Source organism: Macaca thibetana, chromosome 6, assembly GCF_024542745.1.
Source record: "Macaca thibetana thibetana isolate TM-01 chromosome 6, ASM2454274v1, whole genome shotgun sequence".
NCBI classification, from domain to species: domain Eukaryota; kingdom Metazoa; phylum Chordata; class Mammalia; order Primates; family Cercopithecidae; genus Macaca; species Macaca thibetana.
In genome coordinates this window covers 128645553-128717641 of record NC_065583.1, presented here as the reverse complement: position 1 = coordinate 128717641, position 72089 = coordinate 128645553, and the positions used below count along the sequence as shown (strand labels likewise).

Below are 72089 nucleotides of genomic sequence, written 5' to 3'. Positions count from 1 at the left end.
GTAGTAAACAAATGTAAAAATGTAATAGGCCAGTGTTGAGTGTCATGTGTATCTGGCTACTGGCTCCATAGAAACCACCTGCAATGTGAAGCTCCTTCATTAGCATCTTTGCTCACAAAAGAAGACAAGGTTACTCTGATGTATTTCTTCTGAACAACTACAACTCACTTTGCGAATATACCTGACATGCACTCGGTATCATTTCAGTGCTCACCCTACCTTGTTGTCAAGGAAACAGACATCAGCAGCACTTAGAAAGTGGTAAGAAACCTGTAAAAGAACAGATGTATACTGTATATTGTGATGGGTGAGAGTCCCTTTCTCTGAGGGACAACTTGATGAGATTCCAATGTTAATGAATCACACCCAAACTCTCTGCAAAGGATGAAATCAGAGAATGATAGATAAGATGCTATAAACAATGCTTAGTGATGGCAGGATGACAACAAGGGTGAGCTGGCCTTACGTTTACAGATAGGTTTATTAACTGATATACCCATTATACACAACATAAAGTATGCTATGTTCACATAGTGAAAATTGTAAAACTGGCTTAATTCAGTTAGTCATTGTTTTGAAAAAATTAGTAACTAAAATCAAGTATACAAGCAATTGACTACATGCGACTAATTTATTTCAAGCTATAAATTCATTTGCTTGGGGGATATGTTTTTGTTCAAGTCAATATATTGGAGTGATTAAGGGCTCAGGTTCTAAAGTCATTTTCCTTTTAATCAAATTGCAACTACTTCCAAAGGGAGAAAAAAAGATGCACGTTCAAAGTAGTTAAACTGGAAATAATTTAAGGAAGGAATTATTCGCAGAGGTGTTGGGAAGATTGAGAAAAACAACAAGGGATAGTGAAGAAACATGAGGCTAGCAAAAATGGGAAGCCATTGGATGGGGGCAGTGGCTCACGCCTGTAATCCCAGCACTTTGGGAGGTCGAGGCGGGCAGATCACCTGAGGTCAGGGCAGCCTGGCCAACATGGCAAAACCCCGTCTCTACCAAAAATACAAAAATTAGCCAGGCATGGTGGTGGGTGCCTGTACTGTAATCCCAGCTACTTGCGAGGTTGAGGCAGGAGAACTGCTTGAACTCGGGAGGTGGAAGTTGCAGTAAGCCAGTACTGAGCCACTGCACTCCAGCCTGGGTGACAAGAGCAAAACTCTATCTCAAAAAAAAAAAAAAAAAAGGAAGCCATTATGACCCACCAAGAACTCAAGAAATGGTGTTACCAGAATGTGGTAGAAGTGGAATGGGCACCAGTAAGAGCTATGGTTGTACAGGGAAGCAGACCCTCCCTAGCAAGGCAGGAAAGGAATAGGAAGTGGCAGTAGGATAGGGGAAAATCACTCCTTTTCTTTCTTCTTTCACCATTAAGACCCTGTTAATATGTCCCATTGGCTAAAGCCAACCAGAAGCCAGGGGAAAAGAGAATGTGGTTGAGACAGTGTGAATAGTTCAGCCTCTCACAGCAGGGCAGAGAAGGGTGGAAAGTTGATCTAGGGAAAACAAATAGAAAATGGTAACATATCCACACATTACACATTAGTTACACTACCTGAAGCATATTACTTAACTTATGCTTCTGCCTCAACATCTTTAAAATACTGCTGTCCAGGCACAGTGGCTCATTCCTGTAATCCCAGTGTTTTGGGAGGCCAAGACAGAAGAATCACTTGAGGCTAGGAGTTCGATACCAGCCTGCACAACATATGAGACCCGCCCCCCATCTCTACAAAAAATTAAAAAAAAAAATAGCCTGGCACAGTGGTGTGAACTTTTAGTTCCAGCTACTCTGAAGGCTGAGGTGGCAGGATTACTTCAGCCCAGGAGTTTGAGGTTGCAGTGAGCTATGATCGCATCACTACACTCCAGCTGGATGACAGAGCAAGATTTTGTCTCTAAATAATAATAATAATAGTAATAAATAAAATAAATTATTGCTAATAGTATCTAATTTTTATTGATATTGTAGAAATGGCATATGAAAGTGGGTAGAAAATCATAATAACTCAATAAAACCTAGCTGTTACAATTTTTCCAAGTCAGTTTATGAAAAATCTTAAAGTATTCTTGCCATGAGATGTGGAGAGGGTAACTTGGAAAGTGGCAACTTTAGAACGCATTCGAACATAAAGGACTAAATCTATACAACAATTAAAATTCAATGGAACACTGGGTCAATAATTTTTGCATCCTTCAGAAAAGAAAATACTTTTCAAATTATAAAAAGCAGTTCCTTCTTAACTGTAAAATGTATAACAGTCTTTAGTTTTACTCTCCCTATAGCAGAGATGTCAACTTCTTTCATAGGCATAGCTAGTTGGGATCTGTGGTCTGTACACAGAAAATTCGCTTCCTAAAGATGTTCACCTGCCAATCCTCAAAACCTGTGAATATATTACCATGCATTGCAATGTATGGGATTAAGTTAAGAATCTTAAAATGAAGAGATTACCCAGGTGGGCTCAACGAATCAGAAGGGTCCTTATGAGAGGAAGCAAGAGAGTCAGAGTGAAAGAGGATGTGACAATGGAAGCAGAAGTTGAAGTGATTGGAGGAAGGAGTCAAAAGTGAAGCAAAGTATGTAGCCTCTAGAATTTGGAAAAGACAAATAAATCAATTCTCCCCTGAGCTTCCATAAGGAAGGCATCCCTGCTAATCTGTTTTCTTCTTTTTTCTTTTTCTTTCTTTTTTTTAGATAGACTCTCCTCTGTCACCCAGGCTGGAGTGTATGGTGTGATCTCAGCTCACTGAAACCTCTGCCTCCTGGGTTCAAGTGATTCTCCTGCCTCAGCCTCTTGAGTAGCTGGGATTACAGGCATGAGCCACCACATCCAGCTAATTTTTGTATTTTTAGTAGAGATATGGTTTTACCATCTTGGCCAGGCCAAGATTCCTGACCTCACATGATCAGCCCGCCTCGGCCTCCCAAAGTGCTGGGATTACAGGCATGAGCCACTGCTAACACAGCCTCCTGCCAACCTCTTGAATGTAGGACTTCTGATCTCCGGGACTGTATAATAAACTTGTGTTGATATTAGCCTCTAAACTTGTGATAATTTGTTACCACAAAAATAAAAAACTAACACTAATTGTTTTTCTCTGATTCAGCAGATCCACTTCCATCATCCTCTGACTTGGTCTGTGCCACAGGAGGCTGACCTCTGGCTTCTAGCTGAGATCAATGAATAGAAGGTACTGGCAGGCAATGGAAAGGCTGGAAGAAAGATGCCATGGTATTTATCCTTTTGTTACCTTTAGATCACTGCAGTTTTGGTAGTGATACTGTTTCCCTACAGCCACCACTCATAACACCATCCTCTCTCCTCCAGCTTTCAGGATCCTAGGCCAGGACTCAGAATTCCCCACTGTTGCTAGTCTCGTGTGCTTCCCTAGCCCTGTTGGGGTATATATAGAATATATTACATATTATATGTAATATAATACATAATTCCTTCATTAATAGTCCTCTATTAAACCTTTGGAGTGTGCTGTCTCTTTGATGCCAGTCCACTGATTCAACATAAAATATATTTTTCATAACTATTCATTTAAAACTCAATGAGTTGAGTCTTGAAATTCCCCTAAGGTACTCTGAAAGAATACAAAGCTTAAGGAAGTTTACGACAGCACAATGGTTCATCAGTAATTCAATTTTTAATTTTTTCACCTTTCAAACTGAGTTATAACATAGCTGCCCTTTGGCTGGGTGAGGTGTCTCATGCCTGTAATCTCAGCACTTTGGGAGGCCGAGGTGGGCGAATCCCTTGAGTGCAGGAGTTTGAGACGAGCCTGGGGAACATGGAGAAACTCTGTCTCTACAAAAAATACAAAAATTAGCTAGGCATGGTGGCACATGCCTGTAGTCCCGGTTGCTTCGAAGGCTGAGGCAGGAGGATCATTTGAGCTCAGGATGTGGAGGTTGCAGTGAGTCAAGACTGTGCCATTGCACTCCAGTCTGGGTGACAGAAGAAAACCCTGTCTCCAAAAATAAAAATAAAATAAAGTAAAATAAACCATAGCTGCCCCCACTTCAGAAAAATGGAATCTTACCATTTAAAAAAATTATGATTGTTCATATTTACATATACAAATAACATCTATAAAAGAGTTACGAAAATGTTTTCAAAGAACAAAAAATACGTTTTAGGTACTTTTTTTTTATTAATTAGCAAAGGTATAAAGAAGAATAGAGACACTTTATGAAGTTACACAATTTACCGCAATATAAATGGATCAGATAATGGTCAGATAAATGGATCATTACAGAAAGGTAAATAGAATATGATTTTTCAAATGTATGTGCCTATCAGTTGCACATTTAATTTGTGTGCAGTCTATCAAAACTATTACCATAGTTGCTTTTTAAAATTATATCAATTCAATGCCAACTATCTGGATTGATCAAAAATATTTAGTCAGCCAGGTAAATAATATAATTTTTAAAATGTATGTTCCCATCAGCTGCACATTTATTTTGTGTGCAGTCTATCAAAACTCTTACTATAATTGCTTTTAAAAGTTATATCAATGCAATGCAACTATCTGGGTTGATCAAAAATATTTAGTCAGCTGGGCATGGTTGCTCATTCCTGTAATCCCAGTACTTTGGGAAGCCAAGGTGGGAGGATCGCTTGAGGCTAGGAATGTTAGAGACCAGCCTGAGCATCATAGCGAGACCCTGTCTCTACAAAAAAAGTTTTTAAACATTAGCTAGGCATGGTGGTGTGCACCTGTAATCCTAGCTACTCAGGAGGCTGAGGTGGGAGGATTGCTCAAGCTCAGGAGTTCAAAGCTGAAGTGAGTTATGACTGCACCACTGCACTCAAGCCTGGATGACAGAATGAGACCTTGTTTCTTAAAAAGAAAAGTCTATTTTCTAGAGATTTTGCTCTCATACGAAAATAAATATTGAAAATGACTGTCACTTTACATCCAGCTCTTTTGAAATTGGTTGATCTGTATATAGACAGACCAACCTAATTATGCCCTGAAAGAACTGGGTCAAAGTTGCCAATAGAAGGAAATATATTTTATTATGTATTTAAATCACAAACATCTACACTTCATTGAATTAGATAAGTTAGGTAAAGTAATAATAAATCATAATCCTTAAAACTATTCACCAGTCCCTCAAATTGGTTGAATAACTGTATTTCATACAAATCATGGAGTTATCTCTCCATCTCTCAAATATCAAACCCTAAAGGTTAACTTCTGCTCTAAGGCATATGGTGAAAGACTACAGAAAATACAGCCAAAGTGGGCTTGAGACTTTTCACACGAATTAAAATTGTCTTAGGTTACCATTTTGCTATAGCTTCCACCTCAACTCTGAACTCCACTCGCCTCTTCCTACCTTATTCATGAATGAATATCACAAAAGATAACAGGATTTGTGGATGACTAAATACACATTATTGCTCCTGGAAATGCTACAGAGGCTTACATATAGAGACACCATAGAGTCAGTTCTACATTCTCACTGAAATGAAGGTACAAGAACAGGCTTTACTCTCTAGATAAGGCATATTTTTTAAATGCCTTGAGTCAAAGTATTGTGACAATATAAAGTCAATTAAATATGCACATTAGGATTATAATTTTAGCACTTGCATTTACCTATAAAATAGGTTCCTATCTCTACAGGTATATTAAGAGCAGAAAAGATTTATGCCCATATTGTCTACACTAATCGTTTGTTTAAACTACCCTGAGCTACTTTCCTCAGATTTATTGGTGGTACTCGTTAGTAAAATATTACATAACATGCTCGAAGTGACAAATAAGCATGAATGCTTGCCTTTCTAAGGTCAATTTAACATTTTACACAATATTATAATACATAATTTGTGCTTAGCAAAGAAACTAAAGATAGGTTTCTAATTAAAATATATGATAATTGATGTCTTTGATATGAGGTTTAACTCCATTTTAACTTGATGTGTATTTTATTATAATGTGTGTGGAGTCTACATTAAAATTTTGTCATATAATATTATGCATTACACCATGGCTGATACTTATACACGTACAACATTAGTGATTATGTGTTCACATTAGTATTTATTTGCATATTATATATAATATGATATAATATTTTATATTATTTTCCTAGGATCACTGAGAAAATAGTAAATATATACATTTCTACAGAGCTAGAATAAATCATCAGCAAGTCATTAACAATTAAATCTCTAGTGTATTTCCCCTTCTTAAGTCTTCTGCCATTTGAACAGGAATTGACTATCACTACCACCAGTAATAGTAACAAGAGTGAAATAGTAGTAATAATGTTATCACTACTATTGTAACTATACTGCTTACAGAACTAAGCTGCTTTGTATTTACAAATTATTTTCACATCAATTATCTTATTTTTGCAGATCAACCATGTATATTGAAATATAATATTTAATGGTAGAGGAACTTATTGCAGTAGTAGAAAAAGAAAATTTGCTTTGTTTATGTCTCATCTGTATTGCCACTAAGACTTATATTAACCTTCTTTAGGAGTAGACTTTCCATTTCTGCCTTTGTGAAATCTGCTTCTTTATTGCTTCTTTATGAAGCAATTACCTGCAAAATGCTTTTTCTGGTTTGGTGCTGGAAAACCAACCAAACTTTAAATGACATGGGGCTGCCTCAACCCACCAGAGACATTACCTGAGAGTAATAAATGCACTTCAACAGCCTGATCTGTTAGATGTTGGGAACAAGCCTTAAATAGACAAATCAGGGCTGGGAGGGAGAACTTGCCCACCACCCCCCTCCCCCACCACCAACTTTTTGGGCCCTTGAGCTCTATTGGAACCAGCAGGGGCATCCAAATTCTCCTCAGAGTTTAGAGACTGTCAAGATGCCTCAGCGGGGTCCTCATGCATCCTGGTCACAGTACCTGACTGAGCAATAGAGGACATATTAAGAAGAGGAGGATGCTAAAAATCAACTTGCTTCTTCATTCTGCCTTCTCGAGAGTCATTCCTTTCCTTTCAATTTGCCATGTGAACTGGACATGAAGCAGTATTCCAGTTTACAGACTGTGGAAGGCAAGAGGATAGAACACCTGTCAAGAACAAAGACTGGAAGACGGAACGGTGAATTTGGTTCCCTTTTGTCTGCTAAGCTGATCAACAGTAATTTCTTACTAATGTCAAGCAAGGACTAGATGTAAACTGCATGTTCTGTGGCATCTTTCCAGGAGTTACAGAGGGGAAATAAGGTGCAGTAGCATGCTTATATTACACCTTTTTGAACCATATTACATGGAAAATTTTGTGAGAGATTTCATCCTTTGGATACTGGAATTCCATACAGAGATAACTTTCATTTTCTGAATTTTCTTCCCAAGAAATTACAAGTTATCTTAACTAATGTAGACAAGCAGCCTATATTCCCTTTCAGATAACTCTAATTACTGTATAGACAAGATTTATAACACTTGCTTGAAAGACTAGATACGTGAGATACATACATTTTCCAGTGGGAACTTCAGAATAAGTTTGGAAGGGGCCTCTTTCTAGCTGCTGGACTGGAATATCTCTTGCTCCAATTTTAGAGAGAAAATCATTATAGACAATGTATTTTGGACCAAGAACGTTTAGAATACTAGATAAGAAAAGAATTTCTCTGTAAATGTTAGAGTGGAACTGTTCTTCATTTTGTTTCTGCTGGAAGTATTTATTTGCCCACCCAAAAAGATTCCAAAAGTATAGCTTACTGAGATTATTTTTAAAAGGTAAATATTTAGAAGAACACAACGTACTCAACATATTTTTAGGAAATGTTGATATTAGCAGCAGCAGCTAGTTGTTTATTTTATACAATTTTGAAACAAAGACTAATCAAGATAAATTCTACAAACTCTAACTTGATACTGATTCAGAATGTGAGAGTTGATGCTTTCTCTTTAAAAAGTATATATATTATGTATGTTATATACATTTTCTAGACATAGTTATGCTGTCTCTTTAAAAGTATATTTATATAAAGTACATAGAAAACGTGTATTTCATATATGTATATGTGTGTACATTTTTGCATATATGAAATACATGTCCTATGTTGATAGGAGAATATATATATAGCTCCCACTAACAAAGGACATTTTTTGCACAACATTGAAATGTACCTTAAAAAGTCTGGAATTATCAACCACAGTATGACCCTATATAATATGAATTGTATGTGTAATGGACAATTTATAATTCTTCCATCCCCAATGCAGTGCAATATATCATATAATTTGTATCTTTCTTTTTTTCTCATCAGAGATGTTGTTTGGGACGAAAATAAAAACAGCCCCTGACATATGGGAACTGGTCTGACACTTACAGCTGGGTCTCAGCATTATCAGGAATAGGCCTGGCTATCATAGCCAGGGCTTGATGTTCTCCTCTTGGACCAGACATTCTCAGGGAATATCAGCATGAGACGACGTAACTCTGTGACTGTGAAGAAGTGATACAAAAAAATAGATGATTCATGATTTTGTCTAAGCACAAGAAAAAAACAAGGTCACTGTAGAAACCACAGAAATACCAAACATCTTGCTCTCCTGGCTAATTTAAGTGATTGCTTCTGCTTTATCAATTACAGTTTTATTTTCCTTCTAGTCTTTCCTCCTTATGGAAAAGATTTATTAAGGTGCTCAATAATAGAATTATCTCCATTTCCTGATAGCATCCAACCCAAAGTGAGCAAACCCCCATTTCCTTGAACTCTCCCCAAATCACCCAAACAAAGCACAAATTCTCTAAATCCTAATACCCTCTTACTCAGACACTCACAATACCCCATGACATTTAGTCTCTCCTGTGGCAATGAACAAGGAACCCAGTTTGTTCAAGTGCAGGTGAATTCCTGGTGGTCTTTGGCTGGGAGTCATTAACATATGTTAAAACTTTACCAGAATATTATGTATTGTATGATTTGATTTATAGTACATAGAGATGTGTAAAGGTTTATGAATATACAATTATGTATGTTATTATATATAATATATACCTATTTGTATTGTAAGCCCACACTTTTTGTCCTTTTTGGGCTAGGATAATAAAAAAATGGCTAACAGTGCCTACCCTGAGGGAGTAAAGACATATTGGCATATTTGAAGAAGAGACTTCACTTTTGAATCTACTTTTTGAAATTTATTGTTATTTTTTGAGACAGGGTCTCACTCTGTTACTGAGGCTAAAGTGCAGTGGCGCAACCATAGCTCACTGCAGACTCAACCTCCCAGGCTCAAGTGATCCTCCCACCTCAGCCTCTCGAGGAGCTGGGACTAAAGGCATATGCCACCACGCCCTGCTAACTTTTTTAAGTTATTTTTTTAAGATATAGATGGTCTCACTATGTTGCCCTGGTTGGTCTCAAATTCCTGGGCTCAAGCAATCCTCCTACCTCATCCTCCCAAAGTGCTGGGATTACAGGTGTGAGCTACCACACCTGGTCTCAATTTCTTTCTTTCTTTTCTTTTTTTTTTTTTTTTTTTTAGACAGAGTCTCACTCTGTTGCCCAGGCTCCCAGGCTGGATGGAGTGCAGTGGCAAGATCTCGGCTCACTGCAGCCTCCACCTCCCCTGTTCAAGTGATTCTCCTGCCTCAGCTTCTCAAGTAGCTGGGACCACAGGTGCCCACCACCATGCCCCGGCTAATTTTTTATTTTTAGTAGAGACAGGGTTTCACTATGTTGGTCAGACTGGTCTCAAACTCCTGACCTCAAATGATCCGCCTGCCTCAGCCTCCCGAAGTGCTAGGATTACAGGCGTGAGCCACTGCTCCCAGACTGAAATCAGTTTGTTTGTTTTTTTTTTTTTTGACTCAATTATTCCTTTACGTTCCCAGAATAAAGGAAATAATTTGTAAAATTAAGGGAAATAATTGAGTATATCTTACTCTATTATTTTCCTTACATTTCCAGAGCTTGTAACAGGAATTGTTTGGCTGCAGGTATTAGAGATGTGCCTATCTACTTTGGTAAAGGAAAGGAAGGGCTTATCATCTTAATGTGCAGGAAGTCCACAGGTAAAGAACTGTGATAGGCAGAATTCAAAGATGGCCTCCAACAGCCTCACTTCCTGTTTATACATATGTCATTTGAGTGTGGACAGGACCTGTGAATATGATAGGATGTCACTCTCATGATTAGGTTACCTTGTATGGCAAAAGTGAAAGGATTTTGCAGACGTAATTAAGGCCCCAAATCAGTTGATTTGGAGTAAATAAAAAGGGAGATTATCCTGGGTTAACAAACTTCATCAAGTGAAATCCCTTAAAAGAGGAGAAAAATTCCTGAAGAAAGAAAGATTCTACTGTTGGCCCTAAAGATGCTAATAGCCATGTTATAAACTATGGAGATCAAGGTCCTAAACTAGTTGTTGACAAGTAGTCTCTGACCAACAGTCAACAAGAAAACAAAATGGTGACCTCGGTCATACAACTGCAAAAAAAAAGAAAAAAAAAAGAATTCTTTCAACAATCTGAGTAATTTCGGAAGCTGATTCTTTGCCTAGTCAAGCCTCCAGATGAGAATGATGCCTGGTTAACACCTTGATGATAGTTTTGTTAGACCTTGGGCAAAGGCACTGGTCAAGCCATGCTCAGACTTCTGACCCAAAGAAACTGAGATAATAAATGGATGTTGTTTTAAGCTGCTAAAGGTGAAGTAACTTGTTATACAGCAATATATAATTCCACAGTCCAGAGACAATATGATGGTTCTTGAAAATAATCAGTGATCCAGGCAACACCCATTGCATTTGAATTCCATCCTCAGTGTCACCCCAAAGTGAAAAGAAAGTGATGGAATTCCAGCCACAATACTCGGGTTCTAGTCAAGAAGAAGGGAAAGAAAAAAACGTCAGAGAAGTTTGTGTCAGTTGTCTGTCCCTCTTGTAAACAGTTTTCCCCGAAGACTCACATGACAACCTGTATTTATAAGCCCCACTCCTAGCTGTAAGAGAGGCTAGAAAACAGAGTATTTTAGCTGGGAATATAGCCAATAGGTAAACAAACACAAATATCAGGATTATATTAGAAAGGGAGAATGAAGTCAAGGGAACAAGGACATTTTTTATACAAATAGCAATCTCTTCCTCAGAGAGGAAAAAAATAGGAAAAATTTTCCTCACATCAATCTTTTAATGCCATTTTTTTTTTGTTTTAAAAGTTTCTGATAAGAGAAAATTTGCAAAGCAGAATGCTTCTAGCAAACACAGAAATATATTACAAGACATGTCAGCTGCGTGCTTCTGATCAGAGTATAAAGAAAGGATTCTAGTCAATACTAATGCTCTTAATCTAGCTCCATCTCTTCTGCCCCTAAATGCTTCATACCCATCCCTCTCCTTAATGAAGTTATTTGCTCCTTCACTGGGTGCATGTCCTGCCCTGTGGAAGGACTCACAAATATGATCCACAAAGCAACTGACTGATCTTTTCCCTGATCAGTTATGTTTAAACCCCAAATCCAAAACACGGAAAGAAATCTTGCATTTAAACACATTACAATTAAGTCATTTCCCTTCTCCCTTCCCTCTGCCTCACAGAAAAGTCTGTGGTTGATTGATTTACTATAGAGCCAATATGACTACTTGAAAATCAGATACTGAAGTCAGCTCATAGCAAATTAAGTTTATGAGAAAAAAGGACTGGGATATGGACATACTGGAGCCTCATTCACAAGGGTCAGAAAGAGAAGGTGGCGAAACTGTCTGGAAAGCCTTGGGACGCAGCCAAGTGTCAGAGGGAGTGCCCAACGGGTATGAAGAGGTCAGATATGGATCAGGCTGACTCCAGGGTCTCATGGGCCAAGAGAAAAGGGTACCCAGGAAACGGTGTGTTTGTTCAGGTAAGCATTAGGGTGAACCAGTAGTTGATGTCTGAGGAATTTCAATAAAGGCAGCAGGAGCCCAACTATCTGGCTGGGGGACCATTTGATAATTCACCAAAAATTTGTAGAGACAATAGTTTACAGTAATGGTTCAGATATGGACTCTCTCCTCAAAATTTTTTTTTTTTTTTTGAGTCTTGGAAGATGGTGGTAAACCCTATATGTAAACAAATTATAAAGTGATGTGTCGAAAAAAATAATACTCACAGAGTGCTAGGAATTATAGAATTAATTTGACCTTGGGAAAAGTAAAATATAGAGATGTTTTCTGGAAAGCCTATCTTGGGATCCTAAATAGCAGTATTACAAGATAGGAAAGTGCTTAAAATTGTAGTATTAGGCAATAGAAAATTCAGATTGGTGTTGCCGAGTAACCACCGACCAAACACCAATTAGGCTGAGCTAAACTCCTTTTTTTCTCCCTTCAAGTACCTTGTTTCATAAATGCAATGCTGCGTATTTGCCCTTTCCCCAAAACTTTATTGTAAAAATTGTGTAATAATACTAATAACAATAACAAAGAATAGGACAACACAATGCAGTTTCTTTTCTATTTTAATAGCTTTATTGAGGTATAAATGATATACAACGAACAGCTCATATTTAAAATATAATTTGGTAAGTTTTACCATAGCATACCCCCATTAAGCTATCACCACAATCAAAATAAGGAATATAAATAAGGAATATGTCTATCACTTCCAAAAATTTCCTCCAGCCCCTTTTTAATCTCTGCCCTTTACCTACTCCATCCCACAGCCACCACTGATCTGATTTCTTTCACTATCAGTTTGTCAAACATTAGTTTGTATATCCTAGAGTTTTACATAAGTGGAATTATAGTGTCCATTTTTGTTCCGGATTCTTTTACTCAGCATATTGAGACTCACCCATGTTAAAATATGCATCAATTGTTCTTTCCTTTTAATTGCTGAATAGTATTCCATTGTGTATCACTTACTTTTAGGCCTATCATCTTTGTTTCCTTTTCAACTCCTTTCCTTCTTTTTTCTTATTATTGACATGCTTATTATAGAAATCTTCATAATGGTACAAATGGGTAACAAAGCAGGAAAAATCAATTATAGAAAGCTTTGGCATTAGAATTAAAAACCAACCAACAAAACTAAACTAAACTGAAAACTAAAGAGTCTTTATTATTGTCAAAGTAGTAAATCTTTCTTAGAGTTATTTGAGATGCTTTGACAGACACAGAGGGGCTACTATTTCAGTCTGGGTGGCCTTGCCTAGAGCCCTCTAAACTGCACAATTTAGTGGCGCCTATTCAGTCTTACAAAGACTGTCATGTAACATGTTTTGCTTATACAAATGATCTCAATGAGGGGAGATTATGAAATGAGGTAAAATGTTAAATCTAGAAAGATAAGAGGAATACATTAAAAGTAAGGTCCTGGAAAGCCACAGGCTAATAGCTACCAATATTTTAAAAATGGTATTACCCCAAAGTGAATGTCATGAGAACTGAGGGAGAATGCAATTTTGATCACATGTGTTATCAGGAGTATTTCACTGTTGAAACACAAATTATTATTTTTTTAACAGTAAAAAATCCTTAGGTGTTCTCCATCTGCCGTGGGAAACACTTAGCAGCTTCTGCTTTTAGCCTAGCAAAGATCAACCCGACCTTGGCCAACCAGCTTGTATTTTGAAGAGTGTATTTTGTGAAACCTGTGAGTAGAGAAGGATTCATGCTTGGTAGAATTTGTTGTCTCTTTTGCTCAGTATCTTACCATGATTAATCCCCAATCCATCTTTCTCTGCTGCTGCTGTTGCTGCTGTCAGACTCATATTTCTTTTCCATAACAGACGCTGTTCAAACGTTGCTGGATTCTGGCTGGGTGTGACCTTTTATGGGGCACTGCTGCCTCCTATCAGGCTTTTATGGGCATGTTGGTTTATGCACATGTGCATTCTGACCTTGTGACCTCCAGAATAGATTCTAAGAGAACAACTGTATCTGATTTTTCTGACATTTTGGGCACCCAAACTCTTCCCAAGTGCATAGGTGCAATGAATACTCCCTTGTGGTTTGGGTTTACATTCTTCTCACATCAGAAGAACTCATCTAGGAGAATGTGAAGCCAGGTCAGAACTGCTAACATAACAACAGTGTTGCTGGCAGCCATTCAAGTTGTTTTGCATAAATTTGAGCATGAGGCAGTGTTTTCACAACATCTTTCCCTTTTTATTGTGGTTTAAGTAAGCAGTGCAAATATTTGAATTACATTTTCTGATATAACCAAGTCTGCAGAAAGGACAATGGCTAACAAAACTCTGGAAAACTTTGAAACCATTTTTTAAAATTCCTTCTCAGACCTGGTCTTTTTTCCTTTCTGAATCCTGAATCTTATTGTTAGATAAACCTAGTTATATTAAAAAGAGAAATCCGTATTATGATATTTCTAGTACTTTTAGTTTGTATTTTCTGTACTGACAGTATACCGATAGTGAGTTTACAAAGGTGAACAGTCTAGTATGACTAAAGATGTGACAAAAGTTTTTCAAATTATTGCCAAATACGCTGCTTTTCTACCATTAAAAAAAAAAAACCCTCAACTCAGATTTTAAAGTTTTAAATGCCAAGTTAAAATAATTATGAATCTACTGTTCCCTAGTTCCATCCACTACCTGTTTTGGATCTGGGTTTTGCCCTTAAATACCTATTCTATCAGAATGAACTGGGTTACCATGCCCCATCTCTTTATGTTCCTCTTGACATTTACTCCATGTTTTCTTTTTCTAAATAAGCTTTTCCTTTCTGTTTTCAAAATTGAATACTTTTCTCATCTTAGCCAAGCACCTATTTTCACTCTTTCTTCTGATGGTTGATAAAGTCACCCACACTCAATTCTTTCTCCAATACTATATTCAAAAGTGTAATTGTTTCCATCCACTTACATTTTCCTCTGCTCTGAGAGCTCTACTAATGTTTCTTCCTCACTGATGGCCTAACCCAAAAGAAAATGCTTGCCCTCACATGGCATATCCAAAGTTACATCAGATCTGCTATGGCTCAGGTATAGGACAACAAAGAGACATATCACATGACATAAGGGACAACTACACTAACACTTCAGAATTGGAAGAAACACATCGTCAAGACCTAAAAGATATGACTTATACTTTTTCATACATTACATGACAATCCAAAGTCAGTGAAACTACACAGAGTGTTTCTCACTGTCACCAATGGTTTGTGCAGCTTATAACACGGAGAGTATAGAGTAAATCCAAAGACTGGGCCAAGAAGATAAAATAGCACATTGTACTACGTTCTGAAGTGAGACATAAAATAATTTAGGTACTGATATTTAAGTGAAAGTCAGAAGGATTCTATTTATGGGTAACGACATAGTTTCTGATTTAGCATTACTGTTCAAGATGCAGGGATCTTCCTGGGCTAGTACATGTATCTGGAAAGAGGAGGGAGATTCTTAAAATATAGCATAGCATCAATTTAGCAACATTCAAGTGATAGCACACATCATATGATAGTTCAATGTGTTTATAACTAGAGTTCAGTCATTTTAGAGTCAGAGTTCAGTCACTCTCCAATAATAGAGTGATAGCTACATATTTGTTACACATATATGAATCCTATTATTACTATATTTTGGTAATAGGTCCTTAAATAGACATTACAGAAAGTAAAGCAATTTGTTATACTTACTTTTACTTTACATTTTTTATAAATTAGGAGTTGATGAAATTATCTACTCATATTAATTTCAATATATTAATATTTGCATTTAAAGATCAGCACAACATTGTTAAGCTACAAAAGTTAAATCGTAGTTATTCTTTACACATTGTCTAGGAGTGATTCAGGTTTTATTTCCTGCTGAAATGGTGTGACTCAAGATTTCAGAAAAATAAGTGGTAAAACACACACTGAAATGCACAACTTTAAAATGTGCATTTTGTGCACACACAGTTACAAAAACAAAAATATTTTATGTTATCATTAACTCAAAGCAACCTAATTATGGACCACGTTGCTTGATAGGATTTTAGTTCATGAAGCTTCAGATTTTGTTCTCTTGATAAAAGCACCCTTGAATATCATTTTTAAGCCTGACAATTATTTTCCTGTAAAGAAGATGTTATATATATCAAAAATAGAACTTCAAGTTTTCTATAGAATTACCTTGTAACGTTAAACGATGGTATCATTAGCATATAATTATAACATATATAATTATACATACATGATATGTTATATACTTTCGACATCTCCCCTGTATATGAGTGTCAGGTATAGACTATTAACAAAGCCAGGTAAAATTAAAGTAGACCTATTATCATTATTACCTTTTTAACTTACGATTTATTTTTCATTTTTGGATCGAATTTTGTACAATGGAAGCATACCAGAAATAAGTCAACAATAGATGGTTAAGAAGAGGCAAAAAGATAATTGTTCCATCTTGCCTGGTGAACTCTTAAATCAACAAAGGAGGCCGCCCCTCTGGCTAATCACCCAGTGTGGGTTCTGCGCCTGACAGGAAAGCACAGAAGTGCATCTCTGCTGCGGGGAGATTTCTCTTGTTTTCTAATTCAAACATTTGCAACACAAAGTGAATAAACCTGAAAAATGCCAACTAAGAAGTTGGGTATCTGTATTTTGGAGTGATATTTAGAATTAAGTTAGTCATGAAAATATTCTGTACCAATAACTGTGCAGTTATCGTTTCCGTACGCTGCCAACAAGGCAGACAGATGCAGAGGAAACGTCCTTACAATTTTCTGGAATGTAGACACGAAGCGCAAATTGAACCTCTGGCAGATGGCTGAAAAGGTGACTTGACAATGAGTTTGAAACAATTAAAGTGATATTCTCATGCATTCATTTCCACAATTTTATTCATTTCGAGGAAAGCCCAGATGATTGGAACATGGACATAAAGGAGGACAACCTAAGACTGCGAGTTTCATCTTCCGAAAGGTTGCATTTATAAGCAGGCTGCCCGAGGCTGCGCCTTCTTTCTCATTCTTTGCATCCAGGAGGCTGGAGGGTCTTGCAGCCTACCCCAGCTCCCCCACACTCCAACCCCATAAGGAAGGGCCACCGCCGCCCCTTGTTTAGTAATCCTTGGGTTTTCTGATCACTATCCTCTAGGCCAGCGATCGGATTCACCTCTTCTTTCTCGTCCCTACGGGCAACCAAGGCCATCAGGGGCCCTGGTCCCGAACGTGAGTAGCGAGATATTCACAATAAGGAACTAAGTGTGGACTCTCAGGGGTTGCGCTCGCCATCCAGGGACTGAAAGAGACCTGCGGGATGATTTTCTCCTTTCCTCTAGTCAGGACAAGGGGCGTGGATTCGGTTCAATTTTTCTGCTTTGGTCAATGGGAAGATGAAATAGAAAAATTCCCTTTCACTCGCAACACTGACTTAGGGGCTATCTAGCTAGAAGGCTGGCAAATTGAAAAACGGCGGGGGGCAAAAGGGACGACTGGGGTCTCTGTTTACCGCTTCTCTCATCCCTGGACTCAGGTTAGGTTAAATTTCCAGCGACGTGTGTGCTTGAAAGCAGACAGGTGGGGTTCTTGGAAACAACATATAGCAGAGTTTCTGAGCCCCAGAAGGACCTTAAAACAGGAGTTCCTGAGCCCTGAATAAGAGGCTACCTCGGGTAAAGCGATTGATGTCTGTGCGGTGAGGCTGGGAAGGGAAGGCATTGTTGACCTTTTGGGGAGCAAGTGAATAACTCAGTCGAGTTGATGAACTGACGTTCTTTCTGAAAGGGGTCGTCTCCTGGGCCCCTTTTCTTTTCTCAGTCGGCCTTTAGCAGGTAGGGAGGCAGGGCAAATTCTTCTCTCAATGTGAAGTCACAAAGAAGTGATGAGTTTTAACAGTATGGATCTTAAGTCGTAGATAATTCTAAACACACCCGCGCCAGAGTTCACACCCTTGTTCCTCTCCACGGAGTCGGAGCAGACAGCGACCTTCAAAATTGTCTCTAAAATCCCTCTCGAACTGACTGGGCACTTACTGGGATTTGAGGGGTTTTTCTTCAGCTTCCAAACTACTATTACGCGCAGAATATACTGGTAGTTGCCAGCAATGATTGCCCCCCATCTCTTTTTAAAAGTAGCCCCCGTCCACGCACCATTCAGCTTACACTGAACTGTCCCGACATGCCTTAGCCGTCAGTTTAATTCACAAAGTAGCTGTAACTCTTGACATCACCTCCGCAGCCCACCCGAGGACTCCTTTCCAGGACACCTTATGAGGCTGTTTTTCGAGCGCTGAATTCTGAGACTTAAAGGAAGGTTACTTGAGGCATCCTGGTAGATTTCCGGGCTTCCAACTCCCTCCCCTGCTTGGCTGGTAATTTTCTGCTGCTCCACCTCCTCCCCCACTTGACCTCCTCCAAGGTACCTTCGCCTCCCCTCCCCCGCTCATTCCCAGTAAATCTCCAGCGGGTGGGGGAAATCAACCCTTTGGCGCTAAACTCTGAGCTGCCCGTTGGACACGATTGCAGTGGGGGAAATGGTGTCCGTCCTTTCAGAAAGAATGATCAACTAGATGGAGGTAACTTGCTCCACGTTTCCCGAGATCTCAGGAGGACCTATGAGTGTTTTGCTAGATTCAGGGCAAATGTAGATTTCAGCTGAACCGCTCAGGACTTGAGAGATAACTATTTCACTCTCCGGACTGCAACCACTTCCGCGAGAATCTGATACATTTAATGAAGGCTTTGCCAGATGTACGGGTCAGCGCGTCCTTGGCCCAGCACAACTTAGGTCAGCACACTGCACTCACTAGCACCAACCTGGGATCCACGCAGCAGAACTCGGTTAAAAATCGTCTTTCGTGGTCACTTAGGAGTTCTAGGGGGCAGGGGGAAACAAGAAAAAGGTTTCACTTGACACTGCCGGCCGCTTTTGGTAAGTCATAGCAAATACTTTCAGAAGCACAATTTTAAAGGGAGAATCCAAATTTCCGTCCTCGCTCGGCCGAACTCCCTGCAATCAGCTGCAGACCATCGCAGGCTCAGGACTGAACTGAGGTTTGTGGCTTCGCAGCTGCCCCGATGCAATGCCGGGAGCATGAAATTCTATCTCGGCTGAGAACCGAGCAACAGACCGCACAAGAACAGTGCCTTCTGGCCTGTCATCTGCCAAGAAATACCAGGAACGCTAGTGTCAGAAACAACTACCTGAACCCAGAAAGTAAGGCTAGGAAGCTCTGTGTGCAAAGAAAATTCTTGCTAATTCACCCAGACTGTTTTAACCGGTTAATAAAGCAACTGACACTCAACAAAACCACAATCGCAGCAGGAGTCCTAGGCATCAAAATAAGAATCACAACTAAAGGTTTGTTGTTGTTGTTAACAACTGCCTTTATTATCATTGCTTAGTATTTTTTTAAGTAAAAGGAAAGAAAAAGAGATAATCATTTCATACCCAGTGGTATCTCTTCCTTTTCTCCGAAATTAGAGCACAGATTCTCTTGATTGTTCCTCAATAAGCCACCACCACCAATGGGAAGAGAGGCAAATTGGTTCTAAACACCCACACCCCGTTCCGGTGGAATATAGTTAATCCTAACTCCTTTAAAACGCACATAATTTTATCTGACCCTTGGACATGATTAAAGATACTGAGGGCTTATATAGCCTTATTCTACATGACTAGAGACTACACATAAAAGATAAAAACGGGAAAAGGGATACATATGCATCTACTCAATATCCATTTTTAGAGGTAAATAAAATGTTCCTGTTTCACTTTGGCCCCCAAACTATATACGATTGTGGACATCAGAAAATATAAACCCTTCAGGTATATATATATTTTCATCTGAATACCTTACTCAGTGAAACTAGCAGTGTAACTGTTATTCTACTCTTTCAAACCTGATTCTGATGTGAGCTAAACATATAGCATCATCTCCCTGGGAACAAATTCCCAAATTTATACCTTCATTGGAAAGCTGATCAAAGCCCCTCTTCCCTTCCCAATCTTGGTTAAATGAGAAGGAATAAGTTGTCTGTTTGTGACTTCCCAAAGAACCAACTTAAAATTCATTTGTATGTGCCAGAGGTTATTGGGAGATCAATAAATGCTAAATGTGTAATTTTACCTTTCAATTGGAATTAAAACCTATTCAGATTTTTGAAGGTAGCTTGGGAGCATGATGTTTGTTCAGGAATCTGTATCTGACATTAAGTTTGATGTGGAATGTTTAAATTGTAATTAAAGCAGAGAAAGCAACAGTATACAAAAACACAGGTCTAAGAGCCCACCAGGAGGTTGAGTGTTAACAGCCACATTTTGGAAGTTGTATACGAGTGCACATGGGGAGATGCCACAGACGCCAGAGGAACTTACGTTTCAGTATCCCTTTTATATTGAAAGACACTGTCGGATATATTGAGGCAGCCTGGAGGTGATGGGGACTATACTTAATAACTACTCATACTCCTCTTTTTCTCAGTAAAGGAACTCAAACCAGAGATTCACACTATTGCCGTTTTCAAGGATATATTTTCGACCTAACAATATACAAAGGTCAAAACGAGTCCATTTTTGAGAGGACAGGGTCTAATCCTCCCTTTGAACACAAGAGGTCGCTCCTGTAATCAAGTATTAAGGAAAAATTGCTAATCAGTTTTATGTATTCTCTAGAAAACAAAATTTTACAGATATATTTGATGTACTAAATCCACATACAGCAATCAGCTGAGGAAATGAGAATAGTCCATGATCAATTTAGAACTTCAAGGTGAGGTAAAACTACAAAGCCTGCTATTCTAACTTGGATTTAAAATATATCATGATACATGCACTGAACTTCAGAGCATGTCCATCATGGTGGGGGTCCCTCAAACGTCTCCTTTTAATGCGGGTATCTTCACCATGCGTCTTGCTTCTATCAGTTTAGGAACTAAGAAAACACTTGTTTACAACAATGGTGCAGAATGAAAAGAAGAAAATGTTGTCTTCACCATTAAGGTGAAATTGCCTGTTACTAAAGGTTTCCCCTAAGCCACATGCCAGTTTTTCTACTTGGAATTGTTATCATCTGCAATAATTCTTTGTAATGCAATAGCTTATTGGTTTAGGGAGTTAAAATACCACACTATGTGTGGGAGGTGGGGGCTGGTTTGAAGGAAGATGGATAGTGAGGGTGCTTTGTGGATCTCAAATATAAGTCATCAGGCTTCTGGTAGCTTCTGGTGTTTAATTCCATCTTATAAACGTGGCATGATAGAATATGACTGGGTAAAACTCTCCATTTTCTGGCATTGTGGTGGTTATCTTTTTTTTACTAGGGTCAACATGTTTATCTATATGGGAAACACGCCCGAATACTGGGAAGATTTGCTTCGTGTTGAGATTATCAGCATCAGCTTTGCAAAAACAGCTTGACAAAAGGCTCCATACATTTAATACCAGAGACTAGAAACAGACACACACACACACACACACACACACACACACACACACAACTGGTAAACTTATCAGCCTAGGTCTATTCAACTTTCACTTTCATACACGCGCTACAAAATAACATAATAAAAATGGAAGGGAAGAGAGATCCAATTTGAAATCCTCCTTGAGAAAAAGCAAAACAAATCAAAACGAGTTCCTGGGGAAGAAAGCCTCAGTTAGGTCAAGAGGAAACTTTTGCATCTTAAATTCCCTTTCTGCTTTGGAGAGGCATTACCCGTTCAAGCTCAGCCAATGCGACCGGCCAGGACTTAAAGCTCTTATCAAGGGTTAGATTTTGCGAAAGATACAAAGAAAGGAGTTTCCTAACACACCGGGTCTTCTCACGGCAACAAGACACCGAAATTAAGCCTACTATGGTTTGTGTCTGTAGGCCTTTTTAGATAAAACTGGCAGTCCCATTAGATAAGAAATGGCTTTTTAGAAGCTTTGGGGGAAGCGCGGGGGTTCTTCGTGGCCTTCCTGTGACTTTGTCTTTGGCAGACTGTAAGAGATGATGGGAACACGTAAGAATGATTGAAAAAGGTTACCGGCGAGTTGCACCCAACAATCTTCTCTCTCCAAGTAGTTTCCTGAGGGAAAATTATTATATATCAACGCCTAGGGACGGGAAATAGATCTTCCACTGTTCTGTAATAAATCCCTCCCTACTCGCGCCCTTACACTAATGCATTGTTTAAAAATCTCCAGTCATGGAGACTTGTCCTTATAATTATCAAAACACCACAGCTAGCTGCACAAGTTTGCTTAAAAACAAAGGGCAGGAGACCAGCAGAGAGAGGAATTGGACAGTATATAAAAACCTTACAAACTTTAGACTACTGAAAGATCATTTCGCTCTTTGGCTTAGGGTTAGTGAACTTCAATTCTAGAGTTTAAACTGAAAAGCAGACCTCGCGGGTCTGAAAGACAAAAAGTCCGCGGAGTCAACTTCATTTTACCCGTGCGTTCCAACCTGCTTGTCCGCAACAGCAAGAAGCGCTTTTCCTCCCACCCCACGTTTTTAGATATCTGAGGTCGGGGAAGACGGAGTTACGGTGTAGCAGTCACGAAACAGTTCCTCTGGGTTTAATCATCCTATTTCCAATTCTTCTTCCCCTAGCGCGCCGAGCGCAGCCAGTTCTGGAGGGAACTCCCCCTCCCGAGCAGCCAAGGCGGGCTAGGCCCCGGGGATGTGCGCCACGGCGTGGGACCAAACCAAGATAAACGCCCTGCTCCAAGTTCCCCCCGTTTCCTAGAGCCCGGGAGGGACCTCGTCAACAGGTAGACCTACCCACCAGCCACTCGCCACGAGCGGCAGAAAGTGAGCCCCGCGCGCAACGCTGCCATTCGGACTGCGGGGACCCCAGGAGCGGAGGGCGGAGGAGTAGCGCGACAGGAGGCGAGGGCGCAGACGGCACGGCCGGGAAGGAACACGGGAGGGGGCAGAAGGAAGAGGAGGGGAAGGAGAGGGAGGCCAGAGCCAGAACAGCCCGGCAGCCCGAGCATCGGGGGAGAACGGGCTGAGCCCGGAGCAAGTTGCCTCGGGAGCCCTAATCCTCTCCCGCGAGCTCGCCGAGCGGTCAGTGGCGCACAGCGGCTGCGAGACTGAAATATGATAATCAGAACAGCTGCGCCGCGCGCCCTGCAGCCAATGGGCGCGGCGCTCGCCTGACGTCCCCGCGCGCTGCGTCAGACCAATGGCGATGGAGCTGAGTTGGAGCAGAGAAGTTTGAGTAAGAGATAAGGAAGAGAGGTGCCCGAGCCGCGCCGAGTCCGCCGCCGCCGCAGCGCCTCCGCTCCACCAACTCCGCCGGCTTAAATTGGACTCCCAGATCCGCGAGGGCGCTGCGCAGCCGAGCAGCGGCTCTTTCAGCTTTGGCAACCCCAGGGGCCACTATTTCCCACTTAGCCACAGCTCCAGCATCCTCTCTGTGGGCTGTTCACCAACTGTACAACCACCATTTCACTGTGGACATTACTCCCTCTTACAGATATGGGAGACATGGGAGATCCACCAAAAAGTAAGAGGCTATTTTACCTTGTGGGGCTCGGTGTGCTGTTCTTGTGCGGGGTTCTCTCTCAGGCACCGGCTGAGGTGCCAAGGGCTCTTTGGAGTTGGAGTCATTGCCTGGAGAAAGAGAAAAGGTGGCTTTTTCTTGTTGCCGCCGCGCCTGCATGCTTACTGTCGGTTCTTATCTTCGGGAAACTGATCGTACCTTGTGTTTGAATTCGCCTGTGTACCCTCCAAAACCCTAGCTTTTTGGTGCTAAGCGGTGATTTCCTCCTGGGGAATCCTGAGCTCTCCGAGAAGGTTATTATGTTGCAAAGGTTTGCCTGCACAGTCAATACCCAGAGATGTGAATTAGCATTAGACTTGCAAAAGAGTGACAACTGTATTTATGCCTGCTCTTGCTAACAATATCCAGTCCTATGTGCTATTTAAGAGCGTGCTTCATGGAAAATATAGACATCCCTGCATTCACTTAACGATTCTAGTCAAAACCTTTTCTTTGACTTGACTTATCCATAATCTTTCCCAATGATTATAGCAAAGAGGAAGGAGGGGGATAAAAAGAAATACAAAATGAGCGGGTTTGATTGCGTGCTAGGCGTACAAATGTAGACTATTCCAATCTGCATTTTACATATATTCCACCTCCTTTAAAAATGAGTTAAGGTTTTGATGGCACACTTCAATTACCATCCCAAAGTGCAATACTCTTAAAAAAAAAAAAAAAAGAAAAAAAAAAAAGAAACCTCACAGAGTACGCCCTATAAGAGAACAGAGAACGACACTAAAAGTGTGTTTATCTCTGTAGGAAGTAAACGCTTAGTCAATCATGTATTTATTTTCATTTCAGAAAAACGTCTGATTTCCCTGTGTGTTGGTTGCGGCAATCAGATTCACGATCAGTATATTCTGAGGGTTTCTCCGGATTTGGAATGGCATGCGGCATGTTTGAAATGTGCGGAGTGTAATCAGTATTTGGACGAGAGCTGTACATGCTTTGTTAGGGATGGGAAAACCTACTGTAAAAGAGATTATATCAGGTATGGCATTTACACTCCTTCCTTAATTTTGTGAGATTTCCCTTACTCTCCCCACTCTTTATGTATTATTTGGTGTGGCTTTGTCTTTTTGTGGTTTGCCTCTGTGGAGTCATGCAAGCCAAAGTTACCCTGTACATGTGTTACAAAAATCAAGCTATGCTGTTCATTTGATTTTTTAGTGGAGAAAAACAAAAACCCTTAACAGTGGTATTCATAATTCTGGGGTATTAAGGCTTGTTTAATTACTCTTGGAATTTATGATGCACAAATTATTTTCCTCTTTCACTCTCCCCTTTACAAAACAAAATTTTTAAAAGATGGAGAAGTTTGGGTCTTTAACTTTAAAATAGGGTCGACTTTTATTGTATAGTGCAGTGTTCTGTTTGTTTTAGTCCTTTTTAAAATTAGTAACTTACAAATTTTTTTGGTGACATCAATGCAATAGGTGAAATAAAAGTTTGACCGAAGCATATTTACAAATGTACTTTGAAAGAGCGAGTACAGGTATTGCTCCTTTTATTTTTTGGGTAAGACTTCCTTCTGAGAAAAATTTAAAACCAACCTAAATATTCCTTGCAGAAAACACCGGAAACTTAATCTTTTTAAATATTAACCCTTTGGTGACATCTAACTGTCTCTTCTTTCTTATCTTATCTGAGCTGATGAATTAGAGCAGATCAAATTGCCCATCATCTGTCTACGAACAATTGGTATATTTAGATAATTGAACAGCTTCCTTTCTCACATTAAAATCTGGTAACTGATAAAATGAGCGAATTGTCCAAATTGACAAGACTGAAACCACATAGGAACTTTCTGAGTTTGGTTTTGTTGTTTTGGAGAGGTTTTTTTTTCCCCCCCTCCAATTTATTCTGCATCAGGCTTTGCTAATCTCAAGTTTTCTCTGACTTGTGTGTATATATCAGAAACTTTGTTTTTTGCCTTAGAAAGCCAGTAGAGTCTCCAAAGAAAATTGTATGTGTTTTATTAACAAACAGAAGAGAGATCACCATCATTATTATGTTAAATAGCAAAATATCACTTTTTAAATGTCTGGTGGCTGTTAACAAGTAATTAATTAGCTTTTGTAAGGCAAATGGTTTCTGAAGCTTGAGAGCTTTTATTAAAGTTTAATTAAGATTTAATATACAGTCACAGTTTGCTCCTGCTCACTTAGTATCCAGCATTTTTTTCTTCTTTTTTATAAATCATGACACGGAGAGGATAATCTTGGTAGATAAAATTAACCTGGTTGGGGGAGGTTAATACTTTAGAGAGGGAGTGAAAGGAAGTAAGGGAAGTCGGGGTACAGGAAGGGGGAGGGATTTTCTAAATTGTGTGGTCACCGCCAAAGTCAAGTCTTCACCCTATGAAATGGAAGATCTCACATTGAGTAGGCGGAGGGAGGAAAAACTTCTGAATCCACCTTCTAACCTCTGACAAATGAGCGTTTTCATGGTTTACTAGATTGGTGTGTAAACGCAAGATTCTAGAGAAGGAGAGTCCACTTCAGGAGTATCTTTACTCCTGTGGAAATAGTATTTTGCTCAATTGCACACAGGTTTGCATGTGCCTACTTCTGGATATACACATTTGTAGAAGGACCTAATCATTTTTACCTTCTCTCCACTCTCTCTCAACTCTCTCTCTCTCTCTCTCTCTCTGTGTGTGTGTGTGTGTGTGTGTAATCTTGTAGTTGTAAAAGCAGAACAGACTGAACAGTTAGATTTCCACATCTCTCGTTGGAGAAGCAGTATGCGTCCTCCTGTTATGTGGATCTTGTCCTCTCTCTCCCATTCTTTCTGTTTGTAGGAATGCCCCAGCTTCTGTTATTCCTGAAAGATGGAGAAGGGGCCAGGGAAGTGCAGCCTAGATGGAACCTATAAAGATTGTCCCTTGGTAAGGAAAGGCCAGCAGTGAGAAAGACCTGAGAAGTGGGTCTTTGCATTTTTTCAGTCTGGTCATGGTTTTCAAGAAAATTGAAATAGAGGTAGATGATTCAACAACTTGAAAAAGATTAGGGAACAGACACAGATTTTAAAAAAAATAATAATAATACAAGGAAGAATGAAGAGGACATGTTCTGTTAACATTGCCGCCTGAAGAAAGTCTATAGTTGGAGAAAGACTGGAAAGTACTTGTGCAAAAGGAGATGTGGAAACGCTCAGAGGTTTCATTTTGTTATTCTGCTTGTTTATTTGTGAGTGTTTGCAAACCGAGTGGGGTGACAATCCCCTTCTCCTACCTCCTTTTTCTTGGAAGGAGGACTTTGTGTTGCAGTTTTAGACATTTCTAGCAGCAGAATTTGGGGGATAGGGAAGTGAAAGTGTGGCTGTCGGTGGCCACCAGAGTCTTTCTGGCTTCCTTCCTGCCGAGATCTGCAAGATCAACCTGGGACTGATGGCTAGAGCAGCAGCCCGAGTCAGGAATCCAATACATTTTCTGTGGTACAGGCTAGGTGTTTTGAACTAAGAGTTACCGCCTAAGACAGAGGTTCATCGGAAAGGAAACGGGAGTAAAAGGGAGGAGGGAGGAAGGGGAAAAGAGAGATGGGGGAAGGAAGAGAGACAGGGAGGGAGAGAGCAGGGTTTCATTTCTGTCCTTCTGTTCCCAGCTTCTGTTTGGAAATGTTGTTTACTTGGGGCGTCTTGCCCGGCATCTTGGACCAGGGAAGTGCCCGCCTGAAGTGACCCCCTCTTCCTGTGCTTCTCTCCCGGCTCTGGGCCTCCCCCGCTACCCCGCCCCGCACAGGTTGTACGGGATCAAATGCGCCAAGTGCAGCATCGGCTTCAGCAAGAACGACTTCGTGATGCGTGCCCGCTCCAAGGTGTATCACATCGAGTGTTTCCGCTGTGTGGCCTGCAGCCGCCAGCTCATCCCTGGGGACGAATTTGCGCTTCGGGAGGACGGTCTCTTCTGCCGAGCAGACCACGATGTGGTGGAGAGAGCCAGTCTGGGCGCTGGCGACCCGCTTAGTCCCCTGCATCCAGCGCGGCCACTGCAAATGGCAGGTACTCCTCTGCCCGGCTCGGGTAGGCAGGCGCCAGGTTAAGCCAGCCTGTGTGCCGGCGGCCAACAACAACCATGGTAGCTACAGGAGTGGTGGTAGTGTTTGCCTGCAGTTAAATGAAGTGTTTTGTATGCAATTTGCTTGCGCTGTGCTCTGCTCCTTTGCAGCAAGGTTCAGTGCACTCACTGTCTCCCTTGATTCCCGGAGCACACCTACACCGTCTGTGTGTCTATATGGTTACACATAAATGTACACCACTTGTGTACACGTGTATACACACGTCCAAACATTACTTCCAGTTCGCTTTGGTCTCCAAACCTTGGCTTGCTGAAAACGGGCTTCAGCTCTCAGCCAGGTATTCTCCTGCTGCCTAATTAAAGGGGCGGAGCCCCGGGTCCCTGGAGCTTCATCCTTTAACCCAATGAAGGAAGCTTAGGTGGCCTGAAGTCATTTAGTCTCCCAAATCCTTTTTCCTTGTGAGTTGCTTCACGGTCGAAAAATTTTTTAAATTTTTTATCTTTTTGTGAGAGACCAAGACTGAAAAGATACAATTTTAAAAACTGCAGGCCATTGCACAGAGCTATAATTTAAAACTGTCAACAAGCTAATCTGCAGTAATTGCCTTTTAAAGGGAGCCTGTTTCTTTAAATCATTCATTCTATATGATTTGGTGAGAATTTCATCTTCAGGCCCATGGTTGTAGCTCTAAATTGACCCCATAGGTGTTGGCCTGACACTAGGGGGTTGTAGAAGGTGCAGGATGTGTATCATATAGATAAGAGGACTCATTCCCAAGGAAGAGGAGTGGAAACCCCGTAAGGTTGGTCAGGACCAAAGTCGTGGGTAAGAAGGTGGACAGTGTTTCCAAACCTGACTTTCTGTCATGAGTAGATCGACTCCTTTGCAGTTTTAAAGTATAAGTTCCCACTAAACACTGAAGGTGAGGAAACTATAGCGCTCCCTTGCCCTTCTGCCTTCTGGCAGCTCTAAGAATTCTGTTCAGGGGGATTTGTGACTAGTGTGCACCGGGGCAAGGCCAGGGGTGGTGCTCCTGTTCAGTGGAGCCTGCACTCTGCTTGCCGGGAAACGCAGAGGAAGCTAAAATACCAGGAGGGAGGCGGGGGACATATCCCAGCCACCGTTTATCTAGAGCCTAGGCAGCTCAACAGAGTTTCCGTTTTCTACTGCTTGGAGTCTGCCCATCTCAGGAACATCCATGTATTACTTTAGATTTAATACGAAGGAAGAGCAAGGATTGGAGATATGGCAGAAATAGCGAAAGTCTTCAGCCCCTTGACATGATTGTCCTCTCGGACTGAAGTTCAAGGTGTGCTGGCAGAGTTCTCAGCCTTCCCTTTGCAGAAATCCCTGCTCGTGTAGTATTTATGGCTGTCCCTGAAGTGCTCTGCGTTCTTCCTTGTACCCTCTGTGGCCTTGGCCCAAGAGAAAATTCTGAGCCTGGAGAGGGTGGTAATCAATGTAACTGGGACCCAGTCTGGGCACAAGGAAACGTGAGAAAGGAGGAGAAACAGTGCTGAAAAATGCCATGCCTGCTGGGAACAGGGGGACAGATTTTAAACCTGCTTCCCTTGGCTAACACTTTGTTGACACGAGGAGGGGCGGGTGCTGCATTCCAGCCCGGGATTACTCAGCATTGACCTCTGCAGATTAGAGAGGAAGATTTTATTCTCCCTTTCACCCTCTTCGCCCCACCTCTGCCGCCCCCTGCTTTGTGTGCCGAGGCTGCAAACACTGGCCATTGTCCTGGAGTGTCTCAGGCGGGCGAGCAAGCGAGCGGGCGGGCGGGCGGGCGGGCAGGCGAGCGAGTTAGCGCAGGCGGGCGGGCGAGCGAGGGCGGGCGGGGAGCGAGCGGCCAGCCCAGCGCTCATGGCGCTCCTTGCCCCGCAGCGGAGCCCATCTCCGCCAGGCAGCCGGCCCTGCGGCCCCATGTCCACAAGCAGCCGGAGAAGACCACCCGCGTGCGGACTGTGCTGAATGAGAAGCAGCTGCACACCTTGCGGACCTGCTATGCCGCAAACCCGCGGCCCGATGCGCTCATGAAGGAGCAACTGGTAGAGATGACGGGCCTCAGTCCCCGTGTGATCCGGGTCTGGTTTCAAAACAAGCGGTGCAAGGACAAGAAGCGAAGCATCATGATGAAGCAACTCCAGCAGCAGCAGCCCAATGACAAAACTGTGAGTGGCTCTGGGGCCAGGCAGGGAATGCGAGGGGGAAGTAGATGCGGCGTGCGAGGTGCGTTCCTGGTGCCCAGTCTGGCCGGCGCGCGGTTTTCGATCCTGCTCCTGGGCAGGAGTTTGGCCGGGACTGCCCCTCATCCCCACCCCCACCCATTCTTGGGGGAGAGGTTACCCGGCTCCGAGTGGGGAAGCTTGGAGGCTCCGTACGCCAGGGGAGCGGCAGCCAGGTCCCAACCTTGTGGGTGGGCTCATGCCCTTCCTCGTCGCCTGTACCTGCGAACCGGAGAAACGTGCTGTCCTCCCCTCCGAGGGCGGGCGGCAACGAGGTTTGGCCCGGGTTTTGCCAACCTTCAGATCGTCAGTTCCTCACATACAGTAGAAGAGGGAGGGATACTAACACCTTGGGTTCCTACCTACATCCAGGGATTCCGTGGGCAGGTCGCCCTGTGAGCCCCCAGGGCGCACTGTACTTTTGAGTAAGGTACAGTGCGCCTTCAGGCTGAGGAGTTCCCCCAAGGTGACCCGCATGCCCAGAGCACCCTCTGCTCCAGGTGAAGCCCAGGCCTCCACAGAGACTCGCACCAGTATCCACTGTTATCTTGGGCCCACGGAAGCACCCACTCTGCAGGCTTCCTGGTGAAGTTAAGCTAGAGTTTCTTTTCTTTCTTTCTTTTTTTTTCTTTTACTGCTTTGGCCCTATTTTTAAATGCCATAAAACCTGCTGTCATTAAACTTGGCAGGCTGGCCAAGACTGGGCCAGGGCACTTTCTGAGTTGGTTAGTGCATAATAGCACAATAGGAACCAGATCCAAATGCTTTGGGGGCGATGGAGTCGGGGGCTGGCGCTTCCTTGAGGAGAACTACTTGGAAAAAATCTGCAGCTTACTGAAACTGCCCAGAAAACCACCCTGTCTAGAGGCAGAAGGGAGAGCCTGCTTACCTCAGCTTTCTAGTTCTGGGAAGCTATGGCCTGAGAAGGCAGAGGGGAGGAATTGGGCTGAGCTGTGAAGGTAAGGGGGAAGAAGAAAGTTAAAGTAGAATTTGGTTTAATAAGGTCCATGCAGACCTAATAGTCCAGCCCACAGAGGCAGAAACACAAAACACAATAAAACAAAACTGAACTCTAGCTAATATCCATAGGTACAGCAGATTAACTGAGTCAATAAAGGCCACTATATAGATAAGATAATACCAGGGTATATTTGCTTAGCCTGTGCAGACAACGGAGGGAGGGAATTTGCTCATTAACATGTTGGGATTGGTGGGGGGGGGGGGCCTATTCACAGAATATCCAGGGGATGACAGGAACTCCCATGGTGGCTGCCAGTCCAGAGAGACACGACGGTGGCTTACAGGCTAACCCAGTGGAGGTACAAAGTTACCAGCCACCTTGGAAAGTACTGAGCGACTTCGCCTTGCAGAGTGACATAGATCAGCCTGCTTTTCAGCAACTGGTAAGTGTCAGCTCCCAGATGGAAGAGGCTGAATTCCCAACAGGGGACTCTGGTTTAACTGTCACACACTGAAAGATTCAGTGGGGAGGGTGCCTTCTTGGGCTCAGGGTTGGGGAGAAACCAAGGAGATGGGTAATGAAGAGAAGGGAGACAAATGCAAGGAAAACGAACCTCTTATGCATCTTTTTTTTTTTTTTTAATGAGACTGCATAATTTGACCATATAGGTTGAATTTTCTATCAATCAGGACTTCTTTGAAGGATTAATTTCAAGGTACCTAACTCTAGGTAGCATGTGCCAGAAGATGTACAGTGTTGGAGAATCATACATCTTAGAATTTTAGAGTTGTCCAGGACTTCAGGAAATCGTCTTGGCATTTCAATCAGCAATTAGTAAGTTTATCCTTCCTGAGCATCTAGAGAATGGGATATATAAGGACCCAAATCAAGGTGATTGTAGTTCATAATCAATGCTATAATACATAATCAGTGTCGTTATCAATAAACAGCAGCCACATGTCTGGGTGCAGTTTTCAAATATATCAATAAAGATTATTCAAATAGATCAATACTTTTTGTTACGGTATCTGTTGCTGGGAATGTCTTAATCTAAAATGTAGAATCGTTTAAACGTTTTCAAGTGTATGAGTTCAAATGTCATAGAGACACACACCTTGTACCATGTATAGCAAAAGGGACATGAGCTCTACCAATCAGAAGTAAAGTGTTTAATCTGTGAAAACCTTAACATGTTTTCCACATCCAGTGAAGAGAAAATTAATTCACTTTTTGCCTACAAAAGGCGTAAAGAGTCAAGATGAGTAAGAACAATAAATATATATCCTTCGTAATATGCTGTATTTATATATATATATGATTTTTTTTCTTGAAGAGTAATCAGCCTTATAGAATCTTGTTTCATAAAATGTAAAGATGTATCCCGAAACCTTGTTCCCTTTTTTGGAAATGAACCTTTAGTTGAGGTTAGCTTTTTACCCTCATATTTACCTGAAGGGTATTTGCTTTCTCAATGTCAACAGTTAGGTAATTGGCCAGAGGCAAGTGGTTAAAAGGGCTTGGCCCCAGGCTGGTGTTTGCAAATGCTAAGTGGGTACAGAGGCTAGAAGTCCCTTAATCTCATATTGGAAAAATTTACTGTAGAAAGAAATGTAGGCTCTGGAACTAGGAAAAAAAAATTATTTTAAGGCCATTAATCTGTTGAGTTATTTGAACGAAACCTGAATCACAGAAGGAAGCTAAGGGGAGGGTTCAGGGCAGCCAAATGTTTGCACTTTCTGAAACTTTAGTGTCAGATGAGAGCTGTGGAAGGGAAGCTGAGGCAGGGGTGTGCATGGTTAGAGAAGGTTTACAACAGCAGTACAATGTGTTTATGGTTAAAGAAGGAGTCAGATATTTAAGAAGAAGTCAGATATTAGGGTTAAAAGAAGGAATCAGAATGGGATTATGTCATAATATATGGGTCTCATTTTGGAAGGAAGAGCCTGATGTAAAGAGAGAGAGAGAGAGAAAGGCCAAAAGGCAGGAGGACCAACAAGGAAGAATGCCCAAGCTATGAGCCTGCTGAGGAGTTTATCTTTGTTCTGTGGAGCCTTCTCTCAATCTCCCGTCAAAGGATCTGAGCCTGTTAACGGATTTTTCAACTGAAGAAGAGAGTCTTTGATGCCTAGAGACTGAGAGCTCGCCTACTCCCAGGGCAATATGTAGCCAGCAGGATAATTTTATCTTGAGCATGCATAGTAGAGTTGTGATGCCATTTTACAGTGGGAAACACATTTGTTCTTAAATAATTTAGTGTAACATAATGTTGGAATTTCAGTTTCAGTTAAAACAGAGATCTTTTGGAAGATGGGAAAGCGAGAGGATTTCTTCTCAAGTTTTTCTCCTCTAGGCTTTCTCTAAGCTTATTAAAATTCAGTTATCTATGTGGGTATCTTTACATATCTATCTACACAAACATTTCCACATACACAATATGATGAGTTTATAATCTTTTTATGAATACTATTCCAGTGTCCTTTATTTATTTCTCAACCTTCTATGCAGGTCAATTTTTCAGAAGGAGGACCGGGCTCTAATTCCACTGGCAGTGAAGTAGCATCAATGTCCTCTCAACTTCCAGATACACCTAACAGCATGGTAGCCAGTCCTATTGAGGCATGAGGAACATTCATTCTGTATTTTTTTTTTCCCTGTTGGAGAAAGTGGGAAATTATAATGTTGAACTCTGAAATGAAAGTATTTAACAACCCAGTCAATGAAAACTGAATCAAGAAATGAATGCTCCATGAAATGCACGAAGTCTGTTTTAATGACAAGGTGATATGGTAGCAACACTGTGAAGACAATCATGGGATTTTACTAGAATTGAACAACAAACAAAACGCAAAACCCAGTATATGCTATTCAATGATCTTAGAAGTACTGAGAAAAATAAAAAGACGTTTTTAAAACGTAAAGGATTTATATTCAAGGATCTCAAAAAAAGCATTTTCATTTCACTGCACATCTAGAGAAAAACAAAAATAGAAAATTTTCTAGTCCATCCTAATCTGAATGGTGCTGTCATTGCCTTGCCAAACAGGAGCTCCAGCAAAAGCGCAGGAAGAGAGACTGGCCTCCTTGGCTGAAAGAGTCCTTTCAGAAAGGTGGAGCTGCATTGGTTTGCGATGTTTTAAGTTGACTTTAACAAGGGGTTAGTTGAAATCCTGGGTCTCTTGGCCTATCTTGTAGCTGGTTTATTTTTTACTTTGCCCCCTCCCCCCTTTTTTTGAGATCCATCCTTTATCAAGAAGTCTGAAGCGACTTTAAAGGTTTTTGAATTCAGATTTAAAAACCAACTTATAAAGCATTGCAACAAGGTTACCTCTATTTTGCCACAAGCGTCTCGGGATTGTGTTTGACTTGTGTCTGTCCAAGAACTTTTCCCCCAAAGATGTGTATAGTTATTGGTTTAAATGACTGTTTTTTCTCTCTATGGAAATAAAAAGGAAAAAAAGGAAAATTTTTTTGTTTGCTCTTGCATTGCAAAAATTATAAAGTAATTTATTATTTATTGTCGGAAGACTTGCCACTTTTCATGTCATTTGACATTTTTTGTTTGCTGAAGTTAAAAAAAAAGATAAAGGTTGTATGGTGGTCTTTGAATTATATGTCTAATTCTGTGTGTTTTGTCTTTTTCTTAAATATTATGTGAAATCAAAGCGCCATATGTAGAATTATATCTTCAGGACTATTTCACTAATAAACATTTGGCATAGATAAATAAATAAACACAGTGATCCAGGGTTCCTCTTTTATGTTTACAAACAAGCTATTCAAATGTCTGAAAGTAAGGATTGCATGTGAATTGGAGTAAACTGACACACAATTGGAGCGATGTTGTATTGCAAATAGTTAAGGTTGAGTTTGCAAGTTTGGGTTTCAATAGTTGGATCAAAGTTGGTTGGAAACCCCTTAGCTCTCAGCTATGATAATGCTACTGGTTTTGTGAAAATGAGATGCTGTTCTCTGTCCTGACCCCTCTTTCCTTCCCCCAATCTCTTCCTTGCCGTACCCCACCCATCCACCTACCCCAAATAGGAAAATGGTCTTCTTTAAAATGGCTTTTGATTCAGAGTCACTGTTTTATTTTTTTTAGAATAAGTGATTTATACCAAAGGCTCCTGCTTGGGATTGTTGAAATGACCTGTATGTCAAATATATAAGCTCTTGGTAAAAGAGAGGCTTTCTGCCTAGCCAGTGAGGTATGACCATTATTTACCAGTGGCGGCTGTCAGCCGATTGAGAAATGCTGCTGTATTTGTGCAAAAGGAACAGTCCTAGAGAAGAGAGTATGCTCTGCAATTCCCAGAGCAGTCAGTGTATGCATTTTCTTGCCTCTTCTCCCCTCTCCCACCTCCGATTTGTCCCTTCCGCAAGTCCAATTTCAAAAATCTTGGGAAAGATGACTGGCTATGGGGAGAAACACGGCATATATTCTGTTGGGAAACCACCTTTTATGGGGTGGGGTAGCAGGTCGTGTGCTTTGCTGAACCCATCAGCTATCAGAGTCACGGGCATGCTCTCTGGGATAGACTATTCCCCCGCTGCTCCCCGCCGCTCCCCCCCGCCCCCAGCAATAGTTCAAGTGCTAGAGCCAGAACCCTGGAAAAGATAAATGGCACTGCCTGAAATTGGGCTTCTTGGTGCTTCTTCGTTTGCTGGCGTCGGATTAGGATTTGGGTCTCCACCCTGTTCCCTCGCCTCCCTTTACCCCCACCCCAGGATGATGCTTTGACTCTGGAAACTGCATTCATTTGTATGCGCGAGTGTAATGCCGTTTTCAGTACCTGACAATTCTTAATAAATGTGAAAGCTAAAGTACCCTAATCGTGTGTCGTGTGGCATACCCCTCCGGGCTCGATAGGGTGAGGTGGAGGCTATGCCCCCCAGCTCTCAAGTTGCTTTCACCCTCTCCAAACGTGCCGCAAGTCTGGAAGCCAGCCTCAATTAGGCTTTTGTTTGGGTTGGTTCTACATAACGGGTTAATTGCAGGCTCTAACGTGGGGGCAGAGAGAAAACAAACTTTGCATTGAAAATGTTACAGTGCATTAGACATGCCCGTTGATTACTTTGATTGTTGTGTCTAATTCTTGACAGAGGGGTAATAATTTGGCCAGTGGTAATAACGGCTTGCAGTCTTCTGCTGAGAAAAACAAGAGTTGTGTCTTATCTCACATGGATCTTCTCCGGGAAAGGTTTTGTTTGTTTGTTTGTTTGTTGTTGTTGTTGTTTTTAACTCAGATCTCCCTCCTCTAATCTCTTGCCAAGGGACTTTACTGTTTTAGCTTCCCATTCACTATTTCTATTGTTCTCTTTTTTCCTTTTTCCTCACCATCATAGCTGAAATGGCAACTAATATGCATGTGTAAGGAGGGCAGGTTCAATGTGAATATTGGTGTCATGCCTGCAAAGTTATTGAGAGTCCAAGCCTTCCTTACTTGGAAAACACCGGACCCGCTTCCCCAGCCATAGCCTCTGGTGGACTCAAAAATGTTAGGGACTAGAGATGGAAAACACTTTCTTTAGGGTTTGAATGCAATAGAGGTACTTAAGGGAGGCACCCATCTTTGTGAAGCTTTTTCCTCCTCGAATTGATTTCTAAGATTAAGAATATGTTTACATGTTTTGGTGGGGAGCGGTGATGTTTTACATATATAGATGTCAGTCTATTCTGAAGTCCATTGCTTGAATTTAACCACAATAATTTAGGGAGGGGGTGATGAATGATTTGGTTTCACTTGCTAGATTCAAGATATTTGTTGCCTGGTGGCTGAGAATGGACTAATGAGTCAATAGCATTCTAGTTCTTTCATTTTTTTATATGAAGGTGTGTCTTCCTTCCCCTTTTAGACTCCTCAGCCTGCACTCTAAAATGTGTAGCAGAAATGTCATTTTGTTCGCAAATCATCTCTTGCATACTCTCCTCTTCTCTGCACACCTCTGAAGACTGAGTTTTGAGCTCTGCTTTTGTAATGAAATTCCTCTTGTTCGTTATTATCTCTGATCGTCCCTCCCTTATTACTCTGAATTCTTCCTTCTGGACATTATGATTCATTTCCTCCAGCTTCTGCAAGCTAAAATTTAATGCAGCTAAAAACATCTAGTATGCTCCCCTTAAATCAGAAAATTAATATCAGTATACATAGTCTTAAAGACAGGATATTCTTTCCCCTATAGTTTCAGCACAATACTGTCTTCCATTTCAGCCTATTTTCCCTCTATCCCATTCATGAAATGAACTTGGGTTTTCTTACAAATCAAAAAAATTCTTTTCTAAGTTAGAATCATATTTAAAGATTTTTTTCTCCTTTGAAACAAGGTTTCTGGCTACTCATAATTCTGTGTGGGTATGTGTACCCACTTGCCCATTGACAACTTTCTTGGAGTTCAAGATTAAATAGATGACTTTGTGATGCTTGGCTGCTATTCACCCTGATCAACTTGTTAAACTCATAATGTTGACCTCTCTTCTGGTGTATCTTATCCTTTTGAAAGTAGCTAAAAAGACAGTGTGCTTTCAGGTTACCTTGGAAGTGCTTTGTATTTCCCTAGCACCTTGAATTTTAAGTCATAAGATCGATCTCATGAAATGTAACTGTTGTAAATCCCATGTGGCTTTACTTAGCCTTTTCTTTTTTCTAAAAAAAAAAAAAGAAGAAGAAAGTTTAAAGAGCTATGTTTGGATGGCACCCAGCCACTTTGGGTTTGTAATCTCATTCCTAAAACAAGTGAACTGTCTAAGCAGAAAGTACTTATTTTCTTATTGGTAAAGTTCAGTTTAGTCAACTTTTGTAAGTGTGATTCATCATCCAAACGATGCCTGAGTTCTATTTCTCTAGGAATATTTACTTCCTTTTCACTAATCAACAACTAAAGATTTACGTCGCAACAGGGCAAAATTTTTTTGGAGGGGGAGCACAAGAAGAAAAAGGAGGGAGCAATTTTTGTGTATTTATTTTAAAAGTGTTCTCTTAAAAAACGGCCCCACATCTTGAATTCTCAATAACTATTTAAAATGAAAAGTAACTTGTACAGTATGAGTTGGTATTTTTAAACTAAAATGCAAGTAGTTAATTCAAGGCTCTGGCAGCCGATTTTGTTTACTGATCTTTTCTGATTGTTGTTTTCTTGATAATGGAGCAAGCCACTGAATGGCTGTTTGAGCCCAGGCGCCACAAACATAAACTTCACAGCTTACAATGTCCCAAGCCATGATGGAGGATCTCTCCACACCTCCCAGAGACTTCTGAAGTGTAGACAGAGAAGTTGGTTCACAGGGAGCGAAGGAGGGGGAGGGGCGGCAGGGAAGGCTGCTGAGTGTTTGCTGTGAGCATTGTTACTATCACATCCTTTAATTTTTATGGTACTTAAGCTGTTGGCTCCAAGAAGCCAGTTTCTGTGTCTCAAGGAAGCCAGTCTCTTCCTGGAACTGCACTTACTACTCCTTGATTCTAATTTCTAAAAATTTATTTTGCAAATCTTTCTGCTTAATTATCTGTCTGCAAGAGCGCTCAGCATTGATAAGCGAAAGGTTCTAAAAAGAAAATTATATATATATGTGTGTGTGTGTGCATACCTACGTATATACATACATATATACACATATATTTTTCTTTATATCATTTATATGTGTATGTAAACACACACACACAGCCCCCCAAAGAGACCACCTGGATTTGGAAGAAAGATGTGGGGTAAGATTGCTTTTCGCCAGGTGGGGAAGAAAGACACATTGACCCTCCCTTTCCGAAGCCATGTCACATTCTGCTTAGCCTTAGAGCTGCTTATTCCTTGCCTGGAATCCTCTTTCCATTCCATTGATTAAAAGTTAGTGTTCATTTTGAAGTGATGTTATTTGTGGATTTGACCGAATTAGCTACTTAATTTTGCGGGTTGTCCGAGTGCTTCTACTCCCGGGTGCATTGCCGGAGTCCAGCAGGCAGGGCAGTGCCTGTCCGCACTCAGGTTAGGGGTGGGAAGTGCTGGGAATCGGGGACCCGGACACTAGTCTAACCAGCCCCGCCGCTTCCGCGGGCAAGTCAGCCCTTGATCCCTTAAAGCAGGGACAATCGACGTGGTCCGAGAGAGAAAAATAAGGGTATTTCTGGGCCCTTCTCTTTCAGAAGTTGATCAGGTTCGCAGATCTGGAGGGCTAATCCAAACAAGGTGCTTGACTTGTGAGGTCGCGAGTCTAGACAGAGCTGGTGGCTCGGCGGCTCCTTATCTTTCCCTGGAATCAGCCGAAGAGGCGCTCCCTGGCCCACTCTGCTCGGCTCGCCCGGGTCCTGAGCCACCGCTCGACGCAGACTGCACAACAAACACAGCACCTGAGACTTTACGGCTCACTTTATTGTTTAATAGAGAATGCTGCATAACATTCATTTGTCTTCTTGGTTCGGCGACCTGGCCGCTTTGCAGCCACAGACGCTGGGTGTGAGCCTGCGCCAGCGCCGGTCCGTTTTGGTCCCCACGTTGAGCAGCGCGTTCCACTCCAGCACCGCGCGTGTAAGCGCGTACAACTCTGTCCCTGCGCCCTCAGGCTCCTGGAGAGGTACCCTACTGCAGTCCCTTTCTTGCTTCCAAAGCCCGAGGCGGAAGGGTGGAGGGACAGTGGAAGAAAGCTTAGGCGAGGTGTCTTTGACTAATCCAGTATCTCCTCTTGCGCCTGGAAATGACAGTTTTGCGCCAAAGCCATTTATGGTTCGCAGGGTCAGTGGGCTCTGACTCAAGGGCAGTCAATAAAAACATTTAGTTCAGTAATAAGCTGAGTTTTTTTTTCCCCGGATGTACCGAGAAGGATGTGTTACCATCTTAAACAAGGTGTCCCTGCGTAGCCGTCGCCCTTTCCCCACGAGTATAAACAAGTGGCGTGACTTTCCAGTGTTTTCGTGACCACTTTACAGGGGACATCATAGAAGCCTTGGTGCTCTCTAACCGGCTGCCATCACAAAGAGACTGGCAGTGTTATCTACTTGGGAACAAGGGAACTATTGGGACAGATTTTGTAAAGCCCATTTTGGAGATGCAAATAGCTGGGCTTGGAGATTTATAGTGAAGGATTTTGTGGCTCGAATTCCAAATTAATTGAGATTAAGTTGTTTATAATTTTGGCCCTTCCCTATGGGATTTGTTTTTTGTTGTTTCAAGAAAAGGCGGTTTCTAGTTACATCTGAGAACTGACTATTCTAGTTTGCAAGTGTGTGTGTGTGTGTGTGTGTGTGTGCCAGAGAGAAAGAGAGAGATTGGCATAGAATAGGTAATACTGCCTCTGTCTGAAAACTACCTATAGATGTAGGTGAGAGTAATTTGGTTATGATCTTAACGTGGTGTTAATACAAACACCAGATTTCCCAGCTTTGGTGACACCCAAAATCCACACCTTCGTGTTTTCCTTGCCTGTTTTCTGTGTCACAGCTGTGGGTCACAAGGAAAAAACAAAAACAAACAAACAAACAAAAAAAAACTACAAAACAAGGCAAAACACAAGTTTTGTGAAATTGAAGAATTTCTGTAGGGAGATTTTTTTTTTATTAATATTTATTTCTTTCTTCAGAAAACAATCCTTAGCAATAACTCAGGCACAGACTTTTCTTTTTCTCATGGGTAAAGGTTACTGTTTATTTTGACCTGTCACAAATACAATGTGTTGTTTGAAACATGTTAAAGTTAGCAGGTATGTAGAGATAATACTAGACAGGCCACTGAATATGATAAAGTAAAATATGGTGGGAATTAACTTTTAAAGGCTATGAAAGATTTTACTTTTTGCTTTTTAATTTTCTTTCAAAAAGTATTATCTATTTTCTCAGAGTTCTGTAATAACAAACAGTAAACTTGTTCAATGCACACAGTAAAGATATGATTTGCCAAATGTTACTTGTGCAGGTTCTATTCTGTTATTTTTTATCTGTTATCCTAATTTTGATTACTCATATTCTCGATTAGTTTTAAATAAGTTTCCTTTCCGTCCATAAAAAAAAAATTGCCCGCACCTAGGTAAAGACATGTTTTGTCTTAAAATTTTCAATTCTTATTTATTAGAACAACTATTAATTTGGTTTATTAATTATAAATAGGAGGTTTACTCTACAAGTAGTTTTAACCAAAAAAATTTATACCTGATTTTTGGAAGGATTAGGAAGAAACAGAAAAAAAAATGAATTAGATTTGTAAAAATAATATATACTTTGAAACAGTGTGTTTTAAGTATGGAAAAATTTGGGGGCCCAAGTAGTAAAAATCTCATATTCAACTCTAAAAGCATAACTGATGGTTACTTAATTTTTTATTTCAGTAGTCCAAGAATTTGTGTTATGGGAGATCAGTTCTCAAAAAGAAATAGTTGAAATAAAAATAGGCTGGCAACCTAAAAAACAGTGTTTCATTTACAAAACAAAATGAGTGATTTTGTTTTTAAAATACAGCAGTTTACTTTCACTAACATGGAATGGCTGATATCTAAAAAGATTACATGTGGAAAATATGGATTAGCAGTTTCTGAAGAATAAAACTTTTTAGTAAATTTTGAAATAATTCATTTACTTTCCTCCGTAACATGGAGATATTTTGGAGATTGCTACTTAGAATTCTGTTTTTGTATCAAGCACATTTCATATTTTAAGACTATGATGTAATCTTAAAATCTTTGTAACTTCAAAGGCATTAATCACGTTAACAGTTTATACATGGGCAAATTTCTATCTATTTACTAGAAGTTGAACACTTGGGTGAAGGATGCTTTACTGCCAATAAAAACTTACCTTTTAGTTCTGTTATCCCATCAGGATGGACTCATAAGTCTCATTAATGTTAATGGAAAATGTCCTTGTCTGTCATGTGCAAAAAAGGGCTTGGAGATATTTCAGCCAGCAGTTTCTTTGTAGCAAGTATGCTAGGGCTAAAACCACCTAAGAAGTAATTTTGATCCCATCTAGGCCGTGGGAATATGTTAGTCTAATAAATGAAAATAAGCATATGAAATTGCTTATTCCAGTAGGACTGGAATTCACTTTAAAGACAAATGCATTATAGAAGGGGGGAAAAAAAGGCCTGAAAATATTGTTCTCACATTTTAGAATTTTAGGAGTAACCCCTTAGTTAACTGATAGTTCATAAATACTGCTACTAGGTAGATGATATAACTTCTCTGCTGCTGAGATCTAGAACCAAAGTTGCTCTATACTGCTTACTTAACCATATAGGAAGTTGTTTGCATTGAACTATTTACTGGAATTTGAGTGATGCTTTGTTTATGTTTTCATTTTGTAGTAGTGAAAAATTATGTGAAATCAGTCTTGTGGATAAACATATGAATTCCTAATGTGTATTGTGGCAGCCTTTGGCTGTGGCCTAGAGTTTTCTCTAGGGCAAAGCTAAGCGACTGGTATTAGACTAGATTCTCTAACATTATAGAACTGAGTGATAGTCCAAGAGTATAAATGATGAATGTTGTTCACATTCAATATTGTTTTGGTTATTCAAGCTAAAATATTCTAGAAGCACTACATAGACTTTTAATTCCTTATAGGGAACATCAAGAAAGGAGTCAGTTTCTTCTAGAGTGAGAGGTGCATAGTGGTTGTTTCTGCCATGGCGTAACACTTTTCTATCTGTAAAGAACTTCGGGCCAGGCGCGGTGGCTCAAGCCTGTAATCCCAGCACTTTGGGAGGCCGAGATGGGCGGATCGCAAGGTCAGGAGATCGAGACCATCCTGGCTAACCTGGTGAAACCCCGTCTCTACTAAAAAAAAATACAAAACACTAGCCGGGCGAGGTGGCGGGCGCCTGTAGTCCCAGCTACTTGGGAGGCTGAGGCAGGAGAATGGCGTGAACCCGGGAGGCGGAGCTTGCAGTGAGCTGAGATCCGGCCACTGCACTCCAGCCTGGGCGACACAGCAAGACTCCGTCTCAAAAAAAAAAAAAAAAAAAAAAAAAAAAAAAAAGAACTTCGCAGTCATCAGTTATGCATGAGAGCCACCAGAGCCCGTTTTCCTAATGACCTCTGTACCTGTTTTTCAGAACAACTCTTAGTTTCCTTGTTTTTCCTTCATATGTGTAATAGCAGAACTTCAAAGAAGTCCTTGGTGACTCGAGTGAGGACTATGCTAGATCAGATAATGAAAATTATTTTACCAACATTTTCAGTGATTTCCAGTCTTCTTCTAGAAAGTGAGGAAAGAAGATGAAAGGGAAAGGGATGGTTGCCAAAAACTGTAGCAAAACTATAATTTATCACCTTAAAGCAGTGGCTCCCAAATCTGCGTTACACTCTTAGAAATTATCGAGGACAAAAACGGAACATGGGAAGGAACAAATAAGGGAATAAAAGCTGGCCATGCCAGCCAGCAGTGGCAACCCGCTTGGGTCCCCTTCCATGCTGTGGAAGCTTTGTCCTTTCGCTCTTCACAATAAACCTTGCTACCACTCAAAAAAAAAAAAAAAAGAAAGGAAGAAAGAAATTATTGAGGACCTCAAAGGTTTCATTTATGGGAGTTATATCTATGAGTAGGTACCATATAATATATTAAAATAATTTACAAATATTAATTCATTAAAAATAACACTACATGATAATGTCAACAACTTTTTAATAAAAATAACCATAGTTTAACAAAATAAAAAAATTTAATGTGAAGAATGGAATTCTACTTTTGCAAATCTTTGAAATATCTGACTCAAATGAAGACAATTGAATTCTCGTATCTGCTTCCTCATTCAAACTATAGTGATATCATGTAGCCTCTGAAACTCTAGGTTCACTTGTGAAAGAATGAAAGTAAAAAGGCAAATGAGGTCTTAACTTTTTATTTTTCCTTTGAGACAGTGTCTCACTCCATCACCCAGGCCGGAGTGCAATGACATGATGTTGGCTCACTGACCCCTCCTGGGTTCAAGCTATTCTCCTGCCTCAGCCTCCCAAATAGCTGGGATTACAGATACCCACCACCATGCTTGACTAATTTTTGTATTTTAGTAGAGACAGGGTTTCGCTATGTTGGCGAGGCTGATCTTGAACTCCGATCCTCAAGTGATCCACCCACCTTGGCCTCCAAAGTGCTGGGATTGCAGGCATGAGCCACCATGCATGGCTCAACATTATCCTGAAAAGAGTTTTGACCTCACAGACTCCCTGAAAATATTTCAGGAACACCTTCTTAGAGTTCCCCAGAGCACATATTAAGAACCATTGGCTTTAAAAGATGGGCTTTGCAAAATGATTACAGAGAAACTGTTGCTTGAGGAAATTTATAATAATTGCTTGTATTAATGCTCTGGTAATATAGATTTGTTTTTTACATCAAATCTAGGTTGCAGTTTTATTTTGTGACTTTTCAGTTACATCATCAAACACTGTTCAAAAAGCCCCTTATACACAGGGCCTTGAAGAAAAATATACGGTGATGTTCTATAACTGAAAATTTAAGTCTCCACTTTAAGAAACTCTAGGAGAGAAAGCCATATGAACATTAGCTTGTGTATGTAAAATGTGCTGGACTTTAACAATTTTTAGAGCCTAATTTTGTGAAGTTGTGGAGGATATGATCACTGAAGAGAATTTTGAAATTCATCCCAAATAATTTGAACTTGTTATAGGTAGGAATTGCTAGCCACAGGATTCTGAGGCCAGGAATTAAAAGTCACAGTTATAATTCAGAAAAGTTATTTGGCTTTTGAAATGAAATAGGGCGGTAAGATGAAAGACTGAAGGCCAGGAAGATAACAAGTGAAGGATCCTAGTGATTCAGGCATGGGGTGGCATGAAGAGAAAGGAAGAAATTGATCTGAGGCAAATTCCAGGGAACTGACTCATATGGGGAGTCTGGTAGTTGTGCATCAGAATTTGTTTTTCCCTTCTTTATAAGCATATGGATAGGCTGCATATGCCAGGCTCCCTTACAGTTAGTTGGGTGGGTCACATGACTACATGTTGCTAATGGAATCTAAACAGATTTGTTTTTTGATGTGAAAAAAATCCTATATCACTAGAGCATTAATACAAAAGAAGTACTCTGGGTCATTCTAGACTTAGGTCTTGAGATAGTGAGTATGCTTCCTTTATGCTCTCTTTTTCCATTCAACTAGCTGGTACTCGCAAAGGTATACATACAGAAGATCAACATGACAGAAATAACCAATGTCCCAGATAACATCAGGGAGTGGAGCTGCCTGCCACCTTGAAACATTCAGCTCAAACTGTAAAGGAGAAATATGTTTTAGTTTCTTTAAGCCACTGAATTATTGTGTCTTATTTGTTGCATTTCCCTAGCCTAGACTAAGCCAGATACAGACTAAAGCATTAAGGTAGCATTAAGAAGTCAAGGGTAACTCAGAGGTTCTGAATGTGAATTACAGCATCTGAAGGAAATGTGGATTTACTTACTTGCTCACTGTTTCATTAATCCATTCAAATTTTTCTCTAGTGTTTACTATGTGTCATGCACTATTCTATGTGCTAGTTATATAGAAGTGAACAAAACAAAAAGTTCTACCTTCATGGAGCTTAGATTTTTGTGGTGCATTCAAAGAACATACAAATAAGTGCATATTATAATGAGGGAAGGGATAGGCACTATAAGGAAAAGTCACTCAGAGGAAGGGGATAGAGAGATTGATATCAAGTAATGCTTCTTTGAGGAGGTGACCTTTGAAGAGGTGACGAATGCTCAAAAAAAGTGAAAATGAGATAAATGTGTATGCATCAATTGTGTTAATATATTGAAGCTGTGTCTTTGAGTTTTGATATACCCTTGTTGTATCTAAGACTGTACATAAAGAAATAGATCAGTGTTATGTATCTGGAAGTTATTCTCTTATATAACAGTGAAAATAAAAGAATCCGTGAAGAAGTTGAAAAAGCAGAAAGACACAAGTAATGTAGTAATTCTTCCAAGATACATTGAAAGAAAAGTGACTGGAAAGGTATAAGAAAAAAAAGAAAGACATAAATGTGAGAAATAAGTGAAGAGATCAGGGTGGTGATGAGGAAAAATAAAAGACAATAGAAATGTCTCAGGAACTGAAGCCAGAAGTCTTCAAAGGGGTAGGTATGAAAAGCTGTGCCCCATACATCAGAAAGATCAAGGAAGATAAGGACAGAGAAAATGCCTTTGAACTTGGCTGAATGGAGGTCATTGGATACCATAAAGAGGCAAAGATGGAAGCCAGATTTAGGAGGGGAATTAGGGAGAAAATATTTTAAATATAGTTCATCTAACTCTTCACTATTGTTATTGGACATTTATTGAGTAAGGTGATTCTATAGAGCTCTACTCTAATAACCAAACATTTGCTGAGTCTAGTTACCAGGCTTGTGAAGAATGACTGAAGAAGTACCAAAGGCTGGTACTTCTATTAACCCTTTTGGATGGGTTCCAGAGGATAGAACTAACTAAAATATTTTTAACTCCTTTGGCTGTCTGACTTTGCTGAGTTCAAGAAGACTCAAGATTCCACAGTCTCAGCAAACAAACCAATTAGATGTTAAACTCCCAGAGGCTAGAACTAAGCTGTCAAAAGAAAGTGAATATGGAGAGGCAATTATCCAATAATTACAAGAGTCTAGGCAAAAATCTAAGAGAAATGTCCGTTGGCATGTTGTAAAACTGTTTAAGAAGTTAGCAATTTGCTTGGTTTCGTTGCCACTAGGCTAAAATATGTGGTGTTTCATCAGAAGGTTATATTCCTTGAACTATATATTACCATACTGTTAAAAACTCAGCTGCAAAGTCTTTGAAAACAAGCAACAGACTTAAAAACCACAATAAGTTTTTAATCTGTTGAGTCTTTGAAATTCAGGTGGCAAGAAGCAAAGTTTTTATATATTTTGTACTGTGACATATCATCCAGCTGATACTTTGCTAGCCTGATAACACTGGGCAATCAGAGGGTAAAGTATCATTTTGTGTTGCTGAGGTGTCCATGGTAATAGAAAATCAGTAATACTATCTGCTATAATTTACCTCTCCTGGGATGGATACCTACCAAGAATGTATAGTTTCTCTTAGTTCTTTGCTTTTTGCAAAATGATAGGGCATCTACAGCTATAGGTGCACCCTAGAATGCAAGCACGTTGGGGGAAGTAAAGACTAAACCTAGTAGCACATACAATCACACTAGGTTAGCTATTATTTGTAATTCAAAATAACTTTAAAAAGTTAGTGACTCACCACCCAATACTTTAGAGTACATACAAGAAGATAAATCATAAAGTCTCTAGTAAATGTGGAAATGAATAGAAGAAGAAAAGATTTATTTGAAGATTTTTGAGGGTCAGTGTAGAGCACATAGAAAGGAAAAACCCATCTGATGGGTAAGAAAATGCATAAGGAGTAGTGTAGATAAGTGTGTCAAGATAAAGCAAAATAATTTGATGAGTCTAATTGAAAACACTCAGTTTTAAAAATGTTTGGTTATCGTGACTTCTTTAATACCATTTCCTTCCAGAATGATAAGGACTCCATCTTTTTTCCTTTGAGCTCTAATTTTGATTATGCTAAAATTATACAAAGCAATAAAAATGAGAGTACTTCCATAATTATAAATATTTTAATTATTCCATTCCTTGTAGAATCCACATTTGACATGTAAAAGTCTTCTAATCTAAGTCTTGATTTTTTTCTGAATGAGCTATCATTCAGTGTTCACCCATGCGATTTCTAAAATGCACATCATGTACAAAGTATATTAATAATGGAAAAATAGTTTACCTCTTCTAACTGTATTAGTTTGATATTGTGATATTAATTCTCTGTTTTCAAAGACACATCTTGGTTGTCCATATGTGGGGGAAAAAAAAAATGCAACAACTCAAACTACATTCATTTTCACCAAACTGGTGTTCTTCTAGAAGGGAAAAAAAACTATTTTTCTTCAAAATTAGTGATATAAAAAATGTATTTTTAAACTTGAGAGTTAATGAGAATCATTTTCTTTCTCATCACTCACTATCTCAGGGTGGTGGTCCTAATTATTCACTATTGCTTAGCAAGAATACATATACGACGTATCCTGGAAAGTTGTAGAATTAAATAAAGGTCTAGGTTTTACAAGGCATAATACAATTAACTGTCTCAGAAGGATGCCTAGATAAATTCATGACAGTCGGACTTTCTACAAGACTTCCCAGACCTCTTGGCATTGAACTGATTAGCTCTATAGTAAGCCACTCATAAGCCCGATGGGTAGCAAGAAGACAGAGCGAACAGGAACTTTTGGGGCACCTTTTGCTAGCCTAAGAATGTCCTAGCTGTCCCTAGAGTTCTTATCTTGAATGTGTCAAGACTTTTGACTTGAAGCTGTTGATCCATAGCATATATTCTTATTAAAACACAAACAAACATGAAGTAGGGGAAAGTCAGGAAGGCTTTGGAATCATTAGCAAAATTAAACTCTGCTCTTAGTGAAATATTCACATATTTGAACAACCAGTCAGGACTGAGGACCAAGTATGAAGCAAATGAGAAAATGACTTTTTCTGCTTCTTGTCACTAAATTGAGATTTAAAGACATTTGACTTTCTAAACTCTTCTACTATAGCTACCATTTAATGGTTATCATCTATGTGTCAGGCCCCTGGCTAGGTGATAATTTTACATTGTTTCTCATTCTCATCTGCAAACATGTAAGATAGGTTGCTACAGTTTGAATGTGTCCCACAAAAGTTCATATGTTAGAAACTTAATGGCCATTGTGACAGTGTTGAGAGGCAGGACCTTTAGGAGGGGATTAGGTCATGAAGGCTCCACCATCATGAATGGATTAATGGTGTTATTGCAAGAGAGGATTGGTAATAGCTAGAGTAAGCTCCTGATAAAAAGAATGAATGTGGCCCAATTTCCTCTCTCTGTCTCACCATGTGATATCTTCTGACATGGGATGACCATCACCAGATAACAGCTCTGTACTCTTGGATTTATCAACTTCTAGAACTGTGAGCCAAATAAATTTCCTGTCTTTGTAAATTACCTGTCTTTGGTGCTCTGTTCTAGCAGCAGAAAACAAACTAAGACATACATGTATTCCATTTTGCAGAACAGGAGAATAATCTCTAGTCAAGATAACATGCCCAAGGCCTCACAGAATTTGTGGATACAAGCAGCAATTATTTAATTGCATTAGTAATTTGCACAGCAACACTTAATTTAGATGTGCTTATTCAAAAAACAGTTTTTATTTATTTATTTTAATACAAAATTATATATAGTTGGTTAGGTGCAATGGCTCATGCCTGTAATGCCAGCACTTTGGGAGGCCAAAGCAGGTGGATTACTTAAGGCCAGGAGTTTGAGACCAGCCTGGTCAACATGGTGAAACCCCATCTCTACAAAAATACAAAAACTCGCCAAGCATAGTGACTTATGGCCTGTAATCCCAGCTACATGAGTGGAGAATCGCTTGAACCCAGGAGGTGGAGGTTGCAGTGAGTTGAGATTGTGCCACCGCATTCCAGCCTGGGTGACAAAGTGAGACTCCATCTCAAAAAGAAAAAAATAAAATTAATACTTACTTAGGAGCTTTCAGAATGTCAACAAAAGAACTGCAAGAACTGTAACTTTGTTTTTTGCAATCACAGTGTAGTATTCTGTTAACGGCACAACAATTATTTCCTAATATAAGCTGTATCAGAGACAACTGAAGGTGAAAATACTATTATCCCCATATAAAACTAATTTGTGCTCTGCACCAAGAAGAACATGCTTTAAATTTCCATGCCAATTTACAACGCTCATACTGTACCAGGCAAAGTTAATGGCTATTAAAAATGCTACCAGGACAGGTCTATCTAAAGACACATTCAGCAGTGTGCTGACTATACACAAAATGAATAGTTTAAAAACAAATCTTAATCTTAGATTTCAGTTTTCTTTTTTTTCCTTAAAAGGAGGGTGTTGTATACAGGAGGGGGTTAAATGTTTTATAGACAGAGGAGAAAAACTGTTAGAACTATCTTATTCATCATTCATCATCATCTTTTTTATTTTAATTTTCCTCCTCTTCCTTCTTTTTCTGGCTTTTTTCAGCCTAAGTAACTCCCCTTTTTGTTGGATCAGGCTTTCCTTTAGCTTAGTATACAGCAATATCCTCTTAGTTGTCCTTCAGCTTTGCAGCCTTCTTTTCATAAAGCTTCTTGTCATCTGCAGCAGTGTTATTCCGCCTCTCCCCGTTTCTTTGCGACATCACCTATGCATAGGCCAGGATGTTCTTTGATTTTGAGGTGACAATCAGAAGAGAACAAGAAGGCCAAAGGAGGCCTATAGGGTACACTGGGATCTTTGACTTCTTTTTTGTTTCCCTTGTAGGAGGGATGTTTGTTTTCATTTCTCTTTCATAAACTGACCTTGTCTGCCTTTGCCCTATCTTCAGATTTCCCTTTCTGTTTTGAACCCATGGTCTTTCACCTCTCTGAGCATTTCTTAAAAAATTCTGAGAAGTTGACGGAAACATCTGAGTGCTGCTTCTTGTGCTGTTCCCGGCAAGATTTCATGAGGAATGCATATGATGACATTTGCCTCTTGGCTTCTAAGGCTCTCCTTTGACCATGCTTAGTTATTTTTTTCTCAGTGAAGAAGAGTTGTCCAGGGACTGTCCACCTCTCACTTGTCCTGGCACTTAACTCTGTAGAGCTCAATGTATAGCAATGGCTGTCTCATTAAGGCAGTTTTTACTGTTGACATGCAACAAGGCAAATCCTAAAAAGTGTTATGTGTTGCTTTTGAGATCTTTAATCATTTTTTCCTGGAAAAGCAAACCCTCCAGGTCTTTAAAAATGTTCCAGTTGCAAAAGTTCTGATGGTTATTATCGCACTCTTAAGTCTGGCTAAATGGATCACTTTCAAGTTTCTGGAATGTACCATGGTCTTTTATTTTGGTTTTGTTTGCTTTTGTTTTTAACTTCTTTTTATTTTTTTCCCTTTCACGGTCTACAGAGATTTTTTTGCTACCTTGCAGCATTCATCTGCCTTTCCTGTCTCATCCTTTAGTTTCTCAGTTCAGATGCCAGTTTCTCAAGGAGCATAGGTCATGTGCTCTTGTGACAGACTGCATTTGGCTGTTTGCATATTTGTATTCCTGACATGTCTGTAGGTTCCCAAAATGGTTTTTTTTTTTTTTCAGCTTTGTATCTCACAATCTTTGTACCGTCACAATGAATAGAAGATACTGAAATATTTATTTACTGGATATGAACTAAAGTATGAGTAAATATCAGACCTTCCAATGCCAGATGAAATCTGTACTGCTTTATTAGAGGCTAAGGTCAAGGCAAGAAACAGAGAAGAGGGCTACTTCAAAATTATCACTGGGACTTAAAGATTCTGAACAGCAGAGAGAACGACAGAGAGAGACAGAGACAGACAGACAGGAGAGAGAGAGAGAGTGAAAGAGAGAGAGAAAGAGAGGTTGTAGCAGAAGTTAAGGGCATGGAGTCAGGCAGTCTGGGATATGAATACTTGCTATTTGACCTTGGGCATGTTACTTAGTTTCTCTGAACCACAGTTTCCACATGCAAGATAAATGCTTGCAGGATAAATCTGATGTGTACCTACTATGCAATAAACCCTATACGTGCGATTGTTATTAATATTATTAAGAAGGTGTGAGAAACGCATTATTCTCTTGAATGAATTTACTTGGTGTTCTTTGCATCTTTCTTTTTTCTGTCTGTTGAGATGGATGCTAAATCTTTATGTTTTTCCCTAAAGATGAAGTGGGAAATACTTTGTGTTTTTACATTTGATTTCTTTTTTTTTTCACTGTTTCCTTCATAAGAATGCTTATATACATATATTAATACTTTTGTAGTTTCCTTTAACTGAGGAGAATATGCAACATTAAAGGAATTTTAGCAAATAATTAGTTACATCAGTTGTCCCTTAAGCGTTTCTCATTGGTTCCCATGGTACCATCTAAACGCAATGTTTCATCTAGCATTATTGTGCATGTTTCATTATTTCATCACATTTCTTGTGGGATAGTTCCCTAACCTTTTAATTATGGTGAAATATTCAAAAAGTTAATCAAACGACCCCCAAAGGAGCTTCTGGTACAATGTAGTAGCAGAGGCTTATTGTCCCTGGCTTAAAACTGATTATGTGAAAGAATAGTGTGCACCTCAAGAAAGGCTAGCAGTTCTGCCATCAGATAAATGATTGCAGCCTTCAGTGGACTGGCTCTCCCTTTATTTTTGCCACTGGTTGTGAAGCTGGGAAACAGAAGCCTGTATGGAGAATGAAGGCCTAGACTTTTTTTTTTTTTTAACTGAAATGTCAAACTATGTGACTGTGCCCAGCAGAAGACGACCCCCTGCGAGATGTGATAAGCCCCAGGCCTGCTCCACACACTACACTGAAAATGCCGTGGGAGGGCTTCCCGGGCTGATGGAACTAATGACAGTAATAGCTCTGGGTAATTTGTCTTTTCCCTTACTGTGCACATTCTCTACATATGGTGCACTTTACACCTACCACCAGGCACACATCTGGAATGCTATGACCCTCTCAGGCCTGATCCAGATAGGTTGAATTCTCCTGTAAAGTAAATCTGACCTCTAATTTTCTTAATAATTCAGGATTATGCTAATGTTACTCAGCAACCATTGTAGAATGGTGCGGGAACACCGAAGAAAGCTTAAGCCCTTGTACTGGAAGCGTGACCGAGGTTTCTTTGCATATTTGGCTATAATGTTTCCCCTCTGTCATTCTAGTAGAGAAAATGTAAATTTTGAAAAGTGTATAATTTACATTATTTATTCATTGTTTGAAGTCGTAGGACATGCTCTACTTAAGAAGAAATTTTCTGTTTCCTTTCTTTGGTGTACAGATTTTCTACTAAGAATTTATAAGACTACTAATGATAGGTTTGGGTTCTTAATTCTAACCTGTAAAAAATACTTAGATAGTTAAAGAAACTGACAAAATAATTTCAGGGATGGATAAAACAGACTTCACAGCAGTTTAATCTCATCAATGCAGAGTGCTCTTAGGAAGATTCTAACAATAAAAATCCTATTTTAGTGCTGGCTCCATAGCAAGATTGTACATTTAATATTGTATTTTTATCCTGTATCTTCTGTATTTATGTAAAAAATAGCTATATTATTTAAAGTGTAAACATCTAAACATATCTTTTAGGAAAACATAAATGATCTTAAGTTTTAAGAAATGTTCGCACTACATTAAAAAGATAGGTTCTTCAATCCTAGCTCTCTGTGAATAAAAAGAGAATAAAAGAATCTCTGTAAATTAGTATGTGCAAGATTCCCCCAGAGAGCAAAATATTTTCAACCATTGTGGAGGTATGAGAACCACATGTTTGCCTGGAAAAAAAAGTATGCTCATTACTATGGATTTCTGAATCATTCTGTCAAAATATTTGTAGTTATTTCTAAGTTACAAATAGACAATTAATTTTATTACATTTTTCCTTTAATTCATATCACTAGGAAGGTGCTGGTGAAGCATTTCCCCCCCTGCAGACTAAAGATTATACACAGAAATATAATAAACAAAAAATTGCTTATTTGGGTCAATAATTTATGTTTCTCACAAACAATGTAGATATTGTAAACTTCTTTCTACAAATAATATCTGTGTAATTGACCAATAACAAGGTAATAGTTTATCAAGAATGCTAATCTCTCTCCTGGCACCTCTGACCACCAACTCAGTTACTCAAACTCCACCCCAGTTTGAAGGCAGAAAAGTGTGTGTATCTAAGTATTGGGTTCTCCTAGAGTTTAATCATGGATTCAGACCACTCCAGAAAACTCCATGTGTACCTGCTGGATGGATGGTACAGATGGATTGTAGAAGAGGTTTTTTTCCCCCTAATTTAAATATTCTAAAAGGTATATCCCTACCCAGACACACTTATGGAAAAATCAATCCAATTAGAGAGAGAGAGATGAGGGAGGAATGGTATGCCGAGTGTCCCACTGCCCTCTCAGTTCCATTCCTTCTTGTCAGGCCCGAGCCTTTTGGAAGGATTGCTCTAGGAAAGTAATGACCACCATTATCCCTGGGTGAAGCAAAGCAGGCTGCAAAAGGACTGCTAGACAGGCTAATTGTGACAGGTGTACTGTATTGACTCTTCCAGGGCCATGTTCCTTTGGGCATGATTTGTGCTCAGAGTGGATCATTTGACCTATATGACAGATTGTGTGAAGTACGATTACTGACAGCTACTTAACTCATGGGTTTGGAATTAGATGAAAGTTTGAAACATTTTGAATATTACACTCTCTTTTATACCTAATGCTTTACAATATTTGATACAAAATCTCCCCAAAGAATAACAACAAATTAGATGATATCTGTGTGACTTCAGCAGAATCTGCACAGGCTGAAAAATCAGTCAATGCTTTTCACTGAATTATATGATAATCCAGTAACAGGAAATATGCAAGGACCCTCAGCTCATGACAATGCCAAAGTTGGTGACACTGGCTGTTATTACCAATACCTCTAGTTTGTTAAGCCAGGGACTTCACATGCATCATCTTACACAGCTCCTTAAAACAGCTCCAAATGGCCCATATTGTTATAGAGAAGGGAGCTGAAGATCAGAGAGGTGCATACAGGGACAAGAGTAAGATATAAACTGAGATTTGTCTGACAGCCAAGCCTTCAGCTCACCTTGTCCCTCATCCTCTAGTCCACCCTCCTTCCTTCTCCCTGCCCACTTCCCCAGCTCTTGGTGGTTTTATTCCTGATAGACCGCAGAGTGCCAAGAAAGCAGAAGTCTGTAGAAACAATCAGGTATATAGGGCCTTGATGCCAGTTCTGCCAGTTCAATGACTGTGCAATTACCCAACCCCTCCAGATCCCCCTGTTCTCCTCCATAATCCACAAACAAGCCCAACTCATAAGAATGTTGTTGAGAAGACTAAGTGAGAGAATGATGTAAACTGCTGAGCATAGCACCTGGTGTACAGTCAGCACTCAGTGAGGGCTATCCACTAATTTATAACGATAAACCTCTCTGTCAAAGTTTAAAGTTTTTTTTTTTTTTTTTTCCTTTAGGAATCTGAAGTAGAGGTGTTTATAAAAATATATCACTTTTCTTTAGAAGCCTTATAAAATGGAAGTATGCTTATACATAAAGGCATATTTATTTACATTTTTATAAAACATAACCTCTTAGGATGCTCAACACTTTTTGGACACAGTTATTATAAGTAAAATAGTACTTTGGAATATTTTTCTTTAAACCAATTTCTTTCATTTGGAAAAATGGTAAGTGTGGCATTTTGATTTAGAAAGTAGTTAAGGTTTTATAGCTGATTTAGCTGATTCTTGAGAAATGTTGATAGTCATTTATCTTGAGTTGTCTTCCTCTCACTACCATCTTTCCCTGAGAGGGACTTCCTTGCATATTTAGGATGGTGTGGAGTTATGTTAACTAGCGCTTAAAAGAAGAGCATGTAATGGGCAAGCATTGTATTCTGGATGCTATCCACTGCTATATTTTCATTGAGTCATAGATTCAGCATATGTCTTAACAATGCCTAAATTACACAAATATGAAAAAAAAGGCCCATTGACCTAAAGCAGCTTCTTGCTGAGTAAAGGAGCTGAAGCATTGTATATAAACAGATATCATCCTATGCACAGGGGAAAAAACTGAGTTAGCAGGAGGAAGGAATCACTTCCCTGAAGGGATTAGGCTTCATGGATGAGTGATTTGTGAACTTGGTTATGGAGCAGGCATGATTTAGATAAAGATAAGGTGAAGACATTTCAGGTAGAGAAGGAAGGAATAAAATGGACAAAGGCACGGGAGTGATAGGGCTAGGGTTGTGTGCAGGGAACAACGGGAGTCCTGCTCTGTTGAGCACAGGGGTGGTTTTCATCTTGAGTTTATAGCAGAATCACCCACAGGGCTTATGAAATGTACATATTCCCAGGATTCACTCCAACCTTCCAAGAGTCTGTTTTAGTCACTCTGGGGTGAGGCCCAGGAATCAGCATGTTTAACATGGAGCCCAGTTAATTTTGATAGAACCACTGAGAAGTACAAACATTCCCGAGTCGCTGGAAAAAATGGAGTGACTGGAGTGTAGGCAAATGGTTCTAGGCCCAAACAGTGCAGTAGGGTCACACACAGAGCCTGCTTGCTCTTTTTTTCCTTCCCTCCCTTCTTTCCCCTCCCTTCTTTCCTGCCTGCCTGCCTTCCTTCCTTCCTTCCTTCCTTCCTTCCTTCCTTCCTTCCTTCCTTCCTTCCTTCCTTCCTTCCTTCCTTCCTTCCTTCTTTCCTTCTTTCTTCCTTCCTTCTTTTCACCCTTCCATCCTTCCTTTCAGTACCTGAGTCCCAGACCAATTAAGTTAGAATCTCTGGGGGTGGGGCCTTTGTATCAATACATGTTTTTTAAACTTTTTATTATGAAAAAAATTTAAACATATACAAAAGTAGGCAGAACAATATAGTGAATGCTCATGCACCCATCACCTAACTTCAATAATTAGACACTTATGGCGAGTCTTGTTTCATTTGTACTGCTACAGCTCCCCCTACCTTCTATATTATTTTGAAGCCAATCTCTGAGATTATAATACTCCATCCATAACATTTCAATATGTATCTCTAAGTACGGATTTTAAAGTGCCACAATACCATTACTACACATTATAAAACAATAATTTTTAAATATCATCAAGTGCTCAGTGTTCTAATTATTTTACTCGTTCATAAATGTGGGTTTGTGTATGCCTGTATCAAAACTCTCATGTATACCATAAATATGAACACCCACAAATTTTTAAAAATTAATTAAAAAATGTATCCAATACTTTTGATTCAAATTCATTGTAGGGTTTTATTTTGGTATCTCCTTTTTTCCAGGTTTCTCCAGAATCCCAGCTCTCAGTGACACTAGGAATATTAGAATGAGATTATATAATGAAACGTTTGCTTTGTCCTACAATGCACAAATGGAAGTTTTAGATTAACAATATTAATAATACATTTTCTAATTATCTTACCACTGGAAAGTATTTGTAAAAAATTCTTTTTGTTCTAGTGCATATGCCACTAGAGGAAGACAGCCAATTTGCTCTGCCTTAAAGTTACTTTGAATCATTTCTCTGATTACACCAACTAGTTACATGTCAAGGCTCATCTATTTTATTTTATTTTCATTTTTAGAGATGAATTTATAAATTTAATTTTGTTTTATAATAACATATAGAATATTTATTGGGTTCCAAATTTAAATTTGCAAAACAAATTATTGTCAAAGTAATCAAGTCTGTTCCTCCCATCTGCTTCCTCTCTCTATAGATCACTATTTAAACAATGTATGGTTTATCATTTTATTGTTTATTTTCAGTAAATAATTATAAAACTCTCCCAGCTTCTTGTAAGAATCTCTCCCTTCTTACAAGAAGTCAGATTGGAGATTCCTTACTGTAGAAAATGATGAGCTAGAATATTTGTCTAATGGAGCTGGGACTTTTTACACCATTTATATTTTCTACATCTAGATTAGTGGCTGGTACATTTCACGTGATTAGTAAATATTGAATGAGTGGATGAATTCTTATTTGAAGTTTGAAATCAGAAGAGTGAGAGGACCAAAATTCTATTTATTTTTTGACAAGTTAATCTAATAGCAGTGGTTAAGGGGGTTAGAAAGACTGAAAAGTGGATTATCAGTTTGGAGACTTATTTAGTTAACTGGATGGCAGTAATTTTGAATAAGGAAACAAAAAACTGAAATGTGTGTGTGTGTGTGTGTGTGTTTTGTGTGCTTCTGCTGTTAAATAAAACACTCCAAAACTTAATGCTTAAAACAACAACCGTTCACTTAGTTCACAATTTTGTGGATTGGCGCATTTCTTTGTCTAGGCTGGTTCCATAGGTGTCTGTGGGGTTCACTCAGGTGTCCTTGGGCAGGTGGCAAGTGCTGGCCTCACATCACGGGCAGTTGGCAGGGTTTTGCCTGGGGGGCTGTCTGATGGTTGTCTGTGTCATCTCAGTTCTCTCCCTTGAGGTCTTATCTTTCATCTTCCAGCAGATAGCTTGTATTCTTTTCCATTGGTGGTGGTCTCAGGACAACAGTTATAGCAAAAGGCTGGTAACGTGCAGGTGTTTTTCAAATCTCAGATTGTGTTCTGTTTGCTGATTGGCCCAAGGACCACAACAGTAACAACTTTGATGTAAAAGGTAGAGAGAAATCACCACAGTTAAAATGGCTTATCTCCAAAAGACAGGCAGTAACAAATGTTGGCAAGGATATGGAGAAAAGGGAACTCTTGTATACTGTTGTTGGGAATGTAAATTAGTACAACCACTATACAGAACAGTTTGGTGGTTCATTAAAAGACTAAAAATTGAGATACCTTATGATCCATCAATCCCACCACTGGGTATATGCCCACAAGAAAGGAAATCAGCATATCAAAGAAGTATCTGCATTCCTGTGTTTGTTGCAGCAGTGTTTACAATAGCTAAGATTTGGAAGCAACCTAAGTGTCTATCAACAGTTGAATGGAAAAAGAAAATGTGGTACATGTATACAATGGAGTATTATACACCCATAAATAAGAATGAGATCCAGTCATTTGCAACAACATGGATGGAACTGGAAATCATTATGTTAAGTGAAATAAGTCAGACGCAGAAAGAAAAAATCATTACATGTTCTCACTTATTTGTGGCATCTAAGAATTAAAACAATTTAATTCATGAACATGGAGAGAAGAAAGATGGTTACCAGAGGTTGGAAAAAGCAGTAGGAGGCTGGAGGGTAGGTAGGGATGGTTAATGGGTACAAAAAAATGTAGTTAGAAGTAAGACCCACTATTTGGTAGCACAATTAGGTGACTATAGTCAATAATAACTTAATTGTACATTTTAAAATAACTTGAAGAGTGCAATTGGATTCTTTGTAACTCAAAGGGTAAATGCTTGAGGGGATGGATACCTCATTCTTCATGATGTGCTTATTTCACATTGCATACCTGTATCAAAACATCTCATGTAAATACATACACCTACTACGTACTGACAAAAATTTAAAAAGAATGAAATGTAGAAAGAGAGAGACTAGCTCTTGATGGAGAGGGAAGAATTTGTAGCCACTTTCAGTTTCCCATGGTGTGGGATGTGTGTGAAACAGATACCTGAATGAACTCAGTGACTCCTCATAGCTTTTAGTTTCCAGAACCTTATATGATTATTAATTTCTACTTCTGTGTCCTTTCTCGTGTTCTTCCCTGAAATGTTTCTCATCCACATAGTCCATTTTGAGTTCCATACCCTCCACAAAACATCCTTTTACTAATTTTTCACTTGAACATTTCATTAAACACTTATTCCATATTTCTGGTTTTTCATTTGGTAATTTTCTTTTTATTATGTGCTATTTTACATGTTCCCTTTGTTTTCTAAATTTTTTGTGTATGTGTTTCCTGAGTTCTCACCCGATTCATCTTATTTTGCTATTGTAACACACAATAAAGTTAGACTAGTACTAAAATCTAAGTACTCTATAATGATTATTACTTGAATTGGGGATTGACTTAGATAATCCTTCTAAAATTGGATATTGCCAAAACTGTCTTTACTTTGGTTTTTCATGGGTCTGTCCAATTCTGATTTTGCCATGCCTAAGTTAAAAACATCTGGTTGAATTCAGTAGAATCCCTGCTTTTAAGCATTTTGGCAACTGGGTTGAATCTGTTAAAAAGAATAAACTTGTGATTGCTTATGTATAATTGTGTTTTGGTGTATAATAAAACCAATTAAAAGTAAGACATATACAATACGCTTGCTAAGCCATGTACGGCTGAGATGGACTCTATCAGTCCATAAAGGCACACATACACACACACACACAAACACACACACACACAGCAGTGACTGCAATGACCTAGAGTGTGTGTTATTGGGAGACCTCCTTTATTTCTTTTAAAGCTAGGCCATATTGTGGGGGATGGATCTCAAGAAGGGTTGGTGGTGTTTATGTGAACTGGAGAATCAAGATGAAGGCTAAGAGAAAAAGAGAAAAGGAGAAAAGTAGTGCAATGCTTAGGACATCATTATCAACTTCTATGTGACTCTGATTTAGCTTCCTGTGGTCTGGGAAAGAGTACCCAAGAATTCCCAGAGAAGAAAGAACTAAAGAAGTCCTTTCCTTCTCATCCTTACTGAAAATTTTAGATAAGAGTGAAACAAGGGGAGATGTTGCTGAGAGAGGTGAGTCAGAGATCTTTATAGGTCCTAGGCAGAGGAAGAAGGGGAGGTAAAATAAAATTTGTGTGAAACTCTTCCCGTAGACCATTAGAGCTCTTTGCACCATGGTTGAAGAGATCCGTACACAATTAGGGGTGAAGTAAATTCAAGTGAAACTTGCCTATGAGGTCTGGCTTTCATAGGTTATTTGTTAAATGCTCAGTCATTTGGAGGGTAGGGTGGTGGGTGTATTGTAAATTGTGCAATTTTTCTGAATAATGAAAGATATACAGAAAGTTCATTTTGTGTGTCTGGAGGCTTTCAACCTATACTAAAGTGAGCATATGGGAGCATAAAGGAAAAGGACCCTAAAGGAGTTCCTATGTAGATATGGAAACAAGTTAAATGTAACAAAATCCATAGCAATTCATCATTGAGAGCTGAATTAGAATACAGAGTATAATGGATGTTATCATTGTCAATAATTGTTGGAGATTGCTTGTCAACAGATTGGATTGTTTATCATGGATGTTGACAAACTATAGCATAAGATCCTTGAACTTGTTACATATGTTTTAAATATTTCTATAAATATACATGTGCACATGTATATTTTGGAGACTAAAGTTTTTATGCAATATAAAATTCCAGAATTTGTGTAGTGAGGCTTAAAATATTTTTACTAAATGATAGAACTTACCACAACATTTACATACTCTATCATCCAATCATCTTGGTTTTAATGAAAATATTTGTCTTAAATATTTTGAAAGTAAAGCATCTTCATTGAATCAAAACTGATATTTTAATTTGAACTTTCCACTCTGAAAAGAATTTGTAGTCCAAACTTGTCATGAAGAAAACTGAATTAAATGAAAAATAATGATATGCTGGATAGCTCTAAAAATATCCAGAATAGAATTCTTGTGATAGTATAGTTATTTAATATTAAGTTCACTTGTTTTACTGCCATGCAGAGATTAAGTGGAAGCCAACTTTCAGTATAGCAGAAAGGGCCATGGACTTTAAGAATTCCATTTATGATAGAGCTGTCTCCCTTATTTGTGAAATGACTTTGTTCAAGTCACTCAGTCTTAAGACAATATTGTATGGAAAATTACAAATAATATGTAAATATAAGATTATTGAAGATATAGTTTACACATTTTCTAATAAATGGTATTGTTTATAAGTAGGTTATATAAAAATCAATATACATTCATTTCCATTATGTTTTCTATTGTAAAAGGGCTATGTGGTAAAGGTAAAGAATGCAGAAAATTAAAATAGGCAAAACGAAGAAATAGAGAATCACCCAAAATAATTCCAAATAATTGTTATCACATGTCCATATAATTTTCATCTACATTTTTATATGTGCATGTAGTTTTTTAAAGTATGCTTTCTTCTTTATCTACTGTTATTGTGATGTTCAATATTCAATACATGTTTTATTGCTTTTCCCTTAACCTTATACTATGATCATGTTTTTTGGACCATGTGTGTACATGCTTTAATTGTATAAATTAATATATACTACTTAATGTAAGTTGTAATTTACAATTCATTTAACCATTTTCATATTAATTGAACACAAACAATGATATTTTCAGTCTATAAGAGGTGAATATTCTTTTGTATTAACTCTTGAATATGTTCTTTGGTATTACTGGATGAAAGAATAAACATTTTGAAGCTTTTGATATAAATTGGGAACTTGCCTTACAGGCAGACTAGCAGTGTGTAAAAATGCCTATTTCCCCACATCCTAGTCAATGTATATGTGTAATATATATACATATATACACCAGTTGTCATTCATTCTAATTTTGTTCCACAATGTTTTTGTATTAACTCTTAGGGTAACTTTACATACTAAGGTTATGAATCCTTTTTCGTATATGTTTTTCTATGTTTTAAGTTGCCCAGCTTTACTGAGGTAGAATTAACTACTAAAATTATATATATTTAAGGAGTACCTCTTGATGATTTTATATATATATAATATATAGTGAAATAATCACTAAAATCCAATATTTGCCTTTAACTTGTGTTTACAATGCTTTTAAAAATGGTGTATGTGTTTCTAATTCATAGGTAGTAATGCTATATTTGTCTAACATTGTCTAAGAATGAAGAATTCTACCTGAATAAAGTTTCTGGATCATTGAGGCTTATAGTTTTTAATGCAAAACCTTAAAAAGAGAAAACCTTTTTTTTTTTTTTTTTTTTTTTCGAGACGGAGTCTTCTTCTGTCACCCAGGCTGGAGTGCGATCTCTGCTCACTGCAAGCTCCGCCTCCTGGGTTCACGCCATTCTCCTGCCTCATCCTCCTGAGTAGCTGGGACTACAGGTGCCCGCCACCATGCCGGTCTTATGTTTTGTATTTTTAGTAGAGACAGGGTTTCACCGTGTTCGCCAGGATGGTCTCGATCTCCTGACCTCGTGATTTGCCCGCCTCGGCCTCCGAAAGTGCTAGGATTACAGGCGTGAGCCATCACACTACCTGACTTCAAACTATACTACAAGGCTACAGTAACCAAAACAGCATGGTACTGGTACCAAAACAGAGATATAGACCAATGGAACAGAACAGAGTCCTCAGAAATAATACCACACATCTACAGCCATCTGATCTTTGACAAACCTCAGAAAAACAAGAAATGGGGAAAGGATTCCCTATTTAATAAATGGTGCTGGGAAAATTGGCTAGCCATAAGTAGAAAGCTGAAACTGGATCCTTTCCTTACTCCTTATACGAAAATTAATTCAAGATGGATTAGAGACTTAAATGTTAGACCTAATACCATAAAAACCCTAGAAGAAAACCTAGGTAATACCATTCAGGACATAGGCATGGGCGAGGACTTCATGTCTAAAACACCAAAAGCAATGACAACAAAAGCCAAAATTGACAAATGGGGATCTAATTAAACTAAAGAGCTTCTGCACAGCAAAATAAACTACCATCAGGGTGAACAGGCAACCTACAGAATGGGAGAAAATTTTTGCAATCTACTCATCTGACAAAGGGCTAATATCCAGAACCTACAAAGAACTCAAACAAATTTACAAGAAAAAAACAAACAACCCCATCAAAAAGTGGGCAAAGGATATGAACAGACATTTCTCAAAAGAAGACATTCATACAGCCGACAGACACATGAAAAAATGCTCATCATCACTGGCCATCAGAGAAATGCAAATCAAAACCACAATGAGATACCATCTCACACCAGTTAGAATGGCGATCATTAAAAAGTCAGAAAACAACAGGTGCTGGAGAAGATGTGGAGAAACAGGAACACTTTTACACTGTTGGTGGGATTGTAAACTAGTTCAGCCATTATGGAAAACAGTATGGCAATTCCTCAAGGATCTAGAACTAGAAGTACCATATGACCCAGCCATCCCATTACTGGGTATATACCCAAAGGATTATAAATCATGCTGCTATAAAGACACATGCACACGTATGTTTATTGTGGCAGTATTCACAATAGCAAAGACTTGGAATCAACCCAAATGCCCATCAGTGACAGACTGGATTAAGAAAATGTAGCACATATACACCATGGAATACTATGCAGCCATAAAAAAGGATGAGTTTGTGTCCTTTGTAGGGACACGGAAGCAGCTGGAAACCATCATTCTCAGCAAACTATCACAAGAACAGAAAACCAAACACCGCATGTTCTCACACATAGGTGGGAACTGAACAATGAGATCACTTGGACATGGGAAGGGGAACATCACACACCGGGGCCTATCATGGGGAGGGGGGAGGAGGGAGGGATTGCATTGGGAGTTATACCTGATGTAAATGATGAGTTGATGGGTGCTGACGAGTTGATGGGTGCAGCACAGCAACATGGCACAAGTATACATATGTAACAAACCTGCACGTTATGCACATGCACCCTAGAACATAAAGTATAATAAAAAAAAAATACACTTATGTGCTAGGCACTTCACACATATATTTGGTCTTCAAAACAACCTTGCGAAGTAGTTATTGTTATCTCCCTTTATCTGCTGGGGCCACTGAGGTTACAGAGTGAGTAAACAGTTTTCTGAGGCTCACACAGCTTATGAGAGGAAGACCTTGATTGGAGACTAAGCCTAGATCCATTGCTTTTTATACACTGAACACGCTCCTATTGTGTGTAAATATTCTGAGTCCCTCAACGTCTACATAAATGTGTAGGGCTTTATTTGCATGATGCTGGCTTTGAGGTTCATGATTACTTCTTTACAATTTGTTTTTTATTCATGCCTCCTCAAGCACCTGGCTGAGGCAAGGTGACTGTAAATGTCCTGCTCTTAGCTGACAATCGCAATGATAACAAATAAACAATTATAGAAGTGCCACTGTGTGCCAGCCAAAGTGATCGGTGCTCTGAGCTTTCCCCTACCAATGTTTCACTTTGCTAATCTTAGACTATTGTAGCATGGAAAACAGATAACCAGGTTTCTAAGAGCTATGTACAAAAAAAATGAATAAAACATTTTTTGAACAGAAGTCTAAGAGACTTTTCTATAGTAAAGCTCATGTTTTGTTTCAACCTGCTTCCCTCAAATACATCGGTATTTGTGTCACTATCTTCAGTAAACACTTTAGTGACTTTATCTCATTTAGTCCTTAGTACAATACTGCAGATTATAATTATTATTCATTTTCATTTTACAACTAAGGGCACTGCAGTTTGAAGAAAATAAATAACTTACCCGAGATTCTGTTTCGTAGAGTTTATGGTTTCTGTTTGGAACTCTTTGTCTGCTGATTTTCAGCTGGGTTGTCAGATAAGTAACTTTAAAATAACCTATGAGTTACTGTATCAAAGCATTCAGCGGTAGGGTCTGCCTGGAGAATGTCAAAGATGGGAATATGGTCAAACTTTTTGTTTATGTGTGTCCAGCTACAAAGAAAATTGATGTATTTTAAAATAAGGTTGAATTTAATGCAATAGCATGATATCCAGGCTGAAAGTGTGTATTCCTTGCTGAACGACAAGTATCCACTCCTTTGCTAAAGATACTACGAGTGTACTAAAAAATATGTTTCCTAATATGATGAGAATGTTTATATACGATGAAGTACACAGAACTTACAATAGAATAGTGATAGTGATGCTTCAATTCAGTATGAATTTGTTGAATGCTTATTATTACATCCAGAACCATATCATATGATAGAGTTGGGGGAGATGTAAATATAAGTGGGCAAAAAGCACCAAAATGTTGGATAACTATACATTACTGAATAAAGTTAGTAGGCATACCTGTAGTACAAATGGCTGTCACTTCAAATTTATTCCTAATAAAGGAAATTTCAAATCAAAATTCTTAAATACAAAATCTAAGAAGTACTATTTACTCATTTTTAACGGGGTTTTGATGAAGAAGGTGACTGGAATGAGAGATAACTTCTTCAGTTTAGGGGAGACTAATATTGTATTAGTTGGATGTGTTTTGTGGCAACTCTTGGTAACCAGAATTAAACAGAGATACTGCGTAGAGGTAAGAACAGAAAGCAGAGTTTAAAAAGCTGTTCTTTGGAATAAAGGAACTAGGGGAGAATTGAGGGTCTAGGAAGTAGGAATTACCATCACCAGTGCAATAATTCAACTCCAGCTGTTTACTATGTCTGTTTCATTCTGCCAGAGAAAAATTATCTGGATGTGTTAAAATCATTGTGAGGTGGTTAGAGAACTTATTTGTATCTTCCTCAGTCAGGAGCTCAATTCATAAATGATTTTAGTTATTTGATTCATAATCAGTACTTGTGATCAGAAAGTCAAATCAAAGGGCTTAAAATGAAAGATCTAAAGTGTAAGAATCATTGATTTATTCTATACATCATCTTGACTGCTCTTGCTGATTTTTCTGTTTTGACTGCCCTGACCATCCTAGACCAAGTGCACGCACCTCTCTGTCACATTGGCTTTGACCACACACCAGTCTAGACCTGTGGTGGCGTCTGGGGACTGCCAAGCTGATTCCTAGCTTCAGTTCCTCATGGTTGGCCCCCCTTATTTTTCCAACAATTTTCCAGATGTAGTCAAATATGTTTGGCTTGAGGTTTAATCTGGTACTTCACTGAAGAGAGAATATTATTGGTAATCCTTATTCCTCCTCTCCCTTCAAAGCAAAAAGGCACACATATCACTCACATATTTGTGCTGCTCTAAGTTTTACACGTGTTCTGATCAGTAAAAAGGGACGCAATATACCATTGTAGTAAAAAGCATGGAATCTGGAGCCAGTCTGCCAGGTTCAAATCTCAGGTCCACCTCATACTGTTTGACCTTGGGCAAGTCACTTAGCCCCTTCAAATCTTAATTTTATTATGTATAAAATGGAATAATAGTACAGCCTAACATTTAGGATTGCCACAAATATTAAAAGAATTCCTCCATATGAAATTCTTATGTCTTTTCATGACACATATATTTCCATATATACATTAACTGTCATTATTAGTGAAAAATTCAAATGAATCCTGGTCAGTATCAGAGAATCTTAGGCTCACTCAAAATAGATGGAATCATATTTCTAATAAGAATTAATCATTTAAAAAACTATAAATGTCTTAATTTTTAAAATTTCAAATCAAAATTCTTAAATACAAAATCTAAAAAGTACTATTTATTCATTTTTAATTTATTCTAATTTGTCAAAGTTACTAATTTCCTTTATCAAAGTATACTATTAATTCAAAGTATTCAAAAATGTTCTGAACATTATGGGATTTCTACCTTAAATCATTAGATAGCCACAACCACTTCTTGTAAAAAACTAGTGAATATTACATATATATTTCTTACATCATAGTATTGTAGAATCCATGCATATTTTCAAAGAGTAATTCCGTGAAACCATGGCCAAGGCAGGAAAAATGGGCAACTAATATGGTTATAAGAGGCCTAAATGGGCACTTATGTGGTGCAAAGAGGCCTAGCATTCTCTTTTCACCAAGCCAGAACACCCATTCCATGTTAGAGTTAGATGGCCCACCTCCATTCTGCTCAAATAAAGAGAAACTTTTTTTTTTTTTTTTTTTTTTTTTTGAGACGGAGTCTTCTTCTGTCGCCCAGGCTGGAGTGCAGTGGTGCGATCTCGGCTCACTGCAAGCTCCGCGTCCCAGGTTTACGCCATTCTCCTGCCTCAGCCGCCTGAGTAGCTGGGACTACAGGCACCCGCCACCCCGCCCGGCTAGTTTTTTGTATTTTTAGCAGAGACGGGGTTTCACCGTGTTAGCCAGGATGGTCTCGGTCTCCTGACCTCGTGATCCGCCCGCCTTGGCCTCCCAAAGTGCTGGGATTACAGGCGTGAGCCAGCGCACCCGGCCAAGAGAAACATATTTTAAACTTTAGCAGTGTACTTATGTATAAAAGGTGCTGTGGGGGTCTACTTTACATGGCATAACTCTTTCCGTCTTGACCTGAGGTATGGTATGGTGCCACACATACTTAAAACCCTTCAATGGGGGCTCTGTCACTTACAGGATAAAGATTCAACCCTTTAGCTCACATACCCAACCCTCTTGGAGTTACAAAGTGCTTAGAATTCTTAAAAGGGGCCATGCATTTTTTTTTTTTTTTTTTTTTTTGGTACCTGTTGGCCCTTCCACCTAGAATGCCTTTATGCCTCTTGTTTGCCTGAAAAAATCTTACCCATTCGTTCTTAACTCAAATGGTATACATTCAGGGAGTCTTTGCAGATAACCTGTTAAAGCTAAATGCTTCTGATATAGAAGCACCTCTTCATCGTCTTGAGCCATTTATCTCATTGCTATAGGTATTGGTTTACATGTCCCCTATCAAACTTCAAACTTCATGAGATAATCATATAATCTATAGTATTTAGTGAAATGCCTGGCAGTATTAACAACAGCAATAATACAAACCATCATTTACTAAGTATTTATTACATAGTAGGCACTGTGCTGTTTTACCCAAATTATCTAGTTTAGATTATCTCCATTTTGAAAATGAGGAAATTAAGCCAAAGAGGGGCTAAGCCTGCTCATAAAGGTTACATAAGTAGTGAGGACTGAGACTTGGTTATTTAGCAGTTAACAAACACTCTCCCACTTCTCAGTGGTTTACAATCACTAGGGTTCATTTCTTAGCCCTATTCCATGTTTATGGCAGGCTGGCTATCATTTTGCGCCATGATCTCTTCACCAGGGCACCCAAGCTCATAGAATTGATGTTTTATCTAAAATATTTTCAGGTATATGACAGAGATAAGAAGACATCCTGATAAACCATGGTGCACTGGCTCTTAAACATTCTACTCCGAAGTGAAAAATGTCACTTGCTCACACTTCATTAGCAAGAACAAGGTTAGTCATGCTATCATAGGGTGGAGTAGTTGGATCTTTCCCCAGAGAGTAGCAGGGAATACCCTAAACAATAATATAGTCCACCACAGATACTAATTCAGACTTTCCAGACTCTAGGGCCCATATTTAACCCCTGTGCTATACATTCTCCTACTACATATCTATTTGTGAATAAACACTACCAAATAGATTTCAGGTTTCCAATCTTCTAATAAGAGAATAAATAGTAAAAATAATAGAAGAACAGCACATGTAAATAATGAAATAAAAACTATCCAGATGAACTAAATAGTCTATAGTACTATTTAAGTAGTACTTAAATGTCATTTTTTCAAGCCCCTTTCCTGGTACATTCACTGGCCAATAGAAATACAATGAGTTATGTCCAAGTTGGTTGGTAGGGAGGACCTGTATTATCACAATTTACTCTCAAAGTGAGACAAAATTTATTTCATTCAGAATTTGATAACAAAGCTATCAATCACTCTGTCTGAGGATGAAGGAGGAACATCCATTTGTTCTCCAGATATAAAACAAATTTTTTTTTTTTGCTTTTAATTTACAAGGATTCTAATGAAGAATAAAGGTTGCTCTTTGGAAGGAAGAAAATATACAAATTCCTTAAATAAAATCAGTAAAAGGCAAAAAGAAAGTGATAAGAATTATATACTAGCCCATACTGGTATAGGATTCTTCCAGCAGAAGACCTCAGTCATCTGTGCTATATATGAATAAGTAATTAGTCTATTGAGAATATTAATGATTGTTGGAGCCTGAATTTTTTGTGAATTCTTATTGCCATGGAATTTAGAATATATTCCATTACTTGCAAGTGATATATCAAAGTTAGAGAGATTTTATTTATTTAAAATAACATGCATTTTACAGTATCTTCAGAAATGACCTTTGAGGCCCTTAGGATTACAAATAGGTTTTTAAGTTTACTTGTTATTCTTATCAATATTTATTAGACACAATCATTTATAGTTTATTAAAATATTACTCTGATATACACAAAAATTTTCTGATAATGTTGATTAAAAACAGCTATATCCACCCTTTTTGTGTCCACATCAATGTTTAATCTAGATTGGCTTAATCTTGAAGTATAATTCAGTAACACTGAAGACCATATACTTCCTGTTCAAGATATAAAATATACTTCCTGAACAAGATAATAAAATATTCTTAAGCCTTCTGGATCCTTGGATTGCTTAACATCAATAACAGAACCAATTTTAGATGTTGCGAAAGAAACGTGTTCATGTCCAATGACGATTTCAAACTCCTCCTAGTCAGGAGGAGGCCACAGAGCATCATACTCTTTGGTAGTTTCACTGTCATTAATTATTCTCTTCAGCTCCTCCATCATACTTTTATATATGTAAACCTCTTTTCTGATCATGACATTATCCTTGTAATTACTGTCGTTGACACATCTTAGTTTTTTGTCTGGTTGGAATTCAATCTCCAGGAACTTGTGGTCAAATTTGTCCTTATGACTCATGTAGTAACGCAGATAAAAGTTACTCTTATGGCTTGCAAAAGGCACCCAAGATCAAAAAGCAAACTGTACCTCTGTGGTCTGTGCCCTACTCAAATAGGTGTTCGTTGTTGTTGTTGTTTCTGTTTTTTTTTTTTTTTTTTTTTTTTTTTTTTTTTTTTTTTGACAGTTTCACTCTGTTGCCCAGGCTGGAGTGCAATGGCGCGATCTCGGCTCACTGCAACCTCTGCCTCCTGGGTTCAAGCAAATCTCCAAATCTCCTGTCTCAGCCTCCCGGGTAGCTGGGATTACAGGCATGCGCCACCACGCCCGGCTAATTTTTTTTTGTTTTGTTTTTAGTAGAGACGGGATTTCGCCATGGTGGCCAGACTGGTCTCAAACTCCTGACTTCAGGTGATCCGCCCGCCTCCGCCTCCTAAAGGGCTGAGATTATAGGCGTGAGCCACCGCACTCGGCCTCAGATAGGTTTTTAGAAGATTCGTCATGATATATTGAAAACGCAGATCAATAAAGGATTTTCTCCCTATCACAGTAGAATTCTCCATTTTCCTAACGTGTGTTAAATTATACCTCATTGACAGAGTGGTTACTAAGAAATATAAATTTCTAGTTTAGGAACCCCTGCCAAAAGGAAGATCAGTCTGAAATCACAATGAGAAAAATTGACCCACATTGACAAAAATTGCATTAATTAGCATATCTCAGAACACATATTTATCAAATGAAGTTGGCTTTATCTGAACTGTCTAACAGAGGATCAGGGGAAAGGAGTTAAGGGGAAACTCTGGTGATTGTAAATCACCAAATAACCATATGCTCTTTCCAAGTGAGTTTTTCTTTTTTTAATATAAAAAAATTGAGTTCTCTGTAAATAAAGCTTTTTCGGGCTTGCAACCTCTTCTGAGGCATCTATTTTGTTTGCCATCTCACCATCAAATCACTCTTCATATAAAACTGCAGAACCATCGTTCTTAATGTCCTCTTTAGCTCACACAAATCACTGCTTGAATCTTTGTTTCTGGCAGATGCAAACAGTAGGATCAGTTCCCTCAACTATCATTTTTGATAGGAGGTGCAATTTTATAAATTCAATACTATTGCCTAATGCTAAAGATTTAAAGTGAGTTTTATTTTCCAAATGTGAACTCTTCAAATGTATTAAGTATATGAAAAATTAAATTATATATATACACATTTACATGCATATATGGATATCAATGTGACTTCACAAAGTACCAAGAATTGAATAATAACTGCCTGAAAGGGAAATATTATCATCAAAGGGATAGCAATTTATCTTGATTGACAATTTTTAAGTATTATAGTACTGGTTACCCTTCACCCTGCTCTGCCGTCTTAGGTTAGTTTAGTTTACTTGCAATATTACTACCACTTCTGATAATGAATTTTCTAGTAACACAACATGCTGAAGTACATTCTTCTTGTGAATGAAGACTTGATGGTTCTTTTCAATGGGGCCTGATACCAAGTTCTGTGCATCTCCATGTGTTCATCTCCAATGACGATAATGGGGGAAAAATAAAGTGGTCTTCTGAAAGTACAAAGCTCTTGCTCTGTTCATGCTCTAAATCCTTCAGGTCAATCAGATCTTTGCACAACTCCTCCTAAGAAATTGCCTTGGTATCCCTGCAAAGACAAACCTTGATGTAGGATTACTGAGCAAAGGCTTTCTGTTTAGAGTTACTGCTAGTTGAGGCAGCATTTACTGGGCCCAAGGTGCGCCCAGAACTCTGTTCTGCCTCTTCAGAGTGAGAGTGGGACCCAGTTGCAACAACTTGAAGTACTATTTACATTGTTTCCTCCCTACTTATGTGTATAGATTTTCATCATTTTTAATAGTTACATAGTATTCCACACACTGATTAGCCATTGATTTACTTGCCTGTTTCTTATTGTTGGAACATCTTTGTACATAAATTTCTGCAAAGCGCTGTTACTACTTTCTTGGAATCTTTTCCAGATGTGTAGTTGCTGAGTTAAAGTATATGTATAGTTGTAAAGTCTTTGATCCTATTGTCAAATTGCCTTCTAGAAATGTACTAATTTCGAGTTGTACTAGTCACGTATAATCAATGTCCTGCCTCTTCTCCCAAAATAGGTGTTATTTTTAACATTCACTCTTAACACTTTATAGAAGAAACTATAATGCATTTATTAAGATAACGAATTGTTTCTGAGTTCAATGATGAAATAACCTTTGAAATTCTATTGCCATATATTTTTCCAATGCATGCTTATTATTCAAAATTCTGATTTTAACAATAATGATAGCTTTTCTTCATCAAATAGTGAAAATAACTAAAGAAAAATTAAGAGTAAATTCTCTATTATACAATGGTTGATTGACTTATATATTAGAAAAGCTTTCATATTGTTGGAACTTTAGCTCACTGAAAGAAACTTTT

At 39.0% G+C, this 72089-nt stretch overlaps 1 protein-coding gene and 1 pseudogene across 1 annotated transcript; one reads left to right on the top strand and one right to left on the bottom strand.

Moving 5' to 3' along the window:
- Nucleotides 1-22331: 22331 nt before the first annotated feature.
- ISL1 (ISL LIM homeobox 1) lies at nt 22332-34365 on the top strand. The gene is made up of 6 exons (XM_050794097.1): nt 22332-23387; nt 24228-24417; nt 27169-27428; nt 29336-29622; nt 30912-31079; nt 33143-34365. The coding sequence occupies exons 1-6, from the start codon at nt 23360-23362 to the stop codon at nt 33257-33259; spliced, it is 1050 nt and encodes a 349-aa protein (XP_050650054.1). The 5' UTR covers nt 22332-23359; the 3' UTR covers nt 33260-34365.
- Nucleotides 34366-69244: 34879 nt separating this feature from the next.
- Nucleotides 69245-71386, bottom strand: LOC126956180 (protein mago nashi homolog; annotated as a pseudogene).
- Between the last annotated feature and the right edge of the window lie 703 nt (nt 71387-72089).

Excerpts from the sequence above, each read along its gene's own strand:
- ISL1 (XM_050794097.1), top strand. The coding sequence starts at position 23,360 with ATGGGAGACATGGGAGATCCACCAAAAA. Across the intron at positions 27,429-29,335 it reads GCGGCCACTGCAAATGGCAG|CGGAGCCCATCTCCGCCAGG; the intron begins GTACTCCTCTGC and ends CTTGCCCCGCAG. Across the intron at positions 31,080-33,142 it reads AGCCTGCTTTTCAGCAACTG|GTCAATTTTTCAGAAGGAGG; the intron begins GTAAGTGTCAGC and ends CCTTCTATGCAG.